A 72089-nucleotide genomic window follows, 5' to 3' on the forward strand; every position below is an offset into this window, starting at 1 on the left:
ATTAATTAAATAAAAAATTATTTTTTTAAGTGTTACCAAGCAGCACCTTAACAATCTAAATAAGGCTGAGAATAACCCATCTGCGTAGTTGAAAAATGTAAATCTATTTTTATTTCAAAACTAATATCCTTATTAATATAAGCTGAACACAACATAAAATTTAATGTCAGTTTAAATTTTGTGTTCAAATAATACTCATCATATTAAGAAAATATAAATATTGTAGTAATATATTATAATTGAAAATGAAAACTTATAAATATTTTGATAAATTATCCAATACAAAACTGTTTGGATTAATATTGCCAAAAAACAAAATAAAAAAAATGAATCATTCAAAGTTCTACATATATATCTAGAAATAAAAAATTTATAAGACCATCTATTCCACAGAATAGTCGGAGAAGATATTATTAATTGGTATTTTCCACTAATGTGACCAAACTTATATGGTTTTACTGTAAAGAGATTGCGTATTAAAATAGGAGTCCCACACTTCCATCACTATAAATACCTCTAAAGATCAATACCCTTGTCATTCACTCATATAGACTACGTATAATAGAAAAGCACAAAATCTTCCAATAGCTAGCTATCCAAAAATGGAGTCAAGATCACTGGTCAGGATTTCGCAAGCACTACTATTCATGACATGTATAGTAGGGTTTGCCATTGCCCAAGACAGTCAACAAGACTTCCTCAACGCCCATAACTCGGCTCGCGCGATGGTTGGCGTCGGGCCACTGAGTTGGGATGACAGGGTGGCGTCGTACGCGCAGCAGTATGCCAACCAACGCATAGGTGACTGCAATCTGGTGCACTCCGGAGGGCCTTATGGCGAGAACATTGCGTGGGGCAGCGCAGACCTTTCTGGCGTTGATGCCGTGAAAATGTGGGTGAATGAGAAGGCCGACTACGATTACAACTCGAACACCTGCGCTGCTGGCAAGGTTTGCGGGCACTACACTCAGGTGGTGTGGCGGAACTCGGTTCGTTTGGGGTGTGCTAAGGTGCGGTGCAACAACAATAAGGGTACCTTCATCACTTGCAACTATGATCCCCCAGGCAACTTTGTTGGCCAGCGCCCTTACTAAATTAAAGCCAAAAATATATTATCGCAGTAATAACAGGCATAAAAAAACCTTTTATATAGTAATTAATACGTACCTGTGGTCGATCATATTGATGCCAGCAGAAAGATACATGTATGGTTTGTGCCTAAATATCAATATCTTATATTGATAAAATAGGCTTTATATATATTATCAACGAAATAAATAAATTTGTTACCAGCAAAGAGATGTGATTTAATATATTCAGTCAAGGTTTGATCTTCTTATTTCTTTAATTAACCTTTAGCACTCGTCCTGTTGATGTTGATGAGTAAAAAATGCTTCAAACAGTACCTTCCATAACTGGAAAGATCCTCTTATGGAAATCAACACTTTATGGCCATCATCATCCCCCATTATAATATGGGTTGTATACATGCTAAATAAATAATATGAAGGATAAGGACTTAATTTGATTGGTCTAGATAAGCGTTTAAGTAAATAAGCTTCCTCGGCTTCTCCTATAACAAGGGTTGTGCAAAAATTTTTGCAAACCGCCCAACTCGAATAAACTGCCCAAACCAAACTGAAAAAATCAACAAAAAAGGCAATCTGAATAACCCGACAAAAATTCAAACTGCCCAATTATTATATTGGGCGGTTTGAGAATTATATCAATCCGCTCAAATAACCTGAATAATTCGATTAAGTATTTTTTTTCCTTTTATACATACTTATATTAAGTATATTATTACATATATTATATGTAAACATTAAATATTATTTTAAAAATTTTAACAATGAATTTAGAATAAGTTTTAAAGTTTCAATTTAGAATAATACTTTTGTTGAATCTAATTTATTTAAACATTCTTTTTAACAAAAATTACTTAAAATTGGTTTGGGCCGGTTAGCCTGACCAAACCGCCTAAAACAATGGATAAGTTAAACTTTTATTTTCTTAATTGGACGGGTTAAAGTTAGATTTTTGTAACCCATCTTTTACATTGATTTGATTAAAATATGTTATAAGCAGACAAAATCGACCTATGAATACCCTTATACCTATTCATGCACGAGCACTTTATTATTAAATAACTTCTGCACATAAGTGTCTTGCTTCCGCCTCCATTTTAATTAAAGGAAGCATTCGTTTTCTTTAATAAAAATATATATAAAAATAACTTGCAAATCCCAAATGCATGACAATTAAAAGTTGTGTCATCCACTGGTTATATATATTTACTAGGTAGAAGCAACGTGAAATGTATATTTTTTTATTTTTAAAGTTGTAAATTTTGTCTATAATTTTAATAAAAATTAGTTAACTATTTTAAAAAAAATCTATATATAATAGAATGAATTATAGTTTTGTAGTATATATTAATATTTATATCAATAATCTCTACACATTAAATAGAAATAAAATAAGAATAGAAAAAGTCAAAGAGTAGACAGTAGTATACATGCAAGAACTATTTTTAGTTTATAGTGTATGTTACACCCAGATTTCGAGCTATGCAAAATGTGACCTCGAAAGTTGGAATTCGCAAGTAAGTAGACTCAAAAGGTTGGAAACATGCTCCAGGGTTGCATGTCGAGCCTGCAGGACATAGACAACCTCGAGTATGGTGACCTCGAAGTATTCATGATCTCGAAAGATAGCTCCGGGGAAGCATTCATCTCCAGGGATGACCTCGGGTCAGGGGTCTCGAGCTCGACGCACATACGATCTCGAAAGCCATGTGACCTCAGAAGATGTCTCCAGCTCGAGAGGTGACGGGAAACCTGGGAGGCTAAAGCCTTAGAGATACGTGATAACCACCTTGAATATCTACAAGTGTTATAAATATGAGATGTAATCCTCATTTATTATTGTAAATCCCCTAGAATCATGGGATATTATTTGGTCAGTTATACGTCCCCTGGTCTTCAGGTGACGTTTCCTTTTATATCTGATTATAGGCATTTAAAGCCATTAATTTTATTTATACAAAAAGAGTAACTACCCAAAATATGTGGGATAGTATTCTTTAGCCTTCTCTATAAATAGAGAGGCCATGCACCGTTGTAAAGGACAAAAATTCTGATCCTTGAGAGAAAACTCTGGAGAATTCATTCTTGAAGAATTCCTAGAGATAATCTTGAGTTTAATAACAAAGACTTGTGGACTAGGCAGATTTAACTGCTGAACCACGTAAAAATCGTGTGTTTACATTGTTTTATTCAATTGGTCATTTTCAGTTATTGTTTACGTGCTCTTCTTTCACTGTTTGACGAAAAACGGCGTCAACAGTTTGGTGCTTTCATTGAGAGCCTTAAGCATTCATCCCTGAGAAAATCATGGCCACAAACAATCAGAACACCCCTGAAGAAAATTACCCAAGACGTCCTGGAAAACAACCAATGGAGAACCCGGACGTTGAGGAGAGGAGTGGGTCTTCTGATTCCCAGGGACCACCGCCTCCACCAAGGGATGAGGATATGTACTACAATCCTGAGCGTTACGTTACTATTGTAGAACTGGAAAACCAGCAGTTGAAATAGCTGTTGGCAGAGGCCAACAAACGGAATGAGGAGTTGACTAGGATAGCCGCAGAGGCGCAGGCGGCTCAGCCCCCGCCTCTGCGCGAAAACCAAGTCCCTCCCCCAAGGGACGTGCATGTTCCTCCCCGGAGGCCCCGTGGGCATCCGCGAAAGGATGCTGCCACAAGAAGGCCGACTCAACCTTCGGCGCCAGCAGAGCCATCTGCTCCTCCTAGGCCCCAGAGGAGTACCCGAGCTCGGGTCCCGCCTAACCCGCCTGTGGAAGTGCCTGCGGGAACTGAGAATAACTGAACCCCTGCAGAGGCTCGGACTCAGGTACCTGGGAGCGCACTGAACGCGACTGACCCATCTCGGGCAAATTCTGGACCATCTAGGCCGCGACAAGGGTGGCAGCCACCGTCGCCTATACGGTTCCCTCCGTCACCCATAAGATATCCTTTGCCGCCCCGCAGAAACGCTCAACCTGTTCGAGATCAGGATGAAGGGCGTGCAGGGAATGGACAAGGGAACAGTGAGACTTTCCAGGAGCGGAGAGGTGCTCCATCTGAGAAAAGTCAGACGTCTCGGTCTCGCACCGCGGAGACGAGGCGACATGGAAAGAATCCATCTCGAAATAACTGCGCAATGAGTTTTACTAGTGAAGATTCTGGAGATACCAGGTCAGTCAGTAAGCATGACCGGGGTCGTAAGAATACTGGAAGTCGCAATAATCGTCCCGACCTGCGCAATCATCTGAATCAGAGTCGGGGGAATGGAGATCAAACAAATCCGGACCTGAGGGATCGCTTGAATAGGCGTAGAGATCCCTCGTAGAGACGCGAGCCTGGAATCACGATCAATGACAGTCAATTCCAAATAGTACCTCCTACTGACCCAGTCCAAGAAAGAATCGATCAGCTCGAAAGAGCTTTTAGGCTTTTAAAGAATGAACGAGGAAATGGTCGATATGAGGACTCTGATGAGGAGCTCGAGCCGTTTGCTCCCCATATTTCTGACACTCAATTTCCTCAAGGGTTTCGGATTCCTCACGTCCCTACGTTTGAAGGAAAGACTGACCCGTGTAGTCACCTGAGCACGTTCAACACTATCATGAGAGCCAGTAACGTGGGTTACGAGCTCAGGTGCATGTTGTTTCCAACATCATTTGCAGGACCTACCAAAAGTTGGTTCGAAAAGTATAAGAGATACTCAATAACCTCATGGGAGCAGTTGTCCAAAGACTTTAAGAAGCAGTTCAGAGCAATGGTAGGGGTCAGATCAGAAGCATCCACCTTAACTAACGTCCGGCAGCAACCAGGTGAAACATTGAAGAGTTACTTAACAAGATTCAATCTGAAAGTAGCCCGATCTCGGGATGTGGATGACAGTGGACACCTCATGGCTATCCGAGCTGGTGTATTACCGGGAAGTGCCCTTTGGGAAGACATGCAAGGGAAATCGGTAAGGTCGATAACCGAGTTTAACAGATGAGTGCAGAGGTTTGTCAATGTAGAGGAAGCGAGGTCGACGCTCAAAGCGACCTCCCAGTCCGAAACTACAACGATAAACATCAATTCTGCCTCAACCTCGGCGGACCCAGCGGCATCAAAGCCTGCCTCGGAGAACCCATCCAAGAGGAAAAAGAACGAAGGAAGTAATCCCGAGGCTGAGGGAGGAAAGAAAAAGAAAGGAGAGAGGTATTTCTCCGTGTATAAAGTGCACACCAAGCTCAACAAGTCTCGGGAGAACATATACCTGGCTAATGAAAACCAGGTCCCCTTCAGGCGTCCGGACCCAATGAGAAATCAAAAATCCAAGAGGGATTCCAGTAAGTATTGCCGGATCGACAGAGACACCGGGCACACAACTGATGAATGTCGACAACTGAAGGACGAGATCGAAGGGTTGATCTCGAGAGGTTACTTCCGGCAGTATGTCAAAAACCAGAATACTGGTCAGACGGCCGCAAGCGAGAGAGTAGCCGCGCCTCCGACGACACAAAATAATAACTCCCGATCTCGGGAAGAGGACAGGCCCCCCCCGATAGATGGAGAGGACGTAATAACCATCTCGGGAGGGCCTCATCTCGCAGGAGGAGGCAGGAATGCCCAAAAGAGATATGTTAACGAGCTTAAGACAGGGGACGGGTCTCCTTATGAACCCGAACCTAGGGCACCTAAAAGCCAGAGGATTGAATCACAACCCATAACCTTCACTGAGGAGGACACCTCCCATGTTCAGTTCCCACATCATGATCCGCTGGTTATTACTCTTCAGCTCGCCAACAAAAGAGTCCACCGAGTTCTCATAGATAATGGGAGCTCAGTCAACATCCTTTACAAAGCGACCCTCGAGAAAATGGGACTCTCCCTTCGTGACCTGAAGGCATGTGCAACTACTTTGTACGGATTTTCAGGAGAAGGAACTGCCTGCATGGGATCCATTGAGCTCCCCGTGACCTTGGGAGACTATCCAGTCTCGGTGACCAAGATAATGGAGTTCGTGGTGGTAGACTTGCCATCTGCCTACAATGTGCTGCTCGGGAGACCCGCCCTGGTCGGGCTGGGGGCAGTTTCATCAGTAAGGCATCTGGCCCTTAAGTTCTCGACTCCTAGCGGAGTCGGGACATTAAAAGGGGACCAATTGGCAGGGAGAGAGTGTTATAGCATCTCTTTGAGAAAGAAGCAAACGAGCGCTCAAGCATTCGTTATCATACAAAATAAAGGTGGAACGGTCTTAGAAATTAACGAGGAGATTGACCCGAGGATTGAGGAGAAAGTTGACCTCGAACCTCTAGAGGAGCTCGAAGAAATTCAGCTCGAGGAAGCTGAACCCTTGAGAAAGGTGAAGGTCGGGAAACACCTCCCAGATGAGACAAAATAGCAATTAATTTGTTTTCTGAAGAAAAACCAGGATGTCTTCGCATGGTCACATTCCGACATGGTGGGGATAAGCCCGAATGTAGCAAGCCATGCTTTAAACATAGACAAAAGTTTTCCCCCAAAGCAACAAAAGCAAAGGCAGCTGGACGAAAACAGGAAGAAAGCACTGAAGGAGGAGGTTGACAAGTTAAAGGCAAACCATTTCATTAGGGACGCCTTTTACCCTGACTGGGTAGCCAATCCGGTGTTGGTCCCAAAGCCCAATGGGACGTGAAGAACCTGTATTGACTACTCAGATCTCAACAAAGCTTGCCCAAAAGATTGTTTTCCGTTACCAAGGATTGACCAGCTCGTGGATTCCACGGCAGGGCACGGCCTGATGTCGTTCATGGATGCCTATTCTGGATATAACCAAATTCCCATGCATGCCCCCGACCAAGAACATACGAGCATCATCACGGATAAAGGGCTATACTGCTACAATGTCATGCCATTCGGGCTCAAGAATGCTGGAGCCACATACCAGCGGCTCGTAAACATGATGTTTTCAGAGAAAATAGGGAACAACATGGAGGTTTATGTTGATGACATGCTTGTCAAGTCTCAACTTAACAAAAACCATGTTGATGACCTCGAAGAGTGCTTCGGCGTGCTCAAGAAGTATAACATGAAGCTAAATCCTCAGAAGTGCACTTTTGGGGTATCTTCAGAAAAGTTTCTGGGCTTTATTGTAAACTCTCGTGGAATCGAGGCTAACCCCGACAAGATCAAGGCCCTAATTGATATGCCCTCACCTCGAAGGCATAAGGATGTCCAAAGTCTGACTGGCAGGAAGGCGGCCCTAAGCAGATTCATCTCGAAATCTACAGATCATGGTCTTCCATTTTTCAACTTATTGAGAGGAGGTAACACTACTACAAATATAGGCTTTCTCTGCGGTTTTTTTTAAACAATAAATAAAAAGCGCAGTGAAAAGGTTTGAAATAGTCAAAAAAAGTATATTTAATGTCCGCGCCCTATTTTATTGCGGTTTTTTTAAAAAAACGCAGTGAAAGGTTTGAATGGGACAATTTTCTCCGCGGTTTGGGGGCTAAAACCGCAGAGAAAAGTGTGGCACCTACCTCTGCGGTTTTATACCCAAAACCGTAGTGAAAAGTCCACTTTTCTCTGCGGTTTTGGGTATAAAATCGCGGAGAAAGGTGGTCTCCACCCACTAAGGCCCAAAAACTATTTTTCCCACTCATATTTCTCATCTTCTTCTTTGTTGAACACGGCCGAAGCTCTCTCCCACCACGCCGTCCCTACCCACAGTAAGCCCCACATTGTCTATTTCTTTTTATTTTTTTTCCATTTTCTTGCATATTAAAGCTTGAAATCATGTATATATAGTAAATCTTGAGTTATTTTGAAGTTTTAGGGTAAAAATGAAGAAATATTGTGTGGGTTTAATGGTGGTTTCTATGTATGTTCATATGGTTATTTTTTGTAATATTTTTGAAATTTTATATAGGATTGGAGGACATTTTCATTGTTTAAAACGTGTATTGATCACTAAAACTTAATTTATTTAATGTATATTTCAGTTTAGGGTATTTTTGTATTATTTTATTTAGAATAATGTTGTTTACATAATTTTTTATATTAAAAATTAATTAGTGATTGCATAATTTTGTATATTATTTAGGTAATGATTTTTTTAAAGTATATTTTTGTTAATTATATTATTTTAGGATAAATTCAATTACCATGTATTTACTAATGTTTAACTTTTTATTGTAGGAAATATTTGTTTGAGTGTGAGCTCCCACTCAAGGTTGAAATATTTGTTCGAGGTTGAAATTGGCGAATATTAATTTTTAAGGTAAGTAGTAATTACTACTTAATTTTTTATTTTTATTTTTTATATTTACAAACTATTGTTAGAGGAGTTTGAATATATTAGATATTCATCCATAGTGAAGTAGGTTCTGAGATAAAATTGTGTGCTGCGGAGATAACAGAAGGTTGAGAACATGTGTGCCTTAGTGAAGTAGGATCTGTGAATTTTTTGTGTGCTGCGGTGACTTATGGTTGAGAACATGCATGTTGTTTGTTATATGTTTTGTTTGATGTGAATTTATAGGTAGATAACTTGGGATATGCTATAAATATAGAGGAAACTCTGCCCAATTTTTTTTTTTATAATATTAGTTGAACATGTTTTATAAGTTACTATATATAATAATAATGTTTTTGTTTTTGTTGAAATTTTAAATACATATGAATTTTGGATATGTTATAGAAATAAATGAAACTCTGTCCATTTCATTTTATAATTTAATAATTGAACATAATTTTAGAGTATTACTATACTAATTTTCTTTTCATTATCAACTTAGGAATTAGGTAGATATTATCATTATGGATAAGTCATGGATTCTTGAGAATAGAGAAACACAACAATTTCAAGACGGATTCAACCAATTTTTAGAATTTTGCCAAACAAATTGTAGTGATCCGGAAAGAATTCATTGTCCATGTATAGATTGTGGTAATGGAACAAAAGGAAATATTACCATGATAAAAAATCATGTATTTTGTCGGGGATTTGATACAAGTTATCGTACATGGTATTGGCATGGGGAATCATTGAAAAATAATAATTCATATCCATTCGGGAGGCGAGGGGTTGATGATTTGGGTTATAGTGATTTTGACGATCATCCTATGGAATTGCTCGATGAAGCACAAGAAGAGTTTGTTGATGATCCTTCAAAATTTGATAAATTGGTTAGAGATGCAGATAAACCATTATTCAATGGCTGTCTAAAACAAAGATTACCAACGATGGTAAAATTTTACAACATAAAAGCAGAAAATGGAGTTAGTGATAAATGTTTTAGTCAATTTTTAGCTGCTTTTAAAGAGATTTTGCCGTCAGATAATTGCTTCCCTGAGTCTACGTATGAAGTGAAGAAAACTTTAAATTGCATAGGCTTGAAGTATGAGAAGATCCATGCATGTCCGAATGATTGTGTGTTATATCGTAAAGAGTATGCCGACATGGACACATGCCCAGAATGTGATTCACCCCGCTACAAACCTAACAAGAGTAAGGAGATCAGGAAACTTATTCCTCAAAAAGTGATGTGGTACTTGCCTTTGATTCCGTGGCTTAAGCGATTATATCGAAGTGCAGAACACTCTGAAAACTTAATATGGCATGAGACTAGGCGAGTGAAAGATGGTAAACTTTGACATCCTGCTGATTCGCAGGCTTGGAAAAAAGTTAATAACTTAAATCCATAATTTAAAACTGAACCAAGACATCTTCGTCTAGGTCTAGCTGTCGATGGTGTAAATCCACATAAATCTCTAAGTAGTAGGCATAGTTTGTGGCCTGTCTTCCTTGTTATGTACAATCTTCCTCCGTGGTTAGTGATGAGAAGAAAGTTTTTGATGCTCACGTTAATGATTTCAGGCCCAAAACAACCGGGACACGATATAGATGTTTATTTGGCACCATTAATTGATGATTTGAAAGATTTGTATGAAAATGGTGTTGAGGCATATGACGGTTTTAAGAAAGAAGTCTTTAACTTAAAATCTGTTTTGTTGTGGACTATTAATGAATTCCCAGATTATGGCAATCTATCAGGGTTAAGCACAAAAGGTTACCAGGGATGTCCAATATGTTGCACTAACACAAAGGCTATTCGTCTGTCTAATGGGCACAAAATTTGTTATATGGGTCATAGACGATATTTTCCCCTAAATCATCATTATAGGGACAAAAAAAAAGCATTTGATGGTGATAAAGAACAAGGTGTTGCTCCTTTGCCACTTTCGGGGCAACAAATTCTTAAAGAAGTAGAGAAAATTGATTTCAAGTATGGAAAAATGCAGAAAAATAAGAAAGTAAGTGGATGTTTCCAAAGGAAATCAATTTTTTTCGTCTCCCTTACTGGAAAGATTTACGTGTTCGACATTGTTTGGATGTCATGCATATAGAAAAAAATGTGTGCGAAAGTATTATAGGTACATTACTTGATATTCCCGGTAAAACTAAGGATGGTTTAACTAGTCGTTTAGATCTTGTTGAAATGGGTATACGAACTGATTTAGCACCTGAACAGAAAGGTAAACGCACATATTTACCTCCTGCTTGTTTCACGTTGTCCAGAGAAGAGAAAAAAGTTGTATGTAAATCATTTGCAAAGATGAAAGTGCCTGATAGCTATTCATCCAACATTCGAAACTTAGTATCCATGGGAGATTTGAGGCTGATGGGTATGAAATCACATGACTGTCATATGTTGATGCAACAATTACTTCTGATTGCTATTCGGTCAGTATTACCGAAAAAAGTTCGAGATTGTTTAACGAATGTTTGCATATTCTTCAATCATTTATGCGGAAAAGAATTAGAAATGAAAAAATTGGATGCATTGCATTATAAGATAGTGGAAACTATATGCAACCTTGAAATGTTTTTTCCACCATCCTTCTTTGACATTATGATTCATTTAATGGTTCATCTAGTAAGGGAAGCCAAGTTGTGTGGACCAGTTTGGGCAAGATGGATGTATCCATTTGAAAGAAGTATGAAGGTGTTGAAAAGTTATGTGCGTAATCATTATCGTCCTGAAGCTAGTATGGTTGAATGTTATATATCGGAAGAGGCAGTAGAATTTTGCTCAGAATACATGAGTGGGGTTGAAGCAATCGGAATCAGCAAACCACGAAATAACTCAGATGGAGTTGATAAAGGACTACGAGGGAATGGAACAGTGACCACCGTGTCTAGGGCAGAATTAGATCAAGCTCAATTAGTTGTGTTGCAAAATAATCCTGAGATTCAATCATATATAATGTAAGTAGAAAATATATTTCAATCATATATATTAGAGTAGTGATTTTCTTTTTGTTGTGTTAAACTTTTTGTTATTTCTTTTATGTTTCAGTGATCACATAGAGTTATTACGGTCGATGATTCCAAACAAGATTAAAAATAAACAAATATGGGTTATAGATGAGCATAATAAAATGTTTTGCCAGTGGCTGAAGAATACAATTTTGACGAAGTTGGGAGAAAAAAATCATGGGCTGTCGACTGAGTTGAAGCGCATATCTCTTGAAGCAAGCATTGATGTAATAAAGCATCAAGCTTACATTGTTGAAGGGAAACGATTTCATACTAAGTCAAGAGATGATGCTCGGCTGGTTCAAAATAGTGGAGTAAGTGTAGTCGCAGAAGCTATGCATTTTGCCAGTGCAAAAGATAATAACCCAATTTCAGGCACAATGGCATACTACGGGGTTGTTGAAGAAATATGGGAGCTAGATTATTCATTATTTCGTATTCCTCTTCTTAAATGTTCTTGGGTAGACAACAATACTGGAGTTAAAACTGACGAACTTGGATTCACTCTGGTTGATTTAAGCAAGAAGGGAAGCAAGAACGATCCTTTTATCATGGCTTCCCAAGCGAAACAAGTGTTTTACATTCTTGATCCAGTTAATGATAAATGGTCCGTTGTTTTATCAGTTCCCGAGCGGAAGTTCTCGGAAAAAGAAGAGTACGATGAAAATTTTGATTTATATCATGACTGTTTCATTGTTGGACAACCGATACATGAACAAGTTGAGAATATTCAGGAACATGATAATGAAAGCGATAGTGATGATCGTGATTATCTTAGAACCGACATCGAAGAAGGAATATGGGTCGATTGTGAATCGACCAGAAATAAAATAAGAAAAAGAAGAAAACATGTTTAGTAAGTTATATAATTCATTAATACTTGTGATTATTTATTTGTATAATGCATTAACACTTGTGATTATTTATTTGTATAATGTATTAACACTTGTAATTTGTGTGATGCAGATGGCGGATAACAGAGATGACAAAGAGAAACAACAAGGTCGTGGTAAAACAAGAATGAGTTACATGACCCAACAAAAAGCCAAAGGAATCAAGAAAAATCTTCAATGGAACGATTTGGGACAACCAATAGGTGATGTGTATACAAACATGATATCATATCTTGGATCTAGAGTACGAGCCACGATTTCTATCAACTCAGGTGATTGGAGGAAGGTCCCACAAGATTTGAAAGATGGTCTATGGGAGGATATTATTGTAAGAAATTATCATTATGATATTTATTTATTTATTTATGTGTGATATCTAAATTTAATAATTACTTTTCTTAATTATATTCTCAGGGTGGTCACAACATTCCTCAAACCTTCAAACGTGAGATTTTGAAAAAAGCTGGTCAAATAATGAGAGATTTTAAAAGTGAACTCACTACCGAGTACATCAAACCTTTGGCTGAAATGGGTATGATGGAAGAACTCAAATTTCCCCCAAAGAGGTATAGCGATATAATTGACGAGAGAGAATGGTTATAATTTGTAACTAGTCGTCTAAGTCCAGAGTTTCAAATAGTGCATCAAGAACAAAAAAAACGTGCATTACTAATGAAGTCAAGGAATCGAACCTCTCGTAGAGGAATGGCTAATATAAGAGAAGATTTGGTAAGTATATTTGATATTATAGTTTAAATAATGGTTGATATTATCGCAACATATAACTATAATTATCTTGTACAATGCAGAAAAAAGAACGAAATATTCAAAATCCAGAGAGGTATCAAGTTTGGCTTAAATCGCGTGAAAAAAATAAAGTTCTTGTGACAGAGCTAGACCGACAAATTGCCAAAAAGATAGTAAGTTTTCTAAGGTTTCAGAATCAATATATTGTTTTTATTTATATAAACTAATTTAACCAAATAATATCTTGAGTAGGAGGACGTCAAAGAAAAATTGATTCGTGGCGAAATTACAGCTCAGGGTCGAGATGACATCTTGACTCAAGCATTAGGGACACCAGAACACCCAGGTCGTGTTCGAGCTGGCGGGTATGATAATTTATAATAGTTGTTTTCTTTTAAGAATTATTTAGATTGGTTTATTGATGGACTTTATTGATTTTTTTTGAAGGTTCACTGCGACCGTTTCCAAAATGTTTGGAAAAAAACATAAAACAATGACTGCTAGAGAGGAGATTGCTCGACTAAAAGCTGAGATTGAAGAGCTAAAAAGACATAAATTTAGCACAGAAGAGGAATTAGCTCAAAATGAAGAATATAATGAGGAAAACGATGAGTGTGGATACTACGATGAAGGGCAATTTGATGAGGGACAATATTATGATAATACAAGTAATGAAGTCTATCGACCTGCCCCCAACGCAGATGATCATTTTCATCAAACCGAAGACTATCCTTTTGATGAAGATGATATCATTAATTTATGAGTCTCCGCCACCACCGAGCTATGAAGTTTATTTGTGTTCTGATAATAGTGACAATGTGGTGGCTAAGGGTGTACTCATTGTACCAAACATGGGTAGCCAAGTTACCGTCCATGGAAATGTACTTGATGATTCAGTTACGAGGGTTTGGCTTATAGATGTCTTACAAGACGAAGCTGAGATCCCTATTCCCTTTGGTAACGTACGATATGTTGGGGACACACGAGACACATTCCTGCCTTGGCCTAAAAATTTAATTGTCGCTTGTCAGGTATAAAATTATTTGCTTAGATATTTAAATTTTATTTTTAAATGGGTACACTATACTGATATGTTTAATGCTATTATGTAGGGTCCATCTTCATCTAATCACAAAGCCCTATCACCAAGCCCACATTTATCATCAGTTGGATCTCATGTAGTCATCTCGGCTGAAATAACTCAACCAGAACCTTCAAATTGGTTAACAGATAACCAATGGGACAAAATTGATCTGAGTCTAAAATTTATAGTGAAGGAGTATTATTCCAATAAAGGAATAGATGGGTTTGTACAAGTTCCCGTTGACTCGAAGTTTATAGGAGAACGCGAGGCTATCTTCATCACTTCGGAAGACGTTTATCAAGCAGCCTCCATGGATAATATTGGATCCTCAGCTATGCTGTTTGGTATGAGGTATGTATCAATCTGTTATGTCATTACAAACTATTAGAGGAGTTTGAACATATTAGATATTCATCCGTAGTGAAGTAAGTTCTGAGATGAAATTGTGTGCTGCGGAGATAACAGAAGGTTGAGAACATGTGTGTCTTAGTGAAGTAGGTTCTGCGAATTTTGTGTGCTGCGGTGGCTTATGGTTGAGAACATGCATGTTGTTTGTTGTATGCTTTGTCTGAATTGAATTTATAGGTTCTAATAATTTTGGATATGCTATAGAAACAGAGGAAACTCTGCCCAATTTTTTTTTGACGATATTAATTTATTAATTGAAAATGTAATATGAATGATTGATTCTCTACAGATGCATTTGGGAAAGCATGCACCCAAATTCACGACAATTATATAAATTTTTTGACATCGAACATCTTTCTATTGGCAATGATGAAAGTAAAAACTATACGGTGGATCTTATAGCCAAATGGATGATGACTATGGATAGATGAGGCCAATTATATTTCATTCCTTGGATTGTTGAGTAAGAACGAACTACTTAAACATTATCACTACTATGGTTGAATTTTAATTTTATAATAATCATATTTTATTATTATTTTAGTCGACATTGGATGTTGGTGCTCGTGATGATGCGGGGGATGACCATAATTTTGGACCCTTTAAAAAATCATAAATCTCCACCAATAATTACGGAGGTTATGGAAAAGTAAGTTCTTCAATTGTAATGTATGCATTATTAATTTTTAAAAGTTGAGAGCATAATATGTATTTAATTAATTTTAATTTTTGTAGAGCATACGCACAATGTTTGGAAAATGAATACATCGGCACATTTACAAAATTGGTGAGAGGTTCTTGTCCAAAACAACCTGAAAGTCATGAATGTGGTTATTATGTACTAAGATACATTTATGATCTTGTAAATGCACAAAATCCAGCAGAAGTTATCAAGAAGAAAGTATGTTATATTTTAAACTCTTTTTTGCTTAAGAAAAACTAGATATAATATTTAATTATCTAATCTATATTAACTTTTCAATTTTGCAGTGGTTTGACAAAAAGCAATTCAATGTCAAAGAGGATCTACTACCACTACAAAGTGATTGGTTAGCTAGATTAATGCCATTTGTTTATGAAATCTAAATTTTTGTATGTATGTAAGATTAAAGTGCTAACTTATAATGGTTAGAATGATTAAAGACTTTGATTCATTACTAGCCAATTATTTTGTATTAGATATAAAATGTATATATAACAATTTAACAAATTAGTTATACTATTGAAAATAATTATTTATAATTAAAATTGAAAATTAATTATTTTTAGAACTAAAAATGCTGGGTTATCAACCGAAATTGAATTATTTTTTTTTATTAAGCTCTTTTCTTTGCGGTTGTAGTAAGCCAACCGCGGAGAAAAGAAAGCTTTCTCTGCAGTTGTAATAAGAAAACCGCAGAGAAAGCTCTCTTTTCTCCGCGGTTTGCTTATTACAACCGCAGAGAAAGCTTTCTTTTCTCCGCGGTTGGCTTACTACAACCGCAGAGAAAAGTGTAGCTTTTCTCCGCAGTTTGCGTAACACTTTTCTCTGCGGTCGAATACACTGCGCTTTTCAATACTCTCGAAAATCGCAATGTATTGAGTAAAAAAACCGCAGAGAAAGGCCTTTTTTGTAGTAGTGTAAGAAGTTTGAATGGACGGAGGAATGCGAGCTGGCCTTTCAGGAGCTCAAAAAGCACCTTGTGGAACCACCCATCCTGTCAAAACCTGAAACGGGGGAAATATTGTACCTATACCTTTCAACTATCGAACACGCAATAAGCGCAGTGCTCGTCCGAGAAGAAGAGAGGGTGCAGAGATCCGTTTACTACATCAGTAAAAGATTACTGGGGGCAGAGTCAAGATATCCATTGATGGAGAAACTCGCGCTCAGTCTAATTCATTCATCTCGGAAGCTCCGCCCCTACTTTCAGGCACATCCCATCCATGTGCTGACTAATCAACCACTTAGACAAGTCCAATCTAAACCAGAAGCTTCAGGTCGACTTCTTAAATGGGCTGTTGAGCTCGGACAGTTCGAGATCACCTACCACCCGAGAACGACCATTAAAACACAGGCATTGGCGGACTATATAGTGGAATGTACGGGTATAGCCGACGACGAGGTAATAACCACGACCCATGAGTTGTGGAAACTCTACGTCGACGGCTCGTCAAATGAAAATGGAGCAGGGGCAGGGGTCATTTTGGTTACCCCTGCGGGAAGCAGATTTCATTCCGCCCTAAGATTTGACTTTAAAGCATCGAATAACGAGGCCGAATACGAGGCTTTACTCGCGGGACTTCGTATAGCTAACGAGCTCAAAGCTAAAGCTATACATTGCTACAGTGACTCCCAGCTCGTGGTTAATCAAATCTTGGGGGAATATCAGGCTCGCGGCACGAGAGTGGCATCTTATTTGGAAAAGGCAAAATCCGCGTTAGAGTGTTTCGAATTCTATACAATCGAACAAGTTCCCCGCGAGCAGAACTCGAATGCAGATGCCTTAGCTCGACTCGCCACGTCCTTCGAAAATGAAGAGCTAAATGTTGTGCCCGTAGAACATCTATCAACACCTAGCATTAACGAGCCAAAAGAGAAAGAAGTGTGTATGATCGAAACAGAGCCGATCTGGATGACCCCCATAGTTGATTATCTCGAAAACGGAGTTCTTCCAAAAGATCGGAGCCAAGCTCGAAATTTGACGTATCAACTTCCCCGTTACACAATTATGGATGGAAGGCTATACCGAAGGGGATATTCCATGCCGTTACTCAGGTGCGTAACCCCTCCCGAAGCTAAGAAAACCATTAAAGAAATCCATGAAGGGTTCTGCGGAGATCACGCCGGGGTGCATAGCCTATCCAAGAAGATAATACGCCAAGGATATTTTTGGCCAACCATTAAAATGGATTCTTTCGATTATGTGAAGAAATGCAGCAAATGCCAGAGATTCGCCACGATACCCCGAGCCCCACCATCCGAGCTGACCATGTTGACATCCCCATGGCCTTTCGCGGTATGGGGCATCGACCTCATCGGCTCTCTCCCAACTGGCAAAGGCGGAGTGAAATATGCTGTAGTCGCCGTGGATTACTTCACAAAGTGGACAGAGGCTGAACCATTGGCAACCATAACCTCGAAGAAGACCCTTGATTTCGTTGTAAAGAGCATCGTGTGCCGATATGGAGTACCGAGGAAGATCGTATTCGACAATGGAACTCAGTTCGATTGCGACCTATTCACCAATTTTTGTGAGAAGAACGGTATAATAAAAAAAAATTCATCAGTCGCTCACCCTCAAGCGAATGGCCAGGTCGAAGCTGTGAACAAAACTCTCAAGAGTTCTCTGAAGAAAAAGTTGGAGGAAGCAAAGGGACGGTGGCCCGAGGAATTGCCACAAGTGCTTTGGGGATACATGACAACGACTCGGACCTCGACAGGACATACCCCGTTCTCTCTAGCATACGGCTGCGATGCAATGTTGCCCATAGAAGTCGAAATCCCAACAATCCGAACTCAGACTTACGACCAAAGTTCAAACCATACTCAGCTCGAGGAGACCCTAGACTTGATTGAAGAAAAAAGAGAAGAGGCCCAGCTGAGAAACGCTGCCTACCAGCAACGAACTACCAGATATTTCAACAAGAGGGTTCGAGATCGAAAATTCGGAATGGGAGATTTGGTGTTAAGACGTGTTTTCTTGGCAACTCGAGATCCCGCAGCCGGGGTGCTCGGGCCGAACTAGAAAGGACCATACCAGATAGAGTCAGTCATCCGACCTGGTGTGTACAAACTTGCGAGATTAGACGGGAGCCTAGTACCGCGAGCATGGAATGGCGAACACCTTAGACCTTACTATCAGTAGTATAGGAAAAGTGTTGCCTATAACCATGAGTTCCTATTTGTATTAGCTTATTTGTTTTTGAATACCATCAAATAAAAGTTCCATTTCATTCAAATATGTTATTTCTTTTCATTTTTGCAATCTCTCTTAATTTAATAACCTATGGTCACACTCATAGGATATTAAGGGGGCATCATTGGTACATATACCATCAGCGTAAAAAATAAAATAACATATGCAAAAAATATATATATAAAGTATTTGGATATAACCAAATACGCGAGCTGAGATAGTTCGGACATAACCAAATTATCAAAAACATAAAGTATTTGGATATAACCAAATATGTGAGCCTAGATAGTTCGGACATAACCGAGTTATCAAAAACACAAAGTATTTGGATATAACCAAATATACGAGCTAAGATAGTTCGGACATAACCGAATTATCGAAAACATAAAGTATTTGGAGATAACCAAGTATACGAGCTTAGATAGTTCGGACATAACCGAACTACCAAAAACCTAAAACGTTTGGAGTTAACCAGATGTGCAAACTTAACAGGTTTGGAACAAACCAGCCAAAAAATTAATCGATGATAAGTAGGAACCTAAACCTATTGCGAAACAAGTCGAGATCGAGGCTGGAATATCTTAAAGAAAAATAGTTTCGAACTCTTAACCTCGGAGCAAAAACTGAGGATGAGTAAAAGTGACTAAACAAAAAAGATATAACCAAATCATTTGCATTACATACCATATAAGTACTTTTGGGTTCATGGTTAAAGTAATACTTGACTTTGAAAAATAACGAGGTCGGAAGCAGATAATTTGAACAAACTATGCATGAATGCATTGAGCTTCGAACCTAAATCCACGATATGTTTGTATGAATAAATAAACATAAATGATTCATCCATAAAAAATGTGTAAAATATTTCGAGCCAAGAAATGTAAAGCACATGTAAGTAATATTTAAAGAAATTGTATCAGCCCCGTGGGCATAAATTAAGATAGTTACAAAATAGGGGGACGCAGCCCCAATAAATGATTTCCCCGAGATCAGATTTAAGGAAGAAGAGTCTCCTTGGCCTTCTCAGCATCAGTAGCACCGGACCCTCCAGGACGAATAGCATGGCTATCCTTCTAAGCCGCCTCTCGAGCAGCTTCACTTGCCTCAAGACGGGCATTCCACCGCTCAACATATGTGGCCTCGAGAGGGCCCAGGAAGCTGGTATCGAGGTCGGCATTATCAGCCCAAAGTTTGTACATGGCTTGGTCGACCGATTTCTCCTTCTGCTCCTTATACTCATCCAGGAGGCGGGCCTTCTCGCTCTCCATGAAGTCAAAGGTGGCAGATTTTTCCTCTTCGAGCTTGGCATTGGCCTTCTCGAGACAAGTCTTCGCTTGCTCCAGCTCGACATTCGATTTCTCCAGCTCCTCGAGACGGGTCTTCATTTTTTCAAGTTTAAACTTCGAATCTTTGAGCTCGTCAGCCATCTTAAGCTCGAGATACTTCGACTTCTGGGCCAGGGACATGCTCGTTTGCACCTCGTTGGTCAGTTTATAGTTGAGCTGTGCTGAAACGACAAGGGCCTGAAACACAAAGAACGAATCAGAATTGCGAACTAAGGCACAAATATTTAAAATAGAGTTGCAAAGGCTACCACGGCGGTGAGTTCGATACTCTTATCATAAAGAGTATTGCAGACCGAGGCCTTGTGCACGAGGTCCCAGTGGTCGGTGCTGAAGCCAGAAAAGCTCTGACCCATCCGAGAAAGGACATCCGAGCTGAGCACAGCCCCTTCTGTCCCAGCGGCGCCATCAAGCACGTACTCCTCAATATGAGTTCGGGCCGTTGGCAGTTGAACCTTGGAGGTAGAAGGTTTCTTCGGGGGACGAACAACTGCTATTTGAGTTTCGGTCGGAGGTAGCGAGATGGGCGCGGTCGAGCCAGACGCATCAACCTGGACAGTCGGTTCCTTGGATGTGCTCGCAGTAGTCTGGGCTGTGGGGGTCGTCTCGTGGCGTCTGGGTACCTTGGATGGTCGGTCGGACCTCCGTGGTATTCTCGGACGTTTGCTCTTCTGGGCGCCAGCTCCCCCATCGCTAAAGAGCACAGCGTCGAGGTCGGGATTCATGGCACCTGCGCAGTTCCAATAAGTTAGACAATGATAATAAGTTTGCAAAGAGAGGGAAACCAGGTAAAGAAAAAACCTAACTGGAACTCTCCCCCGAGCTCGAACTTGGGGACCAGGAAATTCCCCCGTCTTCAGAGGAGGCGGGGGGAGTGCCTTCTCTATATGTGGTCGATAACCTCGAAAGGTCCCTATAATCGTTGGTCCCATACTGAACGGCTATCCCGTTCCACATCTCGTCCATGGTATACATGGTGTCGTATTTCCCGAGCCCACTATCAAACCTATGGACGCTGTCATCTACCCAACTCCATATGTAGAAGTGGTATCTATCCTGTGGACACGAGACTAACCTATTGGGCCTGTGTTTTAGTAAGGTCGGGGACCACATTCTCAAGGTAGGAAGGACTTTACCTTCATCCGAATCCGAGCTCGAGGCTTCATCATTAGCCTCATTCCCAGACAGCGGGCTCCTTGGGTGAACTGGAAGAGGTGGCCTCGTTTCTCTCCTCTGAGGAAGGGCGCCTGTGGGCAGGGGCACCTGCTCCCAGTGTTCATATTTTACATTGGACCAGTCAAAGGTGGACTGGCCCTCCTCTAAAAGTCCGCACTTTCGGAGTTTGTCCTCGTGTAAAAGGTATAGGAGTGACCTCCTGCCACGGGGGAGTTGGAGCAGGGTCTCTCTGTGCTCCTTCATTGTATCGTCGGGGGTGGGACGCTGAAAATTGGCTGAAAGACAACATATTTCTACTAAGTACGGGTCTAAGAGCTAAAGTCACGAGCACAGAAATAAAGATAACAAGAATACTTCCGAATCCGCCTGAACGAATAATGCCGAGATGGGGACAGACCATCTGTCCAGAAGAAGGCCCTTTTGAAATCGGGCGGATGATTGGGAAGATCTTCAAAGACCTTCTTCTCCTTGGGATAGCGCAAAAGGTAATAAAAGCCATCCCCTCCCCGTGCTCGGGAGGGATTACTTTTCAAACAAAAGAGATACAAGATCTCTTGAGGCGAAGGTCCTTTCCACCCCATCTCGTGGTATAAGGACCTCAGGGCAGACAGTACCCTGTAAGAGTTGGTGTTGAGTTGGAATGGAGCCAACCCAACGAAGTCGGTGAAGTCTTTAAAGAAAGACTTCAAGGGCAACAGAGCTCCTTCCCTCATGTGTTCCTGGCTCCAGGCCGCATATTTCACACTGGCGTCGCGGCCCCCAGGGGCGAAACAGCTCCGTTGATGGTTGGCCGGAGCTCGACACTTCAGGGAGCCTGATAGACTAAGGCCGTGGAAAGCCAGGATGTCACTTTTCTGGCTAGTTGTGGTAACCGAGCTCCAGTAGTGCTCGACCTCAAACATTTCTCTCCCCGGCTGCGAGGAGGAAGGTTCCCCCATTAGTGAAAATTTGAGCTCTCCGGGGTGGTATGCGACAGTAACCTTTAAAGCAAGATCGAGAGGAATCGGCATAGGACTTGAATTGGATTCCGGATAGATGGCCTCCCGAAGAACTCTCCTCTTCCCCTCTATGACTTCGTCTATCTGACGGCGGTAGTGAGCTCGAATGTCCTCTTGCTCGCGCGCAAGCTCGTATTCTCTTATCCGACGTTGATTCTGGGCGAACAACGATTCTGGGCTCGTATTCACTCAAATATGAAAACGGGGTATAAGCCAATGATGTAAATCCAGTATGGAAGTCTAAAAAGCATAAGAGTCTATCGGATCAAAACCTCCTATCGCATTATGCTAAGGATGTAGACTAGTATGTAAACTAGCATAAACACATACACAGCAAGGACAACATGAATGAAAACTAACAAAATGGAAAACAAAGATTGCTTACTTACACAATAATGGCGATTGCAGAGAGATTTTCGATTGAAGAAGAGGTTGCAAATAAGAACTCACTGACTCGAACAGACTAGGATTTCTTTGTTTCTTTGGCCGAGAAAACATGCACAGAATAGAAACGTTATGAGGAGGTCTCTGGTTTCTTTTTTCTTTTCTTGCTTTTGGTAAACGAAGGTAAAAATGAAGACGAAGAGTAGGGTCTTGTATATATAGGTGGGAAAAAGGAATTAATCTGGAACGTTGAACAAAATCCTTGCAAAATCCAATGGTCAGGGATCAATGACAAGATAGAGCCGAAAAGGTGTCAGACGCACGATCGTGGGCATGTTTCCAAGGTACTCAAGTACCAAAAATGAGCAATACCCAATTGACGTGTGTCCATTTTCAAGAGTGTATGACGGTACAGTTCTCAAAGAAAGTAGTTCAAAAGTTTCCTTCTCTTAGGATTCGAACAAATACTTTTGAGCGAGCAAGATGTTACACCCAGATTTCGAGCTGTGCAAAATGTGACCTCGAAAGTTGGAATTCGCAAGTAAGTAGACTCATAAGGTTGGAAACATGCTTCAGGGTTGCATGTCGAGCCTGCAGGACATAAACAACCTCGAGTATGGTGACCTCGAAGTATTCATGATCTCGAAAGATAGCTCCGGGGAAGCATTCATCTCCAGGGATGACCTCGGGTCAGGGGTCCCGAGCTCGACGCACATACGATCTCGAAAGCCATGTGACCTCGGAAGATGTCTCCAGCTCGAGAGGTGACGGGAAACCTGGGAGGCTAAAGCCTTAGAGATACGTGATAACCACCTTGAATATCTACAAGTGTTATAAATATGAGATGTAATCCTCATTTATTATTGTAAATCCCCTAGAATCATGGGATATTATTTGGTCAGTTATACGTCCGCTGGTCTTCAGGGGACGTTTCCTTTTATATCTGATTATAGGCATTTAAAGCCATTAATTTTATTTATACAAAAAGAGTAACTACCCAAAATTTGTGGGATAGTATTCTTTAGCCTTCTCTATAAATAGAGAGGCCATGCACCGTTGTAAAGGACAAAAATTCTGATCCTTGAGAGAAAACTCTGGAGAATTCATTCTTGAAGAATTCCTAGAGATAATCTTGAGTTTAATAACAAAGACTCGTAGACTAGGAAGATTTAACTGCTGAACCACGTAAAAATCGTGTGTTTACATTGTTTTATTTCAATTGGTCATTTTCAGTTATTGTTTACGTGCTCTTCTTTCATTGTTTGACGAAAAACGGCGTCAACAGTGTATCTCGCAATGTCCTTTGGTGAATTTGATGAAGAAAAATAGCTTCAATCACTTAATAAAAGACAAACTATCACACAAATTTATAAGATAAAAAAAATGATATGTATGTATTTATTATTTTTTAATAAATATGATTTAATTATTTATATTATCATAAAATATATTTAAAATATCATATTTTAATTAATTAATTAATTTTTTGTTTATACTTATGTTTATTCTACAATAAGAGATTATATATTATATGTTTAATATAATAATAATATTATATTTTAATTTTAAATTTAAGTTTGTCGCTAGTTGATAGTTGATAGTAGATTAGATTAGATTATATTATATTATATATTTAGTATGATATTATTCTAATACGTGAAGTTTAAGTTTAATTAAATTTTATTTATGTTATAAAACATATGATTTTAATATTTTTAAATAATTATCATTGTAAAATATGTAAATAAATAGCTTATTTTAATATTTTTAATTATTTATTTATTTATTTTTATCTAAGTTTAAATCATGTTTGCAATCTACCCTTAAATATAAGAATATTCTGTTAAATATATGAATATTTCGTTAAATTTAACGAAAAAAATAAAAAACCGTTAAACCAAGAATTTCCGTTATCTACACATTTTTTATATAGATAAGATATACTAGATACAAATAATGTGCAATGCAGTTTTATTAATAGAATTTATTAATTATTTTTATTAAATTTGTATCATTGTCATATAAATTTCAAATAAATAAAAAATATTATATATATAATAATGACATAAATATATTAAATGAAAAATTAAACTAAATATTGTTTATAATTTTTTTTAATATATATATAATATGATAACTTTTTTAAACATGATGATTTTTTTAATAAAAATTAAGATTATGTATTATATATTATTATAATAATGATATTTTATAATATTTAAATTTATATTAATATAAATATTAAATATTAGTCTTGTATTAAATATTATTATAAGGTTAATATTTTATAATATTTGAATTCATATTCATATAATTAGTAAAAAACTAGAATTATATATTATTATCATAATAATATATTATAAATTATAAATTTATATTAATATAATTATTAAATATCTAATTTTGTATTATATATTATTATAATAATGATATTTTATAACATTTGAATTTAAATTTATATTAATATAATTATTATATATGTAGTCTTATATTAAATATTATTATAATAATAGTAATATAATTAATAAATATCTATTTTTAATTAGTTTTAAAGATATATTCCATTAAAGTTAACAAAACAAACTGTTAAAACTAAGAATTTTTGTTATCTACACACTTTTTACATAGAAGAGATATATGGAAAAAAAAATACACATTGCATTGTAAATTTAATTTTTTCTTAAAAAATACAGAGTTTTATAAAAATTACAAAAATACAAATAACAGTTCTGTAACGGTTTGTTATAATTTTTTATTTAGTTTGTAAATGTTCTTTACAAAACTATAACATATAGTTACATACTTGTAAACTTTAGTCACAAATTTGTAAACTTTGTGTTACACCCAAATTTCAATAATTGAAATTTTGATCTCGAAAGTCAAGCTCGTAAGGTGTAAGCTCGAAATAAGTAGATTCATCATATAATTAACATTAATGACAATATCAGGGAAAGTCTCGCTGAGTATTAAAATGACGACGTCAAAATTGGTGAGCTCGAAGGTGTTCCGAGGTTACAAGTCGAGCTCGAAGCTACAATGACAAAGGTTTAACACTTGTAAAAATCTCCTGGTTCATCTTTTACCATCAGACAAGATGGTTCGAGCTCAGGCATTGTGAGCTCAGAGAGGATGGTCTCGACAAAGTTACTTGTTAAGACCAAGGCAAACCGAGCTAGCAAGCTCGTGGTGATTGTTGATCTCGAAGGGCATTCGAATATTCGAGGTCGATAGCCAAGTGTGAACATAGTTACTGTTTGAGGATCCTTATATCTAAGGGATTGATTGTAATCTGTTATTAAATCTCGAATATCATGGGATTTATACGTGTATTATATAATTATATGCATTTATTTGTATTTAATTTGAGATTTGAATAATAACTCCCCGAAATGTGAGGGGAAATATTCGATAAACCAATCTATAAATAGATTGGAGCTATTCATTTGTAAAGGACGATGAAATTGGTATTGGGAATACTCTGTTAAATTGCTTCCAAAAAGCTTTGAGAGAATTCCATAGTTGAATAACATCGACTCTTGGACTGGGCAGATTTTAACTGTTGAACCACGTAAAAAATCGTGTCTTCTATTGTTTGTTTCTTTTGGTATTTTGTTTAATTTCTCTTCATTTCTAAGTTGACGAAAAATGACGTCAACAATTTGGTGCTTTCATTGAGAGACATTAAATAAGACGTGAGCTTGTTTAATCAGAAAACCTCCTGAATCATAAATAGCCACTACAAACAACCCCAGTACTGGTGGGCGACAATTTCCCCAGATACCTAAGGAGGAGACTCCCCATACCGAGGACTATCCCTGACGACTTGGAAAGCAGACCATGGTGGACCTGGACCCTGAAGAGAGGAGTGATTCGCCCGATTCTCGAGGGTCACTTGGTCCCAGCCATATGAGGATCTGTATTACAATCCCGAGAGGTTTGTTCCTATCGTAGAACTTGGAAATTGCCTACTGCGGAAATAGCTGGCAGAGGTGACAGATAGGCCGCTGACCCCCAGGCACCTCTCCGAAGGCCTAGAGGACGTCTCCGTGGGAGCACGACCGCCATGAGGGCGGAACAAGCCCCGCAACTGAATCAGCCGAGGCCCCAGAGAAGTACCCGGGCTGAGGCCGCGGCCAACCCGACTGCATAATTATCAACAGGATCGAGTAATAACTGAGCCCCTCCAGTGGCTCAGAACCCGAATCCTGATGCTGCAAGAAACAACCTGGAGCCTTTTCGGGAAAACTTTGGGTCATCTAGGCCCGACAATGGGAGACAGCCATCGTCACCCATAAGGCATCCACCTTCACCATAATGCACCCCTCACCAGTCTGAGAGGTCCCACGGCCTGCACCACGGAGACCATCTCGCAGTGGCAGTCGAGATGGAAATCAACAGGCTAGGCCTGGACAGGGGGAACGAAAGGGAGACTACCCGAGATCACAGAGCTCCTCAACCTTTGGGAAGCGAAATGTCAAGATCACAAAATCTTGGAGCAAGGAGACCAGCAGGGGACCCACCTCGTAATCATCGAGCCTCACATCCAGAAAGGGCTACAAGTTAAGTATGATGGAGCTTAGATTACACTCAGTTCGTAAGTATTTATAATACTAAGCCTAGACATCCTGAAAATCGGGGGAATCACCCTGATCTGCGGGATCATCTGAACCATAATCGGGGCCGAGATAATCCCCCAAACCTTGATTTGCAAGACCATCTGAATGGTCATAAGCAATCGACACATAATCATATACGAGGATAGGGTGCTGGAGCTTTTATTAACGATAACCAACCCCCTCAAGCCCAGGCTCGACCCCCAGTGGATCTGGTCCAGGAAAGGATTGATTAGTTAGAAAAATCATTCAAGCTCCTGCAAGGCGAGTGGAGCAGGGATAAGGCTGAAGAGTCTGACGAGGAGCTCGAGCCTTTTGCCCCGCATATTTCTAGCACTCTGTTTCCCCAAGGATTCAGAATACCCCATGTAGCACCATTTGATGGAAACTCAGACCTGTATAGTCATCTGAGTACTTTTAACACCATCATGCGAGCCAGCAATGTTGGCTATGAGCTTAGATGTATGCTGTTTCCAGCCACTCTTATAGGACCAACAAAAAACTAGTTCGAGAAGTTTAAAAAACATTCGATCTCGTCATGGGATCAATTAGCTAGATAATTTAAGAAACAATTTAAAGCTATGGTTGGCATCAGGCCCGAACCTTCAGCCTTAACCAATGTTCGACAACAGCAAGACAAGTCACTAAAAAATTTCCTTACGAGGTTTAACCTAGAATTGGCTCGGGCCCGTAATGTTGATGATAGTGGCCACCTAATGGCCGTTAGAGCTGGTATTTTTCCAGGGAGCCCCCTTTGGGAAGATTTAAATTGGAAACCTATTAGGTCACTAACTGAGTTCAATCGAAGGGCCCAGAGGTTTGTTAATGTAGAAGAGGCGAGGTTAGCCCTGAACCTGACCTCTCAGCCCATTACTGCAACTGTTACACCCAGACTTCGAGATAAGAAGTTATGACCCCGAAAGCTGGGCTCGTTAGGTGTGAGCTCGAAACATATACGGTCATCATATGATTCCACCATCGAACCTCTTTGAAATGAACAACGTCCTCGAGGGTGTGTAGCCTCGAGGGTGCTCTGAGCTCGCAATAGTCATGGCACAACACATGAATATACTTTTCCATGATTGCTTCAGGCGAGATGGATCGAGCTCGGGAAGTACAAGCTCGGATGTAACAGCTTCGTCAGCATCTACTTGTTCTGAACATAGCACAAAGTTTGGTGACGAGCTCATGGTTGACTGATGACCTCGGCAAGTTTAATGCCAATTGTTGATCTTGTAGATTTGATCAATCATTTGGGACAATCAGTTACGTGTGAACATGTTTATTGCTGTACAATCCCAATATTTAAGGGATATCATTTAATCTGTTATCCGTTCCTGATTTTCATGGGACATTTCCGTGTATAAAAGAAATAATGCATTAAATAGCATTATCTTGATTGATTTACAAAATATCTTCCTGAAATATGTGGGAATGAATTTTGCAACCTTCTCTATAAATAGAGGAGGAAACACCATTTGTAAGGGTTCGATTTCTAATTTATTGAGAGAAAACTCTGGGCAACTCTTCTCTGAAAAGTTTCCAGAAAACTCCCAAGTCTTAATAATATAGACTCGTGGACTAGGCAGAGTTAACTGCTGAACCATGTAAAAATCCTCTTGTTTTCCTCTTTATTCATTTGCTCCAGTATTTTATTGTTTAATTGCTCTACTATTTAAGTTGACGAAAAGCGACGTCAACAGTTTGATGCTTTCATTGAGAGCCATTAAACAGTACGTGCGTGAATCTGTTCAGTCAGAGAGCCTCCGGAATCAACAATGGCAGCAAATGATCCCAATGTTCCTGAGGAGGAAATTTTAGATGAAGCTGACTACCCCCGACGCCCTAGAAATTAGCCTATGGTGAATTCGGACCCTGATGAGAGGAGTGGATCATCCGACTCTCGGGGACCACCAATCCCCAAGGACGATGAGGACATGTACTACAATCCTAAAATATATGTCCCAATAGTGGAGCTCAAAAATCATCAACTACGAAAGCAGTTGGCAAAGGCCAAGAAGCGCAATGAAGAGCTAGCCAGACTAGTTGCAAAGGCGCAGGCAGCTCAGGCCCCACCCCCGCTAGAGGCCCAGGCTCTGCCTCCGCGGGACATTCATGTTCAACCATGTAGGCCTCGAGGATGGCCACGCAAAAACGCTGCCACCAGAAGAGTGGAGCCACCTCCGTCGCCAGCGGAACAACCTACTCCGCCGAGAACCCAGAGAACTAACTGGGCTGGAGGTCCTGCCAACCCAACTGCGGAGGCACCAGCCGGAGTAGGGAATAACCGAGCCCCCTCGAAGGCTCGGACCCAAAATCCTGGTACCACGCAGAATGTTGCAGAACCTGGTCGAGAAAACTCAGGACCTTCTAGACCCCATAATGAATGGCAACCAACATCACCAATAAGGCACCCACCATCGCCAATAAGGTATCCCTCACCAACTTGGAGGAACACACAACCAACCCATGGTGATAAGGAAAGGCGAGCTGGGCAAAGGCGTGGAAATGAGGAGACTGCTAGGGATCATAGGGGTCCCCAACCCATGTGAATCCAAATGTCTCGGTCTCACACTATTGAGATGAGGCAATCGGCAAGAAACCCATCTCGAAACAACCATGCAACGAGCCATGTCAATGAAGGCTTAGGAGACACTAGATCAGTCAGTATATATGACCAAGAACATAGAAACACTAGGAAGATTTATGAGAACATCTGAACCATGATCGGGGGAATTATAATCCATCGAACTCAGATCTGAGGGATCATCTCAATGGGTGCAAGAACCCTACGCCGAGGCACGAAACTGGAGTTGTAATCAACGATAACCATTTCCCGCTGCTTCAAGTCAGACCCCCCGTAGATCCAGTCCAAGAAAGGATTGAATAGTTGGAAAGAGCGTTCAGGATCTTACAAAATGAACGAGGTAGGGAACAGGACGAAGAGTTCGATGAAGAACTGGAGCCCTTCGCCCTGCATATTTCTAGCACCCTGTTTCCTCAGGGATTCAGAATTCCACATGTCCCACCATTTGATGGGAATTCGGATCCGTACAGTCATTTAAGCACATTCAACACAAGCATGCGAGCCAATAATGTAGGCTATGAGCTCAGATGCATGCTATTCCCAGCCTCGCTCACGGGACCAGCAAATAACTAGTTTGAGAAGTATAAGAGACATTCGATTGCTTCTTGGAATCAATTATCAAGAGATTTCAAGAAGCAAATCAAGGCCATGGTAGGCATTAGGCCTGAGGCATCTGCCTTAACTAATGTCCGACAACAGCCGAATGAAACATTGAAACGTTACCTCATGAGGTTTAATTTGGAAGTTGCCAGAGCTCGTGACGTCGACGACAGTGGAAATTTAATGGCTGTCCGAGCCGGAGTAATGCCTAGAAGTCCTCTCTGGGAGGATATGCAGAGGAAGCCCGTAAGATCCTGAACCGAGTTCAATCGACGAGCTCAGAGGTTTAGTAATGTAGAAAAGGCGAGGTCAGCACTAAATATGACCTCTCAGCCCATAACTACAACAACAAACGCAAACTCTGCCTTGACCTCGGTGGATTCTACAACCTCAAAACCCCCTGGGGACAACCCTTCTAAAAGGAAGAAGAATGAAGGGAATAATCTCGAGGTGGAAGGGGGAAAGAAGAAGAACGAAGAAAGATATTTCTTCGTATACAAAGTGTATATCGAGCTCAATGAGTCTCGGGGGAATATCTACCTGGCTAATGAAAATCAGGTCCCTTTCAGACGGCCCGACCCCATGAGGAACCAAAAGGCAAAGAGAGATTCAAATAAATAATGTAGATTCCATAGAGACATCAGACACACGATTGATGAATGGAGACAACTGAAAGATGAGATCTAAGGTTTGATCTCAAGGGGATATTTCGGTCAATATGTCAGGAACCAAAATCCCAATCAAGAATCAACAAGTCAGAGGGTAGTAGCTACACAACCTGCCCAACACAACAACTCCCGAGCTCGGGAGGATGAGCGACCCCCTCCGATTGATGGAGAGGATGTAGTAACCATCTCGGGGGGACCTCATATTGCAGGCTCGGGCAGGAATGCCCGAAAGAGATACATAAACAAGCTCAAAACTTGAGACAGATCTCCCTAGAAACCTGAAACACGAGCTCCAAAACAACAGAGGGTTGAGACTCAACCCATAACATTTACCGAAGAGGACGCGTCACATGTCCAATTTCCTCATAACGACCCCTTGGTCATTACCCTCCAGCTCGCGAATAAGAAGGTACACCAAGTCCTGGTAGATAACGGGAGCTCGGTGAATATCCTTTACAAAGCCACTCTAGAAAAGATGGGACTCGCGCTTCGCGATTTAAAAGCATGTGCAACAACATTGTATGATTTTTCAGGAGAAGGGATTGCCTGTATGGGATCCATTGAACTCCCTGTAACCTTGGGAGACTATCCAGTCTCAGTAACCAAGATGGTGGAGTTTGTACTGGTGGACCTCGCGTCGGCCTACAACGTACTACTCGGAAGACCCGCCCTAATTGGGCAAAGGGCAGTGTCATCTGTCAAGCACTTGGCCATCAAGTTCCCAACTTCCAGTGGCATCGAGACGTTTAAGGGAGACCAGCTCGCAGGAAGGGAGTGCTACAACATTTCCACAAGAGGAAAAAGTCGAACAAGTGCGCAAGCACTGGTGGTTATTCAAGAGATAAATGGAGCCGTCTTCAAGATTGGTGAGGAGATCGATCCCAGAGTAGATGAAAGGGTCGATCTCGAACCTCTGGAAGAGCTCGAGGAAGTTGAGCTCGATGTAGTAGATGTCATGAAGGTGATGAAAGTGGGTAAGAATCTTTCTAAAAAGGCAAGATAGCAATTAATTTGCTTCTTGACAGAAAACCAAGATGTGTTCGCATGATTACACTCAGACATGGTAGGAATCAATCTGAATGTCATGAGCTATGCACTCAATATTGACAAGAGTTTCCCCCCGAAGCAGCAAAAACGAAGACTCCTGGACGATGATAGAAACAAGGCCCTTCAGGAAGAGATCGATAGGTTAAAGGCAAATCGATTCATATGAGATTCCTTTTACCCTGATTGGATCACCAATCTGGTATTGGTCCCAAAATCCAACAGAAAATTGCGAACTTGTATCGACTACTCAGATCTTAACATGGCATGCCCTAAAAATTGTTTCCCCTTACCTCGGTTAGATCAGCTCGTAGATGCCACTGCAGGGCATGACATTATGTCATTCATGGATGCTTATTCTAGATATAACCAGATCTCCATGCATGCAGCAGATCAGGAGCACACGAGCTTCGTAACCGACAAAGGGTAATACTGCTACAATGTCATGCCTTTCGGGCTCAAAAATGCTAAAGCCACGTACCAAAGGCTGGTGAACAGGATGTTTGCTGAGTAGATAGGAAATAATATGGAAGTTTATGTGGATGATTTGTTAGTCAAATCAAAACATAATGATAACCATGCAGATGATCTCGCAGAGTGCTTTACTGTACTTCAAAAATAACACATGAAACTTAACCCACAAAAGTGCTCGTTCGAAGTGTCTTCGGGAAAGTTCCTTGGATTTATAGTAAATGCGCGAGGAATAGAGGTTAATCCGGACAAGATTAAGGCATTAATAGATATACCCTCACCTTGGAAGCATAAGGATGTCCAGAGCTTAACTGGATGAATGACGACATTAAGTAGGCTTATCTCGAAATCTACAGACCGATGTCTTCCATTTTTCAACCTTTTGAGAGGGGCAAAAAATTCAAGTGGTTGGAAGAGTGCGAGCTCGCGTTTCAAAATCTTAAGAAGCACCTCACTGAACCACCAATCTTGTCAAAACCTATCACGGGAGAGGTTTTGTGTCTATACCTTGCAACAACCGAGCACGCCATTAGTGCGGTACTAGTGTGTGAGGAGAAGAAGGTACAAAAGCCTGTATACTCTGTCAGCAATAGGTTATTGGGGGCAGAATCGAGATACCCAATAATGGAAAAACTCGCTCTGAGTCAGATACTTTCATCTCAAAAGCTCCGACCCTACTTCCAAGCACACCCTATTCATGTGCTAACTGACCAGCCACTATGACAAGTTTTGTCCAAACCAGAGGCATCCGTAAGATTGTTAAAGTGGGCTGTCAAACTCGGGCAATTCGAGATCACATACCACCCAAGAACGACCATCAAGGGACAAGCCCTGGCAGATTTCATTGTTGAATGTACTGGGATCTCAAATGACGAAGTTGTAACCCAAGCCCGCGAGCTGTGGAAGCTTTATGTCGATGGATCCTCCTGCGAAAACGGATCGGGGGCAGGCATTATACTAATTACCCCAGCAAGAAATCGATTCCACTCAGCTTTAAGGTTCAACTTCGAAGTGCCAAACAACGAGGCTGAATACGAGGCACTACTAGCAGGACTTCGAATAGCCCTAGAGCTCAAAGAAAAGGCTATACATTGCTATAGCGACTCACAGTTGGTGGTCAACGAAGTCTTAGGGGAATATCAGGCTCCCGACATAAAAATGACCGTGTACCTAGAGAAAGAAAAAGATGCACTCGGGTAGTTTGAATTCTATGCTATAGAGTAAGTCCCCTGAGAACAAAATCTAAATGCAGACGCATTGGCCAGGATCGCTAGAATCAGCGAGGCCGATTCCCTGAGCGTGGTCCCGATAGAGTTTCTATCGACCCCAAGCATCAGGGAGCCTGACGAGAAGGACACATGGATGATTGACTCACAACCAACCTGGATGACCCTAATAATTTACTATTGGATTAGCTTATACAAGATCTTTATTTATTTTCATGTATATCTAATATTAAACAAATTAATACGAGATAACCTAAAACATGTTTCTAAAATTGAATTCAAAGAGAAAAAAAGAATAGAATACTTACAGTATACGCAGCGGAATTAAAGAGTCCTTCCTTCAGTTTCTCTAACTCTTGTATCCTCTCTGTCGCAGAGTATTATCAAGAAATTGAATCGATCTTCTATTTTCTTCACAATCTTCCAATGTATCCTTAGAACCACCTAGACTAGTGTGGGAAATTCTCAACACATGAGATAGATATAGAGAGAAGAAGAGAAAATAACAAAGAGGCTTAGAAAAAGACTTGTGTTTAGAGAGAATCTAAAACTATCAGAAAATTTGACTTGTGACTTATCAAACTTATGTTTTGACTTCTCTCTAAGCACTCCTTTTATAGACTCAATTAGGCCATTTAATTTAATTTAAAAATCAATAAAATAATAGTCATTTTGAAGCCCTAGGTCGAAATTATCATGGGCTATAGGCCCGTGAAATTTCCCATTTGATTATAAGCCCATTGGACTTAAAATCAAGGCCTGTATTATTTTCTATTGATTTAATTAATTAAATAATTATTTAAAACATTTATAAAATTAATTATTTATACTTTGAACCTTGATTTAAATTTATTTAATAATTTAGATACCAATTTATCTTAATTAATAAATCTGCCATAATTTCTCTTTTCTTCTCAAAATTACACAACTCTGTGAAACTATCCAAAATTGAGCTGGTCAACTTTGATAATTCTAATTGATGATTAAATCAATTAATTGAGATTATCTAGATGATTTTATCCAAGGTACAATGGGGACCATGGGCCTATGAAATCAAGCTCCAATAAGTTATCATAAATCTAACAAATAAATTTACTAACTTATTAATTCCTCGTGACTCCACTATAGACTCAGAATTGCACTCTTGAATTCATAGAACGCTCTATAACAAATATGGATACGCTATTAATTATCCATTGTTACAACCATAATTGTCACTCAGTCCTCTATATACGGTCTACAATGAGATAGGACTAAAATACTGTTTTACCCCTCATTGTATTTTATCCTTAAAACACTTAGTTCCTTGTAAATGATATTTGAGTAAACTAATTTTATTACTGAAATGAGATCTCTATCATTTAACACCTTGAACCAAACTAAAAGGAAACCATCATTTCACTTCTTCATCAGAAGCTATAGATGTTCATATCTATGATTAACACTCCCACTCAATTATACTACCAAGTTCCCAAGATGTAAGTATGGGCTAGTCCATAGGGTAAGTTGGTCACGTGCAAGTCAAAGAACTCAAATAATACAATCAGTTAGAATACTAACCACTCAGAAATGAGATTGAATTGACCTATGGTCAACTATATGATATGACTAGAATAGATCATAACGGTATGTTTACTTATCTTATCAACTGTCAATATCGGTCCAGTCTGATGTGACAAATACATCAGATCTTATCTACTTTACTAATGTTCTGGAAAGAACATAACACTATAATGTGTAAGTAGATCATATCGTAGATTGGCAAGTCAGTGTAAATCCTATGCACTGACTAATCTTAGGACTAACTTATTTTGAACATATAATCATATTTATATTCCACTGTGATTATGTCACCATAAATAAGATTAGCTATATGCTCGGGATTTAATAGAAGTTTATATTAAAAAAATAATCATGAAAATAAAACATTTGAGCAAAGTGATTAACCAAGTCAAAAAATGATTTCTATTCTTTTATTGATAATAAAATGAGATTACAAAGAATTTGGGTTTTAATTAGGGCATAAAACCCCAACAAACTCCCACTTGCACTAATTGAAACTAATGCCTTAATTCTACTAATCCCATCTCCTTGATATGCTTATCAAATGTAGCTTCTGGTAGTGTCTTTGTAAACGGATCCGCAAGATTGTCTTCAGTTGCAATCTTCATAACTTTCACATCTCCCCTGGCCACATATTCTCGAATAATGTGATAATTCCTTTCTATATGCTTACTCCTCTTGTGAATTGAGGCTCTTTTGAGTTGGCTATCTCTCCTGTATTGTCACAAAACAACACAAGCAGTTTATCCATTTCTGGAATAACACCAAGATCCGAATAGAACTTCTTTAGCCAGACTATTTCCTTAGCTGCTTCTGACGCAGATATGTACTCAGCCTCCATGGTGGAATCTGAGATTGCAGACTGCTTTATGCTTCTCCAAATCATAGCTCTACCCCCAAGATTAAACACCATTCCAGAAGTAGACTTTCTGTCATCGACATTAGTCTGAAAATCTGAATCGATGTAGCCTACAGGGTTCAGAACACCACCCTTGTAGACTAACATATAATCCCTAGTCCGTCTCAAATACTTCAGGATATGCTTAACTGCTATCCAATGTTCCGGTCCTGGGTTTGACTGATACCTGCTCATTACTCCCACTGCATAGCAGATATCTGGTCTAGTACACAACATGGCATACATCAGACTTCCAACTGCAGATGCGTAAGGAACTTTTCTCATTGCATCTTCCTCTTCAGGAGTTTGGGGAGACTACTTATTTGAAAGATGAATTCCATGGCGGGACGGTAGACGCCCTTACTTGGAATTTGTCATTGAGAAACGTTCAAGCACTTTATCAATGTAAGCTGCTTGAGATAGAGCTAAAAGTTTGTTCTTTCTATCCCTGATGATCTAGATAGCTAGAACATAACTTACTTCACCCAAATCCTTCATCTGGAATTGAGTGCTCAGCCAATTCTTCACATTTGATAATTTCTTGACATTGTTTCCAATGAGTAAGATATCATCTACATTGTAAAAGTAAGGGTTGACCTTGACATTAATGAAGTTAAACATGGGTATTTCGAATAAATTGTGCATGAATGCATTGAAATTCGAGCCTAAATTCAATAGATATATTTGTACGAATAAAAAAATATAAAATCAAGTCTTTAATATAACATGCTCGAAATATTTCAACCCAGAAATGTACAGCATATATTAAGGCAAGCTAAAAACAAAATCAAATGAATAAAAAGATTTTTCGAGCCAGAAACTGTATGCATAAAGGTTAAATGCTAGTACTTAATAAAAATAGCTCTAAATCGAGTTGTGAATTGTCTTTGCCCTAAGGGCACATATATAAAAGTATATATATATATGAGTTACAAAAAATATAATGAGACGCAGCCCATGACCTCGCCTTCACGGACCATGCACCTCCCCCTCAGCAATTCCGGAAGCTCCCGCCGCCTCTTCGGCCTCAATCCTAGTATCCTCTTCATCAAGGCGAGTCTGCCACCTCTCAACTAACTCGGCCTCAAGGGTGTCCAAGAAACTGGTGTCAAGCTCGAGATTGTTGACCCAGATACGGTACATCGCCATGTCTACGATGTGATCCTTCATAGTCTTGAACTCCTCGAGAAGGCGGGCCTTCTCACCTTCGATTATCTTGAAGGTTGCTTTCTTGGCTTCCTCTAGCTTGGCTTTGAGCTCCTGAAGTTCCTTGATTTTGGAGTCCTTCTCCTTGACCTGAGAATTCTTGGTCTCGACTTCTTTCAAAGTCACTGTCATTGTTGAATCAAGGTCAGACACCTTCTGAGTGGACTCCAAGGCAGCCCCCAACTTCAATTAGCGTCAAGGCCTTAAGGTCGTCTATAAGCTTTAACTGGAGGTTTTTGGCCTCTTGAGCATAAGCCCGGCTCGCGAAAACTTCGTTGTTCAACTTAAAACTATGTTGAATATACGAAGAAAATGCCTGCACACAAAAACAAATACGAGTTATTAAGCATACAAGATAAGTCTGCATAAGCCACGTTATACAGTAAAATGATTTACTGAGGTTAAGAGCTCGCTGCCCTTGTCGAAGATGGTATTTGTCTCGCGGCAGGAGGTGAGGAACTGCCATTGAGGAGCGCCAAGGTTGCTGAGACTTTGGCCAACTCAGAATAAGACTTTCGAGCCTAAACTGACTCCATGCCACCCCGCGGCATGATCGAGCACATATTCGAGGACGTGGGTCGAGATAGACGGAAGACGTTCCCGTGTGGGGACTTATTTCTTTGGGGTCAGAGTAGTTTGTTGGGAAGCTCGGACTGGAGGAGGCAAGGGGTCTGCAGGCACCACCGACTCAACTTCAGTAGTGACCCTAACCTTGAGTGTAGGGTCGGTAGCCTGGCTTGGACCCTGAGTATCCGAGGTTGGAGGAGTTACCTCAGATTTCTTCAAGACTTTGGAGGGGTGCCCCCCTCTTTAAGACACCATTTGGCGTTTGCTTGGCTTGGCTCCCGAAGGATGGTTGAGCACGTTGTCCAGGTCGAAGTCCATGTCGTCTGCAAAACACACAAGTTACAATTTTGTAATCGAGCCTAAGCCACTAAAAGAATCAAGACTAAGGAGAAAAGAAACCTAACTGGTAATCTCTATCAAGCTTAAGCTCGACAACCAAGAAATTCCCCTTTCTTCCGAGGACGCTGGGGGAGTCTCTTCCATATACGTAGGAGTTAGCCTCGAAAGGTCTCTATATACGTTGGTCCCGTATTGAACGGCGACCCTGTCCCAGACCTCGTTCAGACTATACATGAATTGGAACTGACCTAACCAGCTATCAAACCTATGCACCCTATGATCTACCCAAGACCAAACATAAAAGCTATCCCTAGGATTCAGAAAGATGAACAATGTGTCAGGCTTGTGCTTAAGTAAAGAGGGGGACCACATATTGGAGCTAAGCACTACTTTACCTCCACTACTCGAGCTCGATGAAGCTTCGTCTTGGGCTTCGTTTCCCGAGGCAAGTCGGTCGTGTAGGCGAGCTGCAGGGGGACAAGCCTGCGAGCTCGAAGACCTTCTCCTGGGGGAATGTTTGTCAGTGGGAAGTGGCACATGATCCCACCTATAATATTTGAGGTAAGACGAGTCATTCGTCGATTGGCATTCCTCTAAGAGGTTGCAGGCTCAAAGCCGATCTTCGTGAGAAGATACGACAGAGACCACCGACCATAAGGCAGTTGGAGCAGGGCTGCCTTATGCTCCACCATCGATTTAGAGGGGGTGGGACGGTGGTAATTTGTTGTAGAGACAACTACATATCAGTATTCCAAACTTTATGATTTAGTGAAAAGGAAAAGGGGATAAGTTTGAGGGTACTTACAAATGCGCTAGAAGGAGTAAAATTTGGAAGGAGCAAGGCCATCCGTCCAGAAGAAAGCGAGCTTAAAGTTTAGAGGATGGTTTGGCATGTCCTCGAAAAGCTTCTTCTTCTTTGGATAGCTAGATAGGTAATAAAAACCATCTCCTCCCCGAGCTCGAGAGGGTTGCCTTTGAGGCAAAAGAGATATAAAATCTCTTGAGGTAAGGGTCCTTTCCACCTCAGCTCATGATATAATGACTTAAGGGCCGAGAGAACCCTGTAGGAATCGGTCTGGAGTTGGAAGGGAGTGAGTCCAACAAAGTCCAGAAAATTCTTGAAGTAGGATTTCAGGGGGAGCAAAGCCACTGTCCTCATGTGCTTGCGACTCTATGCAGTGAGCTTGACTTTACTGTAGGTATTTCCATCTCCCAGGGCGAAGCAACTCTGCTCGCTCAGAGTTGCAGGCCGACACATCAAAGTGCCTGAAAGCCTCAGGCCATGATAAGCTAGCAGATCGAATATTTTTCCTGTGGATGTGACTGAGCTCCAATAATGCTCAACCTTGAAGAATTCCTCTCTGGAGGTAGGAATGGAAGCAACTTGCGAGGTGGAAGGGCGGCTTGAAGAATCTTCCATCAGTGAGAATGACAAGGCACCAGGTTTGAAGGCAATGGTGACTTTGAGTTTAGGATCGAGCGGGACAGGTCTGATCTCGGGATTCAGATTTAGGTAAATTGCGACCTGGAGTATTTTCCTCTTTCTCTCCTCGACCTCGTCAATCTGGCGTCGAAAGTGATCTCGGATGTCTTCTTGTTCGCACCTTTCTTGGTGCTCGCGTATCAGGCACTGGTTCCGAGTGAAGGGTGATTCTAGACTGGGAGTTGATGAAAAATAAGGGATTGCGAGCTCTGACCCCCACCGATTCTTAGAGCTCTACGACATCTAACAAGAAAGAAAAAGGTGAGGGCCAGGCATGAAAGAAATCACAGAAAATGTTGTTTTGGTAATTCGAGCTCAAAAGTCCGAGATCACGAATATACCTCAATCAAGACTGAAGTCTTAAAAGGGTAGGATGATTTTGAAGGTGAGCCCCGAACTATTGTAAAGTTCGAGATTCGAGCGTGTACTCACACGAGAGAGTAGGGAAGTGGATATCAATCTTAAACATCCCGAATTTTCAGGGATAAAGCTGACGGTTACCCAAAAATGTGATATTTTTGTGATTGGTGCAGTTAAAACCCTAAATCAAAATCCATATTTCTTGGCTTACACGAAACACTACCCTTAATCTGAAAAAACCCTATTTTTGCATTTTTTTTACACTAAATCTGGGTTTGAGAACTGTGATGTCAAAAACTTTTAATAAAAAGTTTTTATAATATCAGATATTTGAAAAAGCCAAACATCTCTAATTCCAAACCAAGCATCACCACAACACAATCAACATTCCAACAACAAAACCCAAACTTTGAACCACCAAAAACCATACCAATTACTTAATTCTATAACAAAAGTTCTAACTCAAAACTAACTTCAAAACAGAGTAAAACCAGAAATTTCATGGCTGAATCTTACCTCAAGCTCAAGATTAAACCCTCTTCAATGGCTGAACACAATTCTAAACCCTCAAGGCTTGATTCCATAGCTTAAATCCTCAAATGGAACTTCAAAAATTCAAAGGGAAGGAGAAGGAGAAGATGAACGGGAGAAGAAACTAGTTGCTCTATTTTTGCTTAATCTTCTTACAGCTTCCTATGGCTGATATATATCTTAAGGTCAAAAGACCGAAATGCCCATAGGTCATATTTATTTTCTTAACAGCCCCCAAGGGCAAAACTGTCATTTCCCACCTATCTCGTTAATTATAATTAACACCCTCCAATTCCCGATACTTCCAATATTCTCAAATGCTAATAAATCATATCCCATTACCCTATAATTCTTGGCAATGTACTAATCCTCAAATCACCTCAAGACTCACCCCGAGCCCCAAGATTAACCCCGTTATGACCAGACCGAAAACTTGCATTCCATGACCGCCTCATGCTGAATGGCTCAAACAAATCCACATATAATGTGGTATTATTCATAATTAGCCCACATGCATGAAAATACACAATTACGCCCTCAACGGGCCAAATTACCAAAATGCCCTTTTAATTAAAAATGGACCCATATGCATGCATTTATCATCATATTATAATATAATTCAGATAAACATGCATATAATTATTTAATAGCATAATAAATAAATTATGGCCCTCCCGGCCTCCTAATCAAGGTCCTAAACCTTATTAGATGGGGCATTACAACTATCCCCCCCTTACAGAAATTTCATCCTCGAAATTTATTCGTACCGCCCGAAATATGAATTCCGCACAACTGATTCCAGTTCCCAGGTCATTCCCTCGACCTCACTGTCTCTGAAACATACCTTAATCCAAGGTATAATGTTGTTCCTCATAACCTTATTCTTTATGTTAAAATCTAAATTGGTTACTCCTTACAGGATAACTTAGCCTCAATCCCGAGATTCTTATAACTCAACACATGAGTCTCTTCTAACCCATGTCCTCAACATGGAAGTATAAAATACATTGTATACAATTGACAGTGCCAAAACTAAGGCCCATACAAAGGCAACCTAACTGATCCTGTCCAAGATTCAAATGGTCATATTAATCTAGGGCTCAACTTGCCCCTATCTCCTCACCCTTTTCCATGGTGATACTTTAAGGAAGATATAATTTCCTACTTGAAACTCCATGTTCCCGCTTTTCAAATCAATAACACTTTTCCATTTACTTTTAGAAGTGAGCATCCAAGCTTTAACCTTTTCAAAACCTCCATGCTCCCTTGAACTACCTTAGGATCCAGATATAATAACTCGTTCATCTTATAAGATGTCCTTCCAATAATAATTAGATAACTCTCTCTCTCTCTCTCTGATTTACCATCAGTCTAAGAGTAATAAATTGTGTTAAATTCCAACTATATACTCATCGCCTTCCCTTCTCCTTCCAAAACCTGGAAGTAAAAACAGAATCCTCATCTAATAAGATAGACCTTGAATTCCATGAAGGCGTACAATCTCTCTCACATAGAGATCTATATACTGATCAGCTATGTTATTCGTCCTTGATGATAGAAGTGAACTCACTTTAAATATTGGTCCCTAATGAACCAATCCAAATCACGCTGACCCACTATCCTGGGCAGCCCCACTGTGAAATAGCCTTACCATTTTCTAGTACTCTATCTTGATCTGCTAACAGGTTAAGAACTTTGCCACATATTCTGTTACGTCTCTCTCCATCCCAGGCCATCAATATAGAACTTTCAAACTCTGCTACACTGTCATGATGCCTGGATGAAGAGAATAAGAGGATAATATGAGATTCATCCAGAATCTCCCATTTAATTCCAGTTTCCATCGGATTCCAAATCCGAAATCTATACAACAATAAACCCATACCTGACACTGTATAATCCTTAACTACTCCAGCTAAGACATTGCACTTCACCTCTTCTATCTATGGTTCACTTAAATGTCTTTCCCTTGATCCTTTCTAAAATAATAATCTCAAGGGTACGGTTGGCCTCCTGGCCCACCAGAAACTCTACTCTAGTTTTGGTAAGATCCCTTAACCAACATGATGCATAGGCAATCACTTTTCCCAGTCACTGAGGTGTCATAACAACTTATAAACTGATTCTGGTTTGTAAAAAGACTCATAACTCTTTCCCAAAACAAAATATCCTGCCTGTCCAAGGAAACTCCTGCCCCTAAGGCGTTCCTTGACCTTGGAAAATCTCCACAGAGAAAATACTATAATACCATCAATCAAGACGTTCACAAATCCAATTCAAATAATCCTTGAATACTCTGTTCATCTGATTCATAAACACTTGGCGTTAACCAAATTCTCAGAACATCATTCAGCACTCCTTGTGCTCTTATCTAATATAAAAATAGTCTTCTGCAAATCCTTCTCGTTGATTTTTAGCCGGTACTAACCAGATCAAAGATCCACCTTGGAGAATATCATCTTACCCAATAACTAAGTCCCTTAGTTCTTACAACTTTGTTGAAGTCATTCAATACAGTGCCCTAGATCTGATTCCATTCCTGGCACCAATCCAATCACCATTCTATCTCTTCGTATAAAGGTAACCCTGGCAAATCCCCTGGAAGCACATCCAGAAACTCATAGACTAATCCAGTCTGTCCTAGTCCCACTGGCACAATCTAAGTGGTATCCACCACACTAGCTAAGATTTCTATGCATCCCCCTGCAATAGATCTCTAGCTCTAAATACAATGTCATAAGCATACGAAGTCTATGCACAATGCCAACAACTACAAGGCCTCCCTACTCTCAAGCTCCAGAGTTACTATCCTTTCCTTGCAATCTAGCATTGCCCCATACTTACTTAACCAATCCATATCCTGAATCATACCAAAGCCAGTCATAACCAGCTTTATCGAAATCCCTGATGAGTAACCCAACGCATCTCTTAAATCACCAATACAGTATCACATTCCCATCATAACATAACCATGTGATCTACATATCATCTTTATGCTTCTCTATGTGCAACAAAAAAAGAAACAACATGGCACCAAAACCAGTCAGCACAATACCAAATCAGAACTAGAAAGCTGACCTGCCATCCTCGAGTAACTAGTCTCAGTCTCTGACTGCATCGGAACAAACACTCGAGCTGGAGTCGAGCTGTCCATCCCCTTTTTCTCATCCTTTCTTAGCCTTGGGCAATCCTTCTTGAAATGCCCAACCATGTCACATAAGAAACATACCTTTGCTCGGCATTCTCCCAGATGACGCCTCGTGCATCAAGCACATACTGGACGGGTCCTCCACTCCTTCTTCTTGCTTGGTCCAATAAATGGAGGCATCACTGCTTGAGCTCCATGCTCTCTAGCATTCTCCTGCCCAATCTTATTTCCTACGCTCTCAACAACAAGAGCCTTCCCTACCACCTGAGCATAGGTAGAGATTTCATGCACTAGGGAAACTCTAATGCCCTGAGCTATTCCGAGATTCAATCCTTGAATAAACTTTTTCTTCTGAGCTACATCTGTGGGGACCATATAAAAATTAAACTTGGCCAACCCATCAAATCTGTTAACATACTCAGTTACTGTTGCATTTCCCTGAACCAGGTTCATAAACTCATTTATCTTAGCAGTCTGGGCTGCATCACAGTAATATTTCTAATTGAACAGTTGCCTAAATTCTTTCCAGTCCATCACAGCTGGCTCTCGTGTCAGGGATACTACCTCCCACCATGTCCGGGCATCATCCCGCAATACATATGTCTCACAGATCACCCTATCGTGTCCTACCAGCCCCATACTATCAAGAATGGAATTAATCATGCCCATCCATTGCTCAGCTCTGAATGGATCTAGGCCTCCCTCAAAGACTGGAGGGTAATACTCCTGGAATCTTCCACAGAGAAATTCTCATCTGTTCTCAACCCTAGGTTGAGCCAAAACTGGTGCCACTCTTGGCATAGTAAGGAAGATGTGTTCCCTAACAGGTTTCGCTGTTGCTTCAAACACCTAATCTCTTCCTCCTGCCTCTACAATCTTAATTGCACATCTATAAGCACCTGCTGGAAATTCTGAGGGGAAAATGAAGAACTCAACCCCTGGCTGAAACTCCCAGCCTCTGCATAACCACCATCAGGCCTCAATATTCTACCTTGGATATATACCTGCTGATTGAATCTGTAATCAATAACTTGATCCATTAAACATGATGAGCATATCAAGAGCTTTCCCCCATGGGAACAATCTTACCACACTACATTCACAAACCACTGCAGTGCTAAAAACATGCCGATGGCATTTCTTCATCAATAATAATCCCTACTCTTCCAACATACCTACCATGCCTCCAACTCCAGCATGAAAATATCACATTTATATAATCAGAGCAAGTAATCATATAATCACATTAATAGTCTAGAGCCAGGCTCTATCAGAATCTCATGCCCCCTAATACAATGTGCAGATAATGCATTTACATTATATTTAAGCAGTTAAACACATAACTACAGAAATGTTACCATTCCCTAAGTGAAGCTATCTTCAGTGACAAGTGTACATGCCCAGCTTGTCTTCAGGAACCCTTAACCTTGGCTTGCTCTGATACCAAGTCGTAACGCCCTAAACTCTAGGGACCGTTGCGATGTACATTTTGAACAATACTAAACTCGCTAACCGAGTCATTTGGCCATAATCGTGTAACTAAGTATGATTAGCGGTTTAGGATTAAAATTTTTGGTTAAGATATAACGTTTCACAAAAATGTTTACTGTATACATTGGGATCCCAAAAATATAATTTAAAGGTTAATTACAACAAAAGATTTACAACCAGCCAACCTAAGCAGAAAAATAGTGTTTAACCGTAGTTCTTCTTTAAACCCTCGGTCGTGGTGGTCGAGTAGCCGCATATGTACACATCATCACCTAAGCTCTCCAACTCTCAAACTCAAGGATGGTCCAGCTTTCTTTTTCCTTTACTCGCACCACATATCACTCGTGAGCCGAAGCCCAGCAAGAAAACTCAATATGTTCATGAACAGTAATAACATGTCATCAAATCATAATGTGCATGCCTAGAAATAATAGCCTTAATCACACATGCAACCAGGTATAAATAAATGTTTGTGGAGTCCTGCGCTCTGAGTAGATGACTAGTAAGTCTCTCACTCTGAGGTAGATGACTAGTAAGTCAAACTCGGTCAGATGATTAGTAAGTCAATCTCAGTCAGATGACTAGTAAGTCAATCCCGGTCAGATGACTAGTAAGTCAATCTCTGTCAGATGACTAGTAAGTCAATCTCGGTCAGATTACTAGTAAGTCAATCCCAGTCAGATGACTAGTAAGTCAATCTTGGTCAGATGACTAGTAAGTCAATCCTGGTCAGATGACTAGTAAGTCAATCTCTGTCAGATGACTAGTAAGTCAATCTCGGTCAGATGACTAGTAAGTCAAGTCCGGTTAGATGACTAGTAAGTCAATCTCTGAGGTCCCATACCCTCCTAGCCATGTGACGTGTAGGTCACCTTAGTCTTTCCTACTTTGGCTCTAAGTAACTAGCCTTTAGACTAGACAAGCGCTTTTAGTTTTCATCGAACTTGAGGTCGGCCTGGCATTAATGCTCATGATGAGTCATCCAATGCAGATGTCAATTAGATCTAATCTTTTATCGGCTCCACATTCATGATGCTTATGCCACTCTTAGGTCAGTGCTCAGTACTACTATTGAACTTGACTAGTAAGTCACAACTTCATAGTCAGTTCTGACACCATTGCCGATTCTGACTAGTAAGTCATTGCCACACACAAGCAATGTTACCAGGCATATATCATATGTCAAATATCCAAATGTAGGGCATTCAGCATGCTTACTTAACAATTGCTAGCATAATTAAGATCATGCACAAACACAGAGACTCAAGCTCTGATCAATCTCATATTCAACATTCATGGCATGCCCTAACCACATGTTTCTCGTGCATCACATGCATCACATACTTGGTGCAGTTTTCTTACATCTGGTTTGAGCGAGAAATAACAAATGAACGACCCTTGAGAATGATCGATCCTTTAATCCCTTAGCGGTCACCTAGTCATAACCAAATATGGGATTCCATCAGTAAAATAAATCAATAAAAGGTTCCCGAACCAAGACCTAGCCTCCGGGACATCAAATCCCATTAAATAGGGTAGTAGGAACGATCCCGAGGCCTAAGGTTTGAGTTCCCATGACAAAAACACATTTCTGGCCAAAAATCCTCTTAAGGGTCGCGGCCCTACATTCACCATGTCACAGCCCGCCTCCCCAACAGAGGCGCCAGCCTCAAGCTCCAGCACCATATACCGCGGCATTGCCTCCCCATCAGCCAAAAACCCCTGTTTTCTCCCATCAAAACCTTGTTTTTCCCTCTTTTAATCCTTCCAAAACTTACCCAAACATCTCCAAATCCAAATCAAGCATCACCATAACACAATCAACATTCCAACAACAAAACCCAAGCTTTGAACAACCAAAACCCACACCAATTACTTAACTCTATAATCAAAAGTTCTAACTCAAGACTAACTTCAAAACAGAGTAAAAACCAGAAATTTCATGGCTGAATCTTACCTCAAGCTCAAGATTAAGCCCTCTTCAATGGCTGAACACAATTCTAAACCCTCAAGGCTTGATTCTCTAGCTTGAATCCTCAAATGGAACTTCAAAAATTCAAAGGGAGGGGAAGGAGAAGATGAACGGGAGAAGAAACCAGTTGCTCTATTTTTGCTTTAGCTTCTTACAGCTTCCTATGGATGATATATATCTTAAGGTTAAAAGACCAAAATGCCCCTACGTCATATTTATTTTCTTAACAGCCCCCAAGGGCAAAACTGTCATTTCCTACCTATTTCATTAATTATAATTAACACCCTCCAATTCCTTATACTTCCAATATTCTCAAATACTAATAAATCATATCCCATTACCCTATAATTCTCGGCAATGTTCTAATCCTCAAATCACCCCGAGACTCACCCCGAGCCCCGAGATTAACCCCGTTATGACTAGAGCGAAAACTTGCATTCCATGATCGTCTCATGTCAAATGGCTCGAAAAAATCCACATATAATGTGGTATTATTCATAATTAACCCACATGCATGAAAATACACAATTACGCCATCAACGAGCCAAATTACCAAAATGCCCTTATAATTAAAAATGGACCCATATGCATGCATTTATCATCATATTATAATATAATTAACATAAACATGCATATAATTATTTAATAGCATAATAAATCAAGGTCCTAAACCTTATTAGGAAATTTGAGGCATTACAATTAAACTATGTCCCCAACCATATATATCATTGAGTCCCCAAAACAATTGTTCTTAGCCTGATCATTCTGACAAACCTTATCGCATGAATCAAAGGATCATATGACATATGTAGGAGTTCATAATAACCTCGGGATTAAGATCATCTTGTATATGATCATCATTTGATGTGTTTGATTAATACTACGAAACGATGTTTGAACAAGTATTAACAAATCACATCTTGTCGAGTTCTATATATCACTATATATAAAGTACCTTCACTGAAGTGTCCTACTACACTAGTGACCAGGATATAGGTCATTTGTGTTCATAATACTAGTGAACTGTACTAGCAGTAATTAATCTAAAGATAAATGTTTTAAGTTCTTCATCTCAATCTTGATCCTCTCATACCAATATGAGATTAAGACCACATAGATGAACTTTGGAATTTTTTGATATTTACTTAATATTATCAACATAATATCGAACATAGTTTATATATAATAATAGTTTTCAATTATTTATTTCATTTCAAACATTAACAACTACAAATTGTTTTAAGGGCACTGTTCCCAACAATATCATCTTGCACTACACAAGCTTCAACTATAAGCAAATCAAATTTACCTTTCTTTTTCAGCTCAGTGAGATACTTTTTACATTTTCTCTTCCAATGACCTTCAACTCCATAGTGGGAACATTTTCCTTTTGGTTATTTCTTCTTGGAGTTGTTGTCATTCTTGTTCTCCTTGGCTTTTGGTGCTTTATTGCTTTCCTTGGACTTATATCCCTTACCTTTGTCCTTGTCATTGTTCTTCTTTTTCTTCTTGGTTTTATCCTCTAAGGTTGAGGGTTTCTCCTCTGCCACATTTGCCTCAGTCTCTTTGGTTATTGTTTTATTACGAGACTCAAATGTTTGCAGTTCATTCAACTGCTGGGTCATGTTCTATTCCAACTTATTCATAATATAGTTGGTTGTGAACGCAAAGAAAGGAGGATTGAGCGATTCAAGTATGATGCTTACTTGTGTACGCTCATCAATGATGACCCCATGCATTTCTGCTTCATGCATCACGTTAATCATGCTCAAGACATGTTCACGCATAGAAACCCATTTCTTTATCTTAGTAGTCATGTAGGTTCTAGTAGCCTTATGTCTACTTTCATCAGATCGCTGCCCAAACATGGCCTGCAGAGATTCCATTATCTCAAAAGTAGTTTCCATGGGTTCGTGCTTTTCTCAGAACATCATTCATACTCCCAAGCATGCAACCCTTAGCCTTATTGTTGGATTGAATCCAGACATCATATTTGTCCCGAATATTATTTGGGGCATTGGCAGCGGGCTCTTTAGGACATTCCTCAATTAGGAAAAATTTATGGTTCTCACAGATTAACATCAGATTCAGATTCGATTTCCATCTTATAAAATTATCACCGTTAAGTGTTTCAAGTGAAAGTAAAGCAGTTGTGTTGATTGCCATCGTTCGACATTATTCAAAGAAATAAAATACAATAATATTACTATTTGAAAAAATATCAATAATTTGGAAAGTAAATATGATACATGAATGCAATCAAGTAAAACACATAAACTAACATTTACTATTCCATGATAAAATTACCCAACAAATAAAGTGATGTCTTATGGTTGGTCAAGTTAAATTCAGATATCTTATAAGACAATCATATCTTTATTATTTAAAACTTAAAATAACTCTTTATTTTCTCTTTTAAAAATAAATAAATCTTAAAATAACTGGTGAAGATGCAATTATTCACTGCAAAAGCTTAATTGCATCTTTGTAAGTGTAACTCATTATTTCGGAATTCATGACTTGACTTAGAGTGTCACCTTAGGGTCGATCAACACTACAAGAAAAAGACTCTACATCGACGACATCTATTGCGACGACTCCAAAGTTGTCAATGTATGTAGTTGAAATCCAAGAAAAAATATTTTTTCTTAAATTTTTTAAAAAAGTACCCTACAGGGACGATATGTTGTCGTTGTAGGGTTGTCAACAACACACAACTAGGTGGGTCGTCAACACACGACCCTACAGCAACGACGTGTCGTCACTATAGGGTATTAGGAATTTGGAGGGAACAAGAGGTGGGAACTGACTAGGATCATCGTCGAATAAAAGAGGGAAGAATGTTTGTCTATAGCGACGACATGTCGTCGCTGTAGGACAGGGAGGGAACTCAATTGCCCAGAGTTGGTTGCCTATTTACACCCCCTATAGCGACGACATGTTGTCATTGTAGAGTCCACTTTAAACCATTGGTCATTTATTTTGTACTCTATAGCGACGACATGTCATCGCAATAGGACCCTAAAAAAATGTGGGAAAGTGAACTGCCAAAAAATTTAAGTACAATTTCAGTCGCTGTAGGGTAGACACATAGAACGTGGTAGGATTCGTTTAATATTCACTATCCTACAGCGATGTCGTCGCTATATGGTCTTACCGTTTAAGTGAAACGGTGTGTTCAACCTTGGCGACGACATTTTATTACCTACAGGGATGACATGTCGTCGCTATAGGTCCCATCGATATAACCCCCCTAGATAGAGTCTTTCTTCCTCATTTCTGGTGATTTTCCTCCAAAACAGAGACGCTTCTCTATGTTTTCCTCCGCCGCCCAACGCCGCCCAAGGAGTTCCAACACCATTTTTGGCCCTCAATTGTTAAGGTTAGTTACCCAATAATGTAGTTATCTCTTTTAAATTTAGTTTTTTTTTTATGATTATTTTTGTGTATTTTGCTTGTTATTGTAATGGGTTTGTTAAAACTTTTTATCGATTTTTTTTCTTCAGATTGTATTGGAGTATCCCGAGCGTTTGCCCAATTCATTGATATCATCCTGAGCCTTTGGGTATTGTTTGTAATTTCTTTTTGTGATTAATTGATAAATGTTTGTTAAATTTTTTGTTGTTTTTTGTTTTATTTTTTCAGATTATATTGGAGTGTTTTGATATAGTCGCTAGCTTTTGGGTATTGTTTCCAATTTTTAATATTTTTTGTTTTGTGATTATAAGTGTATTGATAAATAATGATAGTTAATTTGTATACATAAATAGTTTTTAAATTAAATTTTTATGTTTGTTAATTTGATAGTAAGTCATGAAAAATTGTTAGGTTAGATTAATTTTTTGTTTTCAATTGTATATATGTTAGGTTAAAAAAAATTTGTGTTTCGAATTATATATATGTTAGGTTAGATAAATAATATGTTGATTTGAGAATATGTTTATAATATGTTTTTATTGTTTATTTGTGAATTCAAATGATTGTATTAAATTTTATGTATGTTCTGGGACTGGTGTATATGTTTTTATGCAGATTTTAAATTTTGGGAAATGCTAGATTACAGTTGTTATGCTGCCGAAATTTTTGTAGATTTAGAAAAACTAAACATTACAAAATAGTTTTAAAGTTAGTGTGTTTAAAATTTTTAATTAATAAATTTTAAAGCAATTAATAAAATTTAATTAAAAAATTATAAATTATAAATTAAAATAATAATTTTACAAGTATAAAACTTTAGTAATATTTTTTTTTTTTACAAAATAAGTAGAAATTAAACTAATAATCTTTAATGGTAATCTTATGAATTTATAATTAAGTATTTGTTTATTTAATTAATGTTATAATATAATATATGTAGAAAAAATAGGTAATTAAGTTAACTTTAATCTTAAAATTTGATAATATATGTAGAAAAAATAGGTAATTAAGTTAACTTTAATCTTAAAATTAAGTTACAATTAAAATAATAATTCTAAAATAATAAAACTTTATTGTTATTTTTTCAAAATAAAAAGTAAAAATTATATTAAGAATTTGGTAATTATTAAATAACATAATAATAATTATAATTAAATATTTGATTATATGACGAAACTTTATAATGCATTCATAACTAACAATGATATATATTCATAAAATTTGATAATATATGATCATAAAAATTTAATAATTTATTCATAAGATTTCATAATTTACTTGAAAAAATTAGTATTTTGGTGATAAAAATATTATTAGCAAATAAATGTAGTTGTTGACGCCGTTTTTTGTCAACTTAAATTGTACACAATTAAACAATAAAATATTGGTGCAAATGAATAAAGAGGAAAACCATAGAATTTTTACGTGGTTCAGCAGTTAACTCTGTCTAGTCCACGAGTTTGTGTTATTAAGACTTGGGAGATTTCTGTAAACTTTTCAGAGAAGAGTTGCCCGGAGTTTTCTCTCAAGAAATCAAAAATCGGTCTCTTACAAATGGTGTTTCCTTCTTTATTTATAGAGAAGGTTGCAGAATTGTAACGCCCTGGTTACCCCAAAACAGTTACGGTGAACGGTGAACCAGAAATTTGACCCGCTACCCAAGTCCTTTGGTTAAAAACGTGCTCTAAGTGTGATTAACAGGTTAAGGCGGAAAAACTAATAAAAAGGAATGAATATTTTCATTACAAACTGCTCTGTAGAGCTAACCAAAACATTTACAAGTTGTTCTCAGTACAAAAGGGTCATTACTGTTCCAAATTTACAATCCCGCCGACCTAAGGGGCAAAAATAGGGTAAACCCCCTAGTTCCTCTAAGAACGTCTTGGCCGTGGTGGTCAAGCGGCCGCATATGTACACATCATCACCTAAGCTCTCCACTCAAGGCTGGGTGAGCATTTCTTTTCCTTTACCTGCACCACATAGAACCCATGAGCCAAGGCCCAGCAAGAAAACACAATAAAGCATGATACAATATCAACAATGATCGTAATAATCATTCAGGACCTTCAGTCCAAACAAATAGGTGACAGTCGCAGCAGTCACAAAAGTGGGTACAACCCCCTATAGCCATGTGACGATAGGGTCACTCAGGCTTAACTGATTGGTGAACCTTTCATAAGTTTGAACAGGATAAGTGTATGGTGACAGGTCACCAACATAACCCTCCTCATGACTTAAGGTCATAACCCTGGAACAGCGTTCCCTAGCCATGAGACAAATAGTCACCGGGGCCATATGCCCTGGCTATGAATAACTGGTCTTAGACCAGACAAGCGCTTATAATTTCATCGACCTTAGGGTCAGTCCAGCGTTAATTCCTTAGAACCATTCAACACTGATATCGATTAGATCTAATCTTCATTTGGCTCGGCGTTCATGACGCTATGCCATTTCTGACTCTTTAGGTCAGTGTCCCTAACTAGTTAATACATATACAAGTATTCAATGTTCGCTAGCATTCAATAGGCAATCCATGTCCACATTTATCAATCAACATGCCTCAATAATAATCACGCATGTCATATATACACAAGGTGTACTTTTCTTACACTGTTTTCTTACCTCTGATTTGAGCTAGAAAGATTAAAAGAACAACCCGTGAGAACGATCAACCTTTAGTCCTTTAGCGGTCACCTAATCATAACCAAACACGGGACGTCATTAATAATAATGACCAACATAGGTTTCCACGCCAATATCTAGCCTCTGGAAGATCAATCCCAACTAATCCAAGTAGTAGGAACACTCCCGAGGCCTATAGCTAAGTTCCCGAGGTCAAAACGAGCAAACGGGGTAAAAACAGGGCAAGGGCTGCGGCCCTAGCACCATGGGCCCCCCCCCCCCCGCCCCCATCTTCCTCATCGAGCCAGGGCCGCAGCGCCCAAGAACAGGGCCGCAGCCCCCGACCCTGGGCCATAACCAAACGTGTTTTCAACTTCTCCAAGCTTCTAAAATCATACCTAACCATCCCCAATCATCAAAAAAAAGTTCGCAAGCTGCCCAAAACTCCAAAACCCTCATAACCCAAGGTTCAAACCAACCAAAAACTCAACAATTCACAAAGTCCAATTCAAAGCTTAGAAACTTTAAAAACTCAAAACTTTAAACTTAAATTACCTTTGATTGGGTTGTTTTCCATCAAATCCTTCGATTAAGAAGCTTCTAATATTTCCTAGGATCGCTATGCCTCGATCCTCGCTTGATTCCGACTCCTACAACTCGAGATATCTTCGAAAATGCTCAAACGGTAAAACGAACTATCGAAAGGGAGAACGATAGGTTTTCTAATCGTATGTTCTATCTGACTACTACTTCATGCTTAAGTAACCTCAAATAAAACCTACTGCTTGGGGTCCCAAAAATACCCCCGGGGACATTATAGTCAAAACCTCTGAAATTTCCTCCCGATCTCAAATATTCCCAATTTATCATCAAATAAACATTCCTATTACCCCAAAATTGACCTCGTTATGACAAATCCGCTAATCCATTAAATATGATCTTCTCATGCTGAATAGCTCGAATATATCTCCATAATAATGGAATCTCATTCACAAATCAAGTTATGCACCCAAATACACATATTCACCCTCAATGGGCCAAGTTGTCAAAATAGCATAATTATTCAAATGTGGACCCACATGCACGCATATAACATCATATCATAATATAATTCACATATACATGAATAGTATCATTTAATGGCATAATTAAACAAGTACAGCCCTCCCGGCCTACTAATCCCGCCATTAAACCATACCGGAGAATTCGGGGCATTACAACTATCCCCTCCTTACAGAAATGTCGTCCTCAAAATTTACCTGAACAGCTCGGGATACTGATTCTACATGTCTGAGTCCAGCTCCCAGGTCGCCTCCTCGACCTTGTTGTTCCTCCACGATACCTTAACCAAAGGTATCGTCTTATTCCTGAGGACCTTATCTTTTCTGTCGAGTATCTGAACAGGTTGTTCCTCATAGGAGAGATCTGCCTCAAGCTCCAGATCTTCATAGCTCAAAATATGATTAACATCAGGCACATACCTCAGAAGAGCTGAAACATGAAATACATTATGCACGGCCGATAATGCCGGAGGCAAAGCCAACCTGTAAGCCACCTGACCAATCCTCTCCAGGATCTCAAATGGACCTACATATCTGGGGCTCAACTTGCCTTTCTTCCCAAACCTTCTCACCTCTTTCCATGGCGAGACCTTAAGACATAGCTCTTCTATCTACTCTGAGAAGTAAGCATTCTATCTCTAATCTTCTCTATGGCCTCATTGGTCCTCTAAACTGCCTCAGGACCTAAGTATCTCCTTTCACCTGTCTCATCCCAATGAATGGGAGATCTGCACCTCCTACCATACAGCGTCTCATAAGGTGCAACCCCAATGGTAGACTGATAACTATTGTTGTAGGAGAACTCTATCAAAGGAAGATACTTACTCCAAGATCCACCAAAGTCCAGCACACATGCTCTCAGCATGTCTTCCAATATCTAGATCATCCTCTCAGATTGTCCATCTGTCTGAGGATGATAAGCAGTACTGAACTTCAATTGTGTCCCCATGGATTTCTACAAACTCCCCCAAAACTTGGAAGTAAAAGTGGGGTCCCGATATGACACGAGCGATCTAGGTGCACCATGGAGGTGCACGATCTCTCTCACATAGAGATCTACATATTGGTCAACTGTATAAGTAGTCCTCATTGGCAGAAAGTGAGCTGACATGGTGTAGCGATCCACTATCACCCAAATAGAATCATGCTAACCAACGGTCCTGGGTAAGCCCACCATGAAATCCATCGTGATGTCTTCCCACTTCCACTTTGGGATATCCAGAGGTTGTAGTAGCCCTGCCGGCCTCTGATGCTCAGCCTTGACCTGTTGACATGTCAAGCACTTAGCCACATACTCTACCACATCTCTCTTCATCCCTGGCCACCAATATAACGATCTCACATCCTAATACATATTCGTGGTGCTTGGATGCAAAGAGTAAGGTGTAGTATTAGATTCATCCAGAATCTCTCGCCTCATTGCAGTGTCTAACGGAACACATATCCGCCCCTTGTATCTCAACAAGCCTAGATCAGACACTGAATAATCTCTGGACACTCCAGCCAGAACATCCTCTCTGATCTTGATTAGCTGTGGATCATTCAGCTGACCCTCCTTAATTCTCTCTAACAGCGTTGACTGTAGCGTAATATTAGGCAACTGGCCCACTAGTAACTCTATACCAGCTCTGGTCATATCATCTGCTAACTCTCTGGCTATCAGCCTCAAACCATGAATCTGTCCCGGACCCTTCCGGCTTAAAGCATCAGCCACCACGTTGGCTTTTCCTGGATGATACAGGATCTCACAATCATAATCTTTTACAAACTCTAGCCAACGCCTTTGCCTCATGTTTAAGTCTTTCTGGGTGAAGAAGTACTTCAAGCTCTTGTGGTCTGTATAAATCTCACACTTCTCTCCATAGAGATAGTGCCTCCATATCTTTAAAGCAAAAACCACAGCTGCTAACTCAAAATCATGAGTAGGATACCTCTTTTCATACTCCTTCAACTGACGAGAAGCATATGCAATAACCCTCTCTGATTGCATCAAAACACAACCCAACCCTGATTAGAAGCATCGCAGTAAAACACAAACTTCTCCTTATCTGTCGGAAGACTCAAAATTGGAGCTGTAATCAATCTCTGCATCAGTTCCTGGAAGCTGTTCTCACAATTATCTAACCACACAAATTTCTGACTCTTGCGTGTCAGCTCAGTCAATGCACTAGCAATCTTTGAGAACCCTTCCATGAAACGTCTATAATAACCTGCCAATCCAATGAAACTTCTAACCTCAGAAGCACTCTTCGGTCTTGGCCAATCTCTGACCGCTTCGATCTTTGCTGGATCCACTTTAATCCCCTCCTTACTGACAATATGTCTAAGAAAAGATAACTGAGATAACCAGAACTCACATTTCTTGAACTTAGCAAAGAGTCTATGTTCCCTCAGTCTCTGTAGAACCAATCTCATGTGATACTCATGTTCTGACTCTAACTGAGAATATACCAGAATTTCATCGATAAAGACGATCACAAACTGGTTCAAATAATCCTTGAACACTTTGTTCATCAGATCCATAAAAGCAGCAGGGGCATTAGTCAATCCAAATGACATAACTAGAAACTCATAATGCCCATACCTAGTATGGAAAGCAGTCTTGGGTATATCTCCTTCCTTGACCTTCAACTAATGATAACGAGAACGAAGGTCGATCTTAGAGAATACTTTCTTGCCTTGCAACTGATCGAACAAATCATCTATCCTTGGCAAAGGATACTTATTCTTAATTGTCAGCTTATTCAGCTCCCTGTAATCAATACACATTCTCAGAGAACCATCCTTCTTCTTTACAAACAGAACTGGCGCACCCCAAGGTGAAAAGCTAGGTCTGATAAAACCCAAGTCTAACAGCTCTTGCAACTGTACTTTTCATTCTTTCAACTCAGCCGGGGCCATTCTGTAAGGTGCTCTAGACACTGGCTCCGTCCCTGGTGCCAGTTCTATAATGAACTCAATTTCTCTATGCGGTGGCAACCCAGGAAAATCCTCTGGAAACACATCCAGAAACTTACAAACTAACCTGGTATCTTTTGGTCTTACTGGCACGACCTGAGTGGTATCAACCACACTGGCTAAGAATCCAATGCAACCCCCTTGCAATAAATCCCTAGCCCTCAATGCAGAAATCATAGGAATGCGAGGTCAATGCACAGCACCAACAAAAACGAAAGCATCCTCACCTTCAGGCTCAAAGGTGACCATCTTCCTTCTACAACCAATGGTTGCCCCATACGTTGCCAACCAATCCATACCCAGTATCATATTGAAGTCAGTTATAACCAACTCTATTAAATCCATTGACAACTCTCTACCCTCCACTGTCACTGGCAAAGATCTGACCCATCTCCTGGATACCACTAACTCACCAGTGGGTAACAAGGTACCAAACCCCACAGCATAAAAATCACAAGGCCTACACAGTCTATCAATAATAACACTATTAGCAACAAAAGAATGTGTAGCACTAGAATCAATCAACACATTATAAGGGGTTCCAGCACTAAGAAGCTGACCTGTAATAACTAAGGGACAAGCCTCAGCTTCTGCTTGAGTCAATGCAAACACTCGAGCTGGGGCCGAGCTGTCTGCCTTTCTGGGTTCTTCTTTTCTTGCCTTAGGGCAATCCTTTTTCAGATGACCCACTGCTCCACATGAGAAGCAGGCATTTGCCCTACATTCTCCCAAGTGATGCCTCTTGCATCTAGGGCACTCAAGACATGACTTCCAGGCTTCACCACCTCCTGGACGACCCATAGAAATACCACGGGACCTCCTATCAGGACCTGGAACTAGGAAGGTGTCAGGAACCTTCCTCTTCTGATAACTGGGGCCAACACCCCTACTTGAACCCACAAATGGAGGACCTGGCCTCCTGAATTCCTTTTTGGTTGCACTGTCATGCTAGATTCTATTCCCTGCACTCTCAATTGTGAGTGCCTTCTCCACCACCTGTGCATAAGTAGTAACCCCTGCCACAGTGGTGATAGGTACATCTCGGGATAACTTGGGCTGTAGCCCTTGCAAGAATCTCTCTCTCCTGGTCCCATCAGTGAGCACCAGCTCCATGGCAAACTTTTCCAACCGATCAAACTTCAAGGCGTACTCAGTGACTGATAAGTTCCCCTGTAGTAGCCTAATAAACTCCTCGGCCTTCACCGCCCTAATAGAATCATTATAATATTTTTTATTAAATTGAGTTTGAAACTCTTCCCAACTCAGGGCATTTACATTCTTGGTCTGGGTAATCACCTCCCACCAAATCCAGGCATCCTCCCGAAACATATAAGTGGCACAAGCCACCCTCTCATTACCAGATACCCTCATAAAATCAAGGATAGTGGTAATCATACTCATCCATTGTTCAGCCTTGGCAGGATCTGCACTGCCTCAAATACTGGAGGTTGTTGTTTCCTGAACCTTTCATAAAGAGGCTCCCATTTATTTCCAACCTCAGGCAGTTGCCCAGCTACTGGCACCGACACAGGAGGTGCCTCTGATACACTGGCCACTGAAGGCCATTGATGTTGCTTCAAGAGACGAAGCTCTTCCCCCTGTTTCAATATTGTAGCCTGCAGATCACTGACTATCCGCTGCCAGTTTACAGGAGCTGGCTGTGGAATCTGTGACTGGTCATTTTCCTGACCCTGGCTATTATTATTATTCTGGCCCTGATCACTCTGGCCAGCTGAAGTGTTTGTCTGCCCTGGATTCATAATTCTGCCACTGATACCTTGCTGAAATAATGATCAATACGGCCAGTCAGGTAGTAATAACTAAACCTCTTGCCGCCTTACGGTCCAAGAACAAGCAGACAACTATCACATTCCACAGTCATACAGATATACAAGCAAATACATGTTTATAGCATTTAGCACTCAGCATGTATCACATAATAGTTCACAATCAATCATACTTATAAGTATGTTCCAGCAATTCCCAGTACTAATAAGCACACAATTGCTGAGGTTATAATATTTCAGGGCACGGGTTTAACATAGTGTTTCATGCATACAGGTAAAGCATATATGCTATATTTAAGTAGTCATACATATAACTACATGAATAGTTACCAAACCATGAGTTGAGCTTGACTTCAGTGGTGTGTGTACATGCCCAGCCAGTCAGCAGGAACCCTAACCTTGGCATTGCTCTGATACCAAGTTGTAACGCCCTGGTTACCCCAGAACAGTTACAGTGAACTGTGAACTGGAAATTTGACCCGTTACCCGAGTCCTTTGGTTAAAAACGTGCTCTAAGAGTGATTAACAGGTTAAGGTGAAAAAACTAATAAAAAGGAATGTATATTTTCATTACAACCTGCTCTGCAGAGCTAACCAAAACATTTACAAGTTGTTCTCAGTACAAAAGGGTCATTACTGTTCCAAATTTATAATCCCGCCGACCTAAGCGGGAAAAATAGGGTAAACCCCCTAGTTCCTCTGAGAACGCCTTGGTCGTGGTGGTCAAGCGGCCGCATATGTACACATCATCACCTAAGCTCTCCACTCAAGGCTAGGTGAGCTTTTCTTTTTCTTTTACCTGCACCACATAGCGCCCATGAGCCAAGGCCCAGCAAGAAAACACAATAAAGCATGATACAATATCAACAATGATCGTAATAATCATTCAGGACCTTCAGTCCAAACAAATAGGTGACAGTCGCAGCAGTCACAAAAGTGGGTACAACCCCCTATAGCCATGTGACGATAGGGTCACTCAGGCTTAACTGATTGGAGAACCTTTCATAAGTTTGAACAGGATAGGTGTATGGTGACTGGTCACCAACATAACCCTCCTCATGACTTAAAGTCATAACCCTGGAACAACGTTCCCTAGCCATGTGACAAACAGTCACTGGGGCCATATGCCCTGGCTCTGAATAACTGGTCTTAGACTAGACAAGCGCTTATAAGTTCATCAACCTTAGGTTCGGTCCAGCGTTAATGCATTAGAACCATTCAACACTGATATCGATTAGATCTAATCTTCATTTGGCTCGGCGTTCATGACGCTATACCATTTCTGACTCTTTAGGTCAGTGTCCCTCACTAGTCAATACATATACAAGTATTCAATGTTCGCTAGCGTTCAATAGGCAATCCATGTCCACATTTATCAATCAACATGCCTCAATAATAATCATGCATGTCATATATACACAGGGTGCAACTTTCTTACACTGTTTTCTTACCTCAAATTCGAGCTAGAAAGATTAAAAGAACGACCCGTGAGAACGATCAACCTTTAGTCCTTTAGTGATCACCTAATCATAACCAAACACGGGACATCATTAATAATAATGACCAACATAGGTTTTCACACCAATATCTAGCCTCTGGAAGATCAATCCCAACTAATCCAAGTAGTAGGAACACTCCCGAGGCCTATAGCTAAGTTCCCGGGGTCAAAACGAGCAAACGGGGTGAAAACAGGGCATGGGCTGCGGCCCTGGCACCATGGGCCGCAGCCCCCAGAAATTCCTGAAGCAATTGCCGCGGTGCCCATCACCAAGGGCCGCGGTGCCTAGCCAAGATAGAACCCCTCCATCTTCCTCATCGAGCCAGGGCCGCGGCCCCCGACCCTGGGCCATACCCAAACGTGTTTTCAACTTCTCCAAGCTTCCAAAATCATACCTAACCATCCCCAATCATCAAAAAAAAAGTTCCCAAGCTTCCCAAAACTCCAAATCCCTCAAAACCCAAGGTTCAAACCAACCAAAAACTCAACAATTCACAAAGTCCAATTCAAAGCTTAGAAACTCTAAAAATTCAAAACTTTAAACTTACATTACCTTTGATTGGGTGGTTTTCCATCAAATCCTTCGGTTAAGAAGCTTCTAATCTTTCCTAGGATTACTATGCCTCGATCCTCGCTTCATTCCGACTCCTAGAACTCGAGATATCTTCAAAAATGCTCAAACGGTAAAACGAACTATCGAAAGGGAGAACGAGAGGTTTTCTAATCGTACGTTCTATCTGACAGCTACTTCAAGCTTAAGTAACCTCAAATAAAACCTAATGCTCGGGGTCCCAAAAATACCCCCGGGGACATTATAGTCAAAACCTCCAAAATTTCCTCCTGATCTCAAACATTCCCAATTTATCATCAAATAAACATTCCTATTACCCCAAAATTGACCCCGTTATGACAAATTCGCTAATCCATTAAATATGACCATCTCATGCTGAATAGCTCGAATATATCTCCATCTTAATGGAATCTCATTCACAAATCAAGTTATGCACCCAAATACACATATTCACCCTCAATGGGCCAAGTTGTCAAAATAGCATAATTATTCAAATGTGGACCCACATGCACGCATATAACATCATATCATAATATAATTCACATATACATGAATAGTATCATTTAATGGCATAATTAAACAAGTACAGCCCTCCCAGCCTACTAATCCCGCCATTAAACCATACCGGAGAATTCGGGGCATTACAAGAATTCATTCCCACATATCTCGGGAAGATATTCTATAAATCAATTAATATTATGTTATTTAATGCATTATTTCCTTTATACACGGAAACGTTCCATGAAGATTGGGAACAGATAAAAAATTAAATGATATCCCTTGAATATTGGGATTGTACAACCATAAAAACATTCACACGTAACTGATTAACCCAGACGATTCATCAAATCTTCGAGATCGATTATTGTTATTGAACTTGCCAAGATCACGAGTCAATCACGAGCCTGTCACCTAGCTTTGCGCTGTGCTTGGAACATGCTAACGATGTTGTCACATTCAAGCTTGCATTTCCCAAGCTCAAGCCATCTTTCCTAAAGGCCATCAGGGAAAAATATATTCATGAGTCATACCATGGCCATTGCGAGCTTAGAGAATATTCGAGGCTACACATTCTCGAGGTCTTATTTACTTCAAAGAGGTTCGACGGTTGGATCATATGTTGACTACATGTGTTTCGAGCTGACACCTGACGAGCCCAGTTTTCGGGGTCATAACTTCTTATCTCGAAATCTGGGTGTAACATTTTTCCCCCTCAAAAGTATCAGTTCGAATCCCATGAGAAGGAAACTTTTGAACTGCCCTTCTTGGAAACTGTACCATCAATTGCACTGGAGTGTGGACACGCGTCTGGCAGGTATTGGAAGATCAGAGTACTTGAGTATGTTTGCACCTGTTATACCCAGATTTCGAGCCATAGTAAATATGACCTCGAAAGCTGAGTTCACAACAAATGGTCTCGTGAGGATTAGAGTGATCTAGGATTGTAAGTCGAGCCTGTAAAGTATGATATATGGTCTCGAATGCGGTGATCTCGAAATGATCTCGATCTCGAAAGGTAGTTCCGAGAATACCTTCATCTTCAGGAACTTCGGAGCATGGGTCTTGAGCTCGATATCCCATCTCGAAAGCAACGTTAGCTCCGGAGATGTCAATGGCTCGCATAATGACATGAAACCTGAAAGGCTAAAGTCTTGGAGATACGCTATAACCACCTTGAATATCTACAAGTATTGTAAGCATGAGATGTAATCCTCATTTCTTGATGTAAATCCCCAAGAATCGTGGGATATTATTTAGTCAGTTATGCGTTCCCTGGTCATCAGGGACGTTTCCTTTTTTATCTGATTAAAGGCATTTAAAGCCATTTTTTTTTATTCACAAAAGAGTAACTACCCAATATATGTGGGATAGTATTCGGCAACCTTCTCTATAAATAGAGAGGTCATGCACCATTGTAATGGACCGAAATTCTGATCCTTGGGAGAAAACTCTGTAGAATTCATGCTAAAGAATTGTTCAGAGATAATCTTGAGGTTAATAACAGAGACTCGTGGACTAGGCAGATTTAACTGCTGAACCACGTAAAAAACCGTGTATTTGATTTGTTTGTTTCTTTTGGCCATTGTCTTTAATTGTTTACGTGCTCTCTTCTTTTATCTGTTGACGAAAAATGGCGTCAACAGTTTGGTGCTTTCATTGAGAGCCTTAAGCATTCATCCCTGAGAGATTCATGGCTGCAAACAATCAGAACACTCCTGAAGAAAATTACCCAAGGCGTCCTGGAAAACAGCCAATGGAGAACCCGGATGCTGATGAAAGGAGTGGGTCCTCTGATTCCCGGGGACCACCTCCACAACCAAGGGATGAGGACATGTACTATAACCCTGAACGTTATGTCCCTATTGTAGAATTGGAGAATCGGCAGCTGAAACAGTTGTTGGCAGAAGCCAACAAACGTAACGAGGAGTTGACTAGGATAGCCGCAGAGGCGCAGGTGGCTCAGCCCCCGCCTCCGCGCGAAGACCAAGTCCCTCCTCCAAGGGACGTGCACGTTCCTCCCCGGAGGCCCCGTGGACGTCCACGAAAAAATTCTGCCACAAGGAGGCCGGCACAACCTCCAGCACCAGCAGAGCCATCTGCTCCTTCTAGGCCTCAGAGGAGTACCCGAGCTCGGGTCCCGCCTAATCCACCTGCAGAAGCACCTGCAGGAACTGAGAATAACCGAGCTCCTACCGAGGCTCGGACTCAGGTTCCTGGTAGTGCACCGAACGCAACTGGCCCATCTCGGGCAAATTCTGGACCCTTTAGGCCGAAGCAAGGGAGGCAGCCACCGTCACCTATACGGTTCCCTCCATCTCCCGTAAGATATCCTTCACCTCCCCGTAGAAACGCTCAACCTGTTCAGAATCAGGATCAGGGGCGTACGGGGGATAGGCAAGGACACAGGGAGACTTTCCAGGAGCGGAGAGGCGCACAATCTGAGAGAAGTCAGACATCCCGGTCTCGCACTGCGGAGACAAGGCGACACGGGAAGAACCCATCTCGAAACGACCGATCAGTAAGTTTCACCAGTGACGAGTCCGAAGAAACCAGGTCCGTCAGTAAACGCGACCGAGGTCGTAAAAATACTGGAAGCCGCAAGACCCGTCCTGACCTGCGGAATCATCTGAATCAGAGCAGGGGGAAGGGAGATCAGACGAATCCGGACCTAAGGAATCACCTAAATGGGCGTAGAGATCCCTCACGGAGACGCGAGCCTGGGATCATAATCAATGACTGGCAATTCCAGACACCGCCTAAGGACCCAGTCCAAGAAAGGATTGATCAGCTCGAAAAAGCCTTTAGGCTTTTGAAGAATGAACGAGGGAACGGTCGATATGAGGACTCTGATGAGGAGCTCGAGCCGTTTGCTCCCAATATTTCTAACACTCAGTTTCCCCAAGGGTTCCGGATTCCTCACTTCCCAGCGTTTGAGGGAAAAACTGACCCATGTAGCCACCTGAGTACATTCAACACTATCATGAGAGCTAGTAACGTGGGTTACGAGCTCAGATGCATGTTGTTTCCAACATCATTAGCCGGACCTGCCAAGAGTTGGTTCGAGAAGTACAAGAGACACTCGATAACCTCATGGGATCAGTTGTCTAGGGACTTCAAGAAGCAGTTCCGGGCTATGATGGGAGTCAGACCAGAGGCATCCACTTTGACCAACGTCCGACAACAGCCGGGCGAAACACTGAAAAGCTATCTAACAAGATTTAATCTTGAGGTCGCCCGAGCTCGAGATGTGGATGACAGTGGGCACCTAATGGCTATCCGAGCTGGTGTTTTACCCGGGAGTGCCCTTTGGGATGACATGCAAGGGAAACCGGTGAGGTCGATAACCGAGTTTAACAGACGGGCGCAGAGATTTGTCAACGTAGAGGAGGCAAGGTCAACGCTCAAGGCAACCTCGCAGACCGAAACTACAACGATAAACATTAACTCCGCCTCAACCTCGGCTGACCCAGCAGCTCCACAACCTGCCTCAGAGAATCCCTCCAAGAGGAAAAAGAGCGAGGGAAATAACCCCGAGGCTGATGGAGGAAAGAAGAAGAAAGGAGAAAGGTATTTCTCCGTATATAAAGTGCACACCGAGCTCAACGAGTCTTGGGAAAACATATACCTGGCTAATGAAAACCAGGTCCCCTTCAGGCGTCCGGACCCTATGAGGAATCAAAAGTCCAAGAGGGATTCCAGCAAGTATTTCCGGTTTCATAGGGACACCGGACACACAACTGATGAGTGCCGACAGCTGAAGGACGAGATCGAAGGGTTGATCTCGAGAGGTTATTTCCGGCAGTATGTCAAAAACCAAAATACTGGACAGACTACTGCCAGCCAGAGAGTAGCCGCGCTTCCGGCAGCACAGAATAATAACTCCCGATCTCGGGAAGAAGACAGGCCTCCGCCGATAGATGGAGAGGACGTAATAACCATCTCGGGAGGTCCTCATCTCGCAGGAGGGGGTAGAAATGCTCAAAAGCGATATGTGAATGAGCTGAAGACAGGGGACGGGTCTCCTTATGAACCCGAACCAAGGGCACCAAAAAGCCAAAGGGTTGAAACTCAGCCTATAACCTTCACCGAGGAGGATGCCTCCCATGTCCAGTTCCCTCATCATGATCCACTTGTCATCACCCTACAGCTTGCCAACAAAAGAGTGCGCCGAGTTCTCATAGACAATGGGAGCTCAGTTAACATTCTTTATAAAGCAACACTAGAAAAAATGGGACTCTCCCTTCGCGACCTGAAGGCTTGTGCAACCACGTTGTACGGCTTTTCTGGAGAAGGAACCACCTGTATGGGGTCCATCGAACTCCCTGTGACCTTGGGAGACTATCCAGTCTCGGTGACCAAGATGATGGAGTTCGTGGTAGTAGAGTTACCATCTGCCTACAATGTATTGCTCGGGAGACCCGCCCTGGTCGGGCTGGGGGCAGTTTCATCTATAAGGCATCTAGCCCTTAAGTTCCCAACTCCGAGCGGAGTCGGAACATTGAAAGGAGATCAATTGGCAGGAAGGGAGTGCTACAACATTTCCTTGAGGGGAAAGAAACAAACGAGCGCTCAAGCACTCGTTGTCATACAGAATAAAAATGGGACAGTTTTAGAAATTGATGAGGAGATCGATCCGAGGATTGAGGAAAAGGTTGACCTCCAACCTTTGGAAGAGCTCGAAGAGGTTCAACTCAAGGAAGCTGATCCCTCAAAGAAGGTGAAGGTCGGGAAACACCTCCAAGACGAATCAAAATAGCAATTAATTTGCTTTCTGAAGAAAAACCAGGATGTCTTCGCGTGGTCACACTCTGACATGGTGGGAATAAGCCCTAATGTAGCGAGCCATGCATTGAATATAGACAAAAGCTTTCCCCCGAAGCAGCAAAGGCGAAGGCAGCTGGATGAAGACAGAAAGAAAGCACTAAAGGAGGATGTGGACAGGCTGAAAGCAAATAATTTCATAAGGGACGCTTTTTACCCTGACTGGGTGGCCAATCCAGTGTTGGTTCCGAAGCCCAATGGGACGTGGAGAACGTGCATTGACTACTCGGACCTCAACAAGGCCTGCCCAAAAGACTGTTTTCCCCTGCCGAGAATTGACCAGCTCGTAGACGCCACGGCGGGACATGGGCTGATGTCGTTCATGGATGCCTATTCTGGATATAACCAGATTCCCATGCACGCCCCCGACCAAGAGCATACGAGCTTCATCACAGATAAAGGGCTCTACTGCTACAATGTCATGCCGTTCGGACTCAAGAATGCCTGAGCCACGTACCAGCGGCTCGTAAACATGATGTTTTCAGAGCAAATAGGAAACAACATGGAAGTTTATGTTGATGACATGCTTGTAAAGTCTCAACTTAACAAGAACCATGTTGAAGACCTCGAAGAGTGCTTTGGCGTGCTCAGAAAGTTCAACATGAAGTTGAATCCTCAGAAGTGCACTTTTGGGGTGTCTTCAGGAAAATTTCTGGGTTTCATTGTCAATTCTCGTGGGATCGAGGCTAATCCGGACAAAATAAAGGCCCTGATCGATATGCCTTTACCTCGGAAGCATAAAGATGTTCAAAGCTTGACTGGCAGGATGGCAGCTCTGAGCAGGTTCATCTCGAAGTCGACGGACCGCGGTCTCCCATTCTTCAACTTATTAAAAGGAAGTAAGAAGTTCGAATGGACAGATGAGTGCGAGCTAGCCTTTCAGGAGCTCAAAAAGCACTTAGCCGAGCCACCCATCCTATCAAAGCCTGAGACAGGAGAAGTACTATTCCTACACCTCTCAACTACCGAACACGCGATAAGCGCAGTGCTCGTTCGAGAAGAAGAGAGAGTACAGAAACCCGTCTACTATATCAGTAAAAGATTACTGGGGGCAGAGTCAAGATATCCACTAATGGAGAAGCTCGCCCTCAGCCTAATCCACTCATCTCGCAAGCTCCGTCCTTACTTTCAGGCACTTCCTATCCATGTACTAACAGATAAACCACTAAGGCAAGTCTTGTCTAAACCAGAGGCGTCTGGTTGACTCCTTAAATGGGTTGTTGAGCTCGGACAGTTCGAGATCACCTACCATCCGAGAACGACCATTAAGGCACAAGCCTTGGCAGACTTTATAGTGGAGTGCACTGGTATAGCCGACGATGAGGTAATAACCACGGCCCACGAGCTGTGGAAACTCTACGTCGACGGCTCGTCAAATGAAAATGGAGCAGGGGCAGGAGTTATTCTGATCACTCCTGCAGGGAGAAAATTTCACTCTGCGTTAAGGTTCGGCTTTAAAGCATCTAATAATGAAGCTGAGTACGAGGCTTTACTTGCGGGACTACGAATAGCAAAAGAGCTCAAGGCCAAAGCTATACATTGCTACAGCGACTCCCAGCTCGTGGTTAATCAAATCTTGGGAGAATACCAGGCTCGTGGCACAAAAATGGCAGCTTATCTGGAAAAGGCAAAGTCCGCATTAGATTTTTTTGAGTTTTATGCAATCGAACAGGTTCCCCGAGAACAGAACTCAAATGCAGATGCTTTAGCTCGGCTCGCCACCTTCGCCGAAAATGAGGAGCTGAATGTTATACCCGTAGAACATCTGTCAGCACCCAGTATTACTGAGCCTGACGAGGAAGATGTGTGTATGATCGAGACAGAGCCGACCTGGATGAGCCCGATCGTTGAGTATCTCGAAAATGGAATTCTTCCAAAAGATCGAAATCAGGCTCGGAAACTAATGTATCAACTTCCTCGTTACACCATCCTGGACGGAAGGCTATACAGAAGAGGGTATTCCATGCCATTGCTCAGATGTGTGACTCCTCCCGAGGCAAAGAAGATTATTGAAGAAATTCATGAAGGGTTCTGCGGAGACCATACCGGGGGGCATAGCCTATCCAAGAAAATTATACGCCAAGGATATTTCTGGCCAACCATTAAAACGGACTCTTTCGAGTACGTGAAAAAGTGCGACAAATGCCAGAGATTCGCCACGATACCCCGAGCTCCACCTTCCGAACTGACCATGTTGACATCCCCATGGCCTTTTGCAGTATGGGGCATCGACCTCATAGGCTCACTCCCAACCGACAAAGGAGGAGTAAAGTATGATGTGGTCGCAGTTGATTACTTCACAAAATGGACGGAGGCTGAACCATTGGCGACCATAACTTCAAAGAAGATCCTAGATTTCGTGGTAAAGAACATCGTATGCCGATATGGAGTGCCAAGAAAGATTGTGTCTGACAACGGAACCCAGTTTGATTGCGACTTATTTACGAACTTTTGTAACAAGAACGGTATAATAAAGAGCTTTTCCTCAGTGGCCCACCCTCAGGCGAATGGTCAAGTCGAAGCCGTTAATAAAACTCTCAAAAGTTCTTTGAAGAAAAAGTTGGAAGAAGCAAAGGGACGATGGCCTGAGGAATTACCTCAAGTCCTTTGGGGATATAGAACTACAGCTCGGACATCAACTGGACATACCCCATTTTCTCTAGCATACGGCTGCGAGGCAATGTTGCTCATTGAGGTCGAAATTCCAACGATTCGAACTCAGATTTACGACCAAAGTTCCAATCATACTCAGCTCGAAGAAACCCTAGACTTGATCGAAGAAAAGAGGGAGGAGGCTCAGCTGAGAAATGCTGCTTACCAGAAACGAACCACAAGATATTTCAATAAAAGGGTTCGAGATCGAAAGTTCGGAGTAGGAGATCTGGTATTGAGACGCGTATTCTTAGCAACCCGAGATCCAGCAGCAGGAGTACTCGGGCCAAACTGGGAAGGACCATACCAGATAGAATCAGTCATCCGCCCTGGCGTATACAAACTTGCGAGATTAGATGGGAGCCTCATACCACGAGCATGGAATGGCGAACACCTTAGACCTTATTATCAATAGTATAGGAAAAGTGTTGCCTGTAACCATGATTTTCTATCTATGTTTCTTTGTTTTTGAATAACATGTCTACTTTGTTTCGCATGTAATTTATTTTTTATTTTTGCAATCTCTCTTAAGTTAATAACCTATGGTCACACTCATAGGATATTAAGGGGGCGTCATTGGTATACATACCACCAGCTTAAAAAATAAAAAATAATAAATAAAACATGAAGTATTTGGATATAACCAAATACGCGAGCTTAAATAGTTCGGACTTAACCGAGCGAGCTTAGATAGTTCGGACTTAACCGAGTTATCAAAAACATACTAAGTGTTTGGATATAACCAAATACGCGAGCTTAAATAGTTCGGACTTAACCGAGCGAGCTTAGATAGTTCGGACTTAACCGAGTTATCAAAAACATACTAAGTGTTTGGATATAACCAAATACGCGAGCTTAAATAGTTCGGACTTAACCGAGCGAGCTTAGATAGTTCGGACTTAATCGAGTTATCAAAAAAATACTAAGTGTTTGGATATAACCAAATACGCGGGCTTAGATAGTTCGGACATAACCGAACTACCAAAAACCTAAAACGTTTGGAGTTAACCAGATGTGCAAGCTTAACAGGTTTGGAACAAACCAGCCAAATTATCGATCGATGATAAATGGGAACCTAAACCTATTGCAAAATATGTCGAGGTCGAGGCTGGAATATCCTAAAGAAAAATAGTTTCAAACTCGTAACCTCGGAGCCAAAATACTGAGGAAGAGGAAAAGTGACTAAAAAGATAACCAAATCATTCATATTACATACCATATAAGTACTTTTCAGTTCATGGTTAAAGTAATATCTGACCTTGATAAGTAACGAGGTCGGAAACGGATAATTCGAATAAACTATGCATGAATGCATCGAATTTCGAGCCTAAATCCAAACTATGTTTGTATGCATAAATAAACATAACCGGTTCATCAATTATAAAAATGTGCAAAATATTTCGAGCCAAGAAATGTAAAGCATGTAAAAGAATTAGTTAAAGAAATTGTATCAGCCCCATGGGCATAAAATAATTACATAAGGGGACGCAGCCCCGATAACTGATCTCCCCGAGGTCAGACTCAGTAAAGAGGAGTCTCCTTGGCCTTCTCAGCATCAGTGGCACCGGATCCCTCAGGACGAATAGCATGACTATCCTGCTGGGCCGCCTCTCGAGCAGCTGTACTTGCCAAAAGACGAGCATTCCACCGCTCAACATATGTGGCTTCGAGAGGACCCAGGAAGCTGGTGTCAAGCTCGGCATTGTCGGCCCAAAGCTTGTACATGGTCTGGTCGACCGCTTTCTCCCTCTGCTCCTTAGACTCATTCAGGAGGCGGGTCTTCTCGCTCTCCATGAAATCGAGGGTGGCAGACTTCTCCTCTTCGAGCTTGGCATTGGCCTTCTCGAGCTCAGCGTTTGACTTTTCAAGCTCCTCGAGACGGGTCTTCAATTTTTCAAGTTCAGACTTCGAGTCTTTGAGCTCGTCAGCCATCTTCAGCTCGAGATCCTTCGACTTCTGAGCCAGAGATAAGCTCGTTTGCACCTCGTTGGTCAGCTTGTAGTTGAGTTGTGCTGAAACAACAAGGGCCTGAAACACAAAGAACAAATCAGAATTATAAATTGAGACATAAATACTCTAAATAGAGTTGAGAAGGCTACCACGGCGGAGAGTTCGATACTCTTCTCATAAAGAGTGTTGCAGTCCGAGGCCTTGCGCACGAGGTCCCAGTGGTCGGCGCCAAAGCCAGAAAAGCTCTGACCCACCCGAAAAAGGACGTCCGAGCTGAGAACCGCCCCTTCTGTCCCAGCGGCGCCGTCAAGTACATATTCCTCAGTATGAGTTCGGGCCGTTGGCAGCTGAACCGTTGAGGTAGAAGGTTTCTTCGGGGGCCGAACAACTATTAACCGGGTCTCGGTGGGAAGCTGCGAGATGGATGCAGTAGGGCCTGACCCATCAACCTGGGCAGTCGGTTCCCTGGAGGTGTTCGCAGTGATCTGGGTCGTGTGAATCGTCTCGTGCTGTTTAGGTACCTTGGACTGTCGGTCGGGCCTCTTTGGTATCCTCGGGCGTTTGCTCTTCTGGGCGCCAGCTCCCCCATCACTAAAGAGCACGGCGTCGAGGTCGGGATTCATGGCACCTGCATAATGACAGTGAGTTAAACAATGATAATAACTTTGGGAAAAGATGTAAACCAGTTGAAGAAAAAACCTAACTGAGACTCTCCCCCGAGCTCGAGCTTGGGGACCATGAAATTCCCCCGTCTTCAGAAGAGGCGGGGGGAGTGCCTTCCCTATAAGTTGGAGATAACCTCGAAAGGTCCCTATAATCATTGGTCCCATACTGCACAGCTATCCCATTCCACACCTCGTCCGTGGTGTACAAAGTGTCGTATTTCCCGAGCCCACTATCAAACCTATGGACACAGTCATCTACCCAACTCCATATGTAGAAGTGGTATCTATCCTGTGGGCACGAGACTAGTCTATTGGGCCTGTGTTTTAATAAAGTGGGGGACCACATTCGCGAAGTAGGAAGGGTTTTACCTCCACCGGAGTCCGAACTCGAGGCTTCGTCATTGGCCTCATTTCCCAACCGCGGACTTCTCGAGCGAATTGGGAGAGATGCTTTCCTTTCTCTCCTAGGAGGAAGGATGCCTGTGGCAGTGGCACTTCCTCCCAGCGTCCATATTTTTTACTGG

The 72089-nt window shown here is 40.9% G+C and overlaps 1 protein-coding gene and 1 long non-coding RNA gene across 2 annotated transcripts; both read left to right on the plus strand.

The window, feature by feature from the left end:
* The first annotated feature begins 530 nt into the window (after positions 1-530).
* LOC133789077 (pathogenesis-related protein 1-like) lies at positions 531-1297 on the plus strand. Its single transcript, XM_062226802.1, has one exon. The coding sequence runs from the start codon at positions 603-605 to the stop codon at positions 1092-1094; it is 492 nt and encodes a 163-aa protein (XP_062082786.1). The 5' UTR covers positions 531-602; the 3' UTR covers positions 1095-1297.
* Positions 1298-14925: 13628 nt separating this feature from the next.
* LOC133817982 (uncharacterized) lies at positions 14926-15367 on the plus strand. Its single transcript, XR_009885757.1, has 3 exons — positions 14926-14958; positions 15040-15144; positions 15231-15367. It is a non-coding gene; the product is annotated as an uncharacterized LOC133817982 (long non-coding RNA).
* The last annotated feature ends 56722 nt before the right edge of the window (positions 15368-72089 follow it).

Source organism: Humulus lupulus, chromosome 1 (assembly GCF_963169125.1).
Source record: "Humulus lupulus chromosome 1, drHumLupu1.1, whole genome shotgun sequence".
Taxonomy (NCBI): Eukaryota; Viridiplantae; Streptophyta; class Magnoliopsida; order Rosales; family Cannabaceae; genus Humulus; species Humulus lupulus.

Bases quoted from the DNA above. Each gene is read 5' to 3' on its own strand.
- LOC133789077 (XM_062226802.1), top strand. From the start codon at position 603: ATGGAGTCAAGATCACTGGTCAGGATTTCGCAAGCACTACTATTCATG.